The sequence below is a fragment of the Melanostigma gelatinosum genome (assembly GCF_949748355.1).
Source record: "Melanostigma gelatinosum genome assembly, chromosome: 12".
Lineage (NCBI taxonomy): Eukaryota > Metazoa > Chordata > Actinopteri > Perciformes > Zoarcidae > Melanostigma > Melanostigma gelatinosum.
The window spans coordinates 12,716,638-12,788,726 of NC_136645.1; the positions used below are offsets into that span (position 1 = coordinate 12,716,638).

Below are 72,089 nucleotides of genomic sequence, written 5' to 3' on the forward strand. Positions count from 1 at the left end.
GGGTGAAACTTTTCCCGCAGCAGGAGACGTATCCCTCTCTGCTAGAGATGTGACTCCGTCTCGGGCTCTCGCGTCCAAGTGCTTCTGAACCGCGTTATCTCTTCTGAGATTTCCTTCCCTAAACCAATCATAGCCTGAGGCTAAATAGGCCTGTTTCCAGGGTTGTGTTATCTGGGCCTGCCTCAGCACCTCAGAGGCTCCCGGGGAAACTGCTGTGTATTGGGCTTCCTTGTGCGTCACTGGATACCAATTAACTATGTCCTGTTCTGTGTTTTCATTAATGCCGGTCTGTTCTATCTGGTTAGTAAATGAAGTTTGGGGGTTGTAGGGAAAACCGTCTGCCGTATACCAGGTGGGTTGTTTTGCTGGCATTCTGCGCGGGTCGTACTGTTTTCGAATTATAGGTTTCGCCTGTGTATTTGTTCCTCTAGTTACCGGAGCCACTTCCGGAGCAAAGCTCACAGTCCGGGCACAGGTATTTGGGGATGACTCTGGGGTCCAGGCCACAGGACAGTGGACTTCTCTGGGCCGGGGGGTTGAAGTCCCCCTTGGACCGGTGAGGTACATTTCTCCTGGATCAGACGGGACCCTTACCGAGCGGTTTGAGGGAGTCTGACCCTGAAAGGCATGTGCTGAACGGCTGCTCTGTGGCGTTATCTCCTCGTCTTCCTCAGTGTCTCCGTCTAGTCCCACCTCCCATTCTTCATGAGCATCTATTATTCGATCTATTAAATAACTTTTTAGGCTGGGTGTGTCTACCAAAATTCGGATTAACGGGCGAGCACCCTGAAACGGGATTGCCAGGGCTAACCCCTGTAACAGCACTTTTATGGTGATTCCCTGGTAACTTTTTCCCTGAGTCCTTCCACGAATAGTCATGATGGGACATGACTCCTCCGTTGCCCAACTATCAATTCCTTCAATGAGGATTGCCCAAATACGTGCCAGAACAGTTGGATGTGGTTGCTCTTCTCGTGTATGTTTATGGTCTGCTAATACTGCATGGCCGCATGACGTGTACAGTTTCCCTGCCTTATCCCCTGGAGCAATATCTTCCAGTTCACCGATCTCCAGCTGCCTGTTAATCGTGCCCCTCTCTGCCTCTCTGCGGGCTAACACTGCCCCCCTTGCTCTTCTTGCATGAGCCAATCCCATTAGCCTTCTTACCTCTGACTCATGATCAGGAAACGAAGTCAGGAGGGGCTCGTGCAATGTCAGCAGCGGGCCCAATCCCAGTTCAGGATCAATCAAATCTGGTGCTTTTACCTCTATCAACAATCTGGTATCTCCGATGGTGAACATGTCTGCTGCAGGGATCATGTCCTTTTCATATGTCATTTCATCCACCAGATGGGGCTCTCGCTCTACATTCAGATCGTCTGGGTGAGGTGCAGGCCCGGTCTCAGTTACACGTGGGGACAAATGAGCATACAAATAGTCTTCCCATCTTCGAAACTCCATGCGGTCTCTTATGCATATTAGTATGTTTAACTGTGGGCCATATTTTTTCCAGGATTGGGTGAACGCAACCAGGGAGTGGTCGGCCCGGTAGTTGAATTTTCCACACCCGAAGGGTGTCATTAGAATGTAATTCGTTTGTTCCCTCTGGACTAGGTCAGTGACTTTAATTAATGTCGCGTCATAAGCTTCTTGTAATACTTTTACGGGGTCTTCTGCCGCCGTGACATCTTGAGGGAGGAGTACTGTGTGCAGAATAGCCTTAATTTGGGCATTTTTACTTTGTCTGGTTATTATAACTTCATTGCGGGAGAATGGGGCAGCATTTGTTTCTCTTAATTTAAATGACTCAGCCTGCATTTCTTCTCCGGCTATCTCTTTTATCCCTCGGGCTACTCCTGCTTTATGAACGAGGTCATTAGTGGCTGGATTAATTATATAACACGGATGTTCTAAACCGATATCTTGTATGCGGGCATTAAGTACTGTAAGACGGCCTACCCCGTTAATCAGTCCCCTAATTTCTAATTGGTTAAATCTTTGACGAGGGTCAGGGGGCAAGGTGCTCGTTTCTTCACTCGTCGGATATAATCTAATGGCTGTGCCTTCCTGATTATATGGTGGCGGAGCATTGGGCTCCAGGGCTTTCCTTAATTCCCTGCAATAACTACCCGGATCAGCGTATTTACGGGGATCTGGACATAATGTCCTCCGCGGTTGCTCAAAGTGGGGGGGAGATAACCTCCCATGAGGAGGGTCCTCACTATCTGAACCCCATTCCGTTCCTTCCTCCTCCATTTTCGAAATACTATTATTTTAATATATAACAGCAATAAAATCCAACGTGTTGCGATATCACTGCGGTAATATCATACACCCTGATTTTATCCTGAGAGAAATCAATCAGTTCCCCTGTTCCACACGTCTTGGCGTTTCAGAGCCTCATTCTCTCAGGTCTCTGCTAAATGCTAGAATCATATACTGATAATACCATTAAGCCCTGCAATAATATTACTGTAATATTACTACGAACAATACATTGAATTTCTCTACGTTATATAACTATGATATAATCTTCCAATATATTGACTCGGGAAGGATTTTGCCCTTTTTCATCTCTTCAGTGCCTGAGTCGTTAATTGCATTGAGGGGCCAGCTCAACTAGACCTTCTCTGTGTTACAGCGGTGTGCTAAAAAGGGCACCCTGTTTTTAGACGGGGGAGGATACTATACTATTTTATTTAAAATCGTATGCTCTCGCCGGGCCTCTGTGTCGACAAGCTAGGTATCCTTTAAACCTATGCGCAGCGATCAATATCTCTGTCCACTAAATCTCTTAAATGCCCTCCCGTGAAGTACTTTTAATTTAAGGGTTTCCTCTCTACTTGGTTCTAAGTTTTTTAACACTAAGGATCTGTCTATTTGTCCCGTTTTAACTGAACGACTCCTTCTCCTGTGAGAAGGACGGTCAAGTTTTTTAGAGGATTTATTGACTGCCTCGATCCCTGGTACCGATTCCTAATAGAGAGAGCAGAGTGATAAAATCTTTTCCTTGACTGCCGGTACTGACGGACGAGTGTTGCGAACGTCGGTCGAGGATTGTCGATTTTTTTACCACTTCTGGCAGAGTTCAATATATCACCTCAGCTTGATTTCGCTGGTTGAATTCACATCACTTTTCTGTTTCTCCTTGGGAGGGTCCGTGTATTTTAACCCGAGAGGGAACCTCTGTTCTTCCCAGAATACACGTTCTAGTGTTTCTAGGATCTAATCCCTCTCGAGCCCCACGTTGGGCGCCATGTTACGTGATATCGGGGGGTGACCCCTCACGATTTTTTGATTCGATAATAAAAAAAATTGAAAAATTAATAATTATTAATTAATTTTTTATTTTTTTTATTTTTATTATTTCTATTTGGGTTATTAAAACTATATTCCTTATGTAAACCTTTTCAATTCATCTGGAAATAATTAGTAATAAGCAAATAGGAGGCCTTTTATGTGAAACGCATAAAAGAGTGAGCCGACGGAGCTCCGTATCGATCATTGATGCACAGATCGACAGGGGGTCAGCTGGTGATACATCATCCCTTGCGATGCACCAGAGGGACCCAGACTCCACGTGACGCGTGCCCGGTGGACCTGGGACCTCCCTGTGTGAACCCCTTATTGCCGTGAGAGGTGGCGAGAAGGGGGGGTTGGGTTTTAATCCGTTCCCTATATGATCTTCACATCTGACCTGGCGGGAGAATGGGGATGAGAGAATTCTCCCCAATCCTCCCTGGTTTTGCCTCGAGTACTGCTGTACCCTAAGATTGATCTTTACCGGGTTATAATATTGTACCGAATATTCTTTAATTATCTGACCACCAGCCTGGTCCAAAGCTGGATTTCTGTCTAATCTGACGTGACCCGCAGCCACTCATATAGACAGGGTAGTCTGTCGCTCTCACGATTATTTGGTTTTATAAGAGTCCAGTATTTATTTTGTCTCTTTTATTTATTTTGGTTTTTAGATTTTTCTTAATCCTTTCGTAATTGACAAGATCCGGCTTGAGAACCCAAACAGATATAAAGCTCTTTCAAACGCAAGCTGGTCTCTCCCGGAGGACTTCTCTTAGTTTAAAGCGAAAATAATTCGAATAAGTTATTAGGATGTTTGGCGCATGTCAGGAATGCTTATCAGTAGTGTGCCGTGCTGGAGGTCGCTCCAACTTACCTCAGGGGCTGGGGGATGTCCGGTGAGGTGTGACCACCTCGTTATGGCTTCTCTGGAAATTTGAAGAAATGGAGTCGGTCTAAAAGTACCAATTCGTTTTTATTTATTTGTATTCAAATCAAAGTATAATCTCTTGGTCCAAAATACAGAGAAAAAGTGTTAACTAAAAATATACGAAAAATCACCTAAGTATTAAAACCCCTTCAAAGCAGTCTACAGACAGAGTCTAATCTTTCTGAGAAAAGATTTCAGCATTAACCAACCGTACCCTCTGGTTTCCCCCACACGTCTGCCTTGCTGTTACAAACGACTCTTATTTATACCAATACGGGCTGGTTCATTCGCTTCAGGCGCATTCTTCCCATCTACATCAATCACTTCTTCCAACAGAATTTCCAACATCATTTGATTGATTAAGGCAAAGAACCCGTGCATCAGCGTATTTTTCAGAAAGCCGGGTCTCTCTGTGTGTCGCTAAGAGCTCCCCTGCAGACTTAATGCCGCCACTGTCAAGGGCACGTTATTTATGCTCCCCCTCAGGCTAATCTTTTGATCTGATCGCCCCATAGTTTTTCCTTGAAACCGCTGACTGGGCCCTTATGACTTCGTCCGGGGGTTTCCCTTCCTTTCTTCTCTAGACTAATGATTAACGAGGTCTCTTCCTCAAACTCCCCCCAGGCCTCTTATGGCCTTGTGTGTGCAATTTGGCCCCCACCTTCTCATGGCCGCTTCTTTGTGTAATACTGCTGCATCAGCCTTTGGACTTCCCTTGAACTGAGGAGCCCGCCAGAGAGAGGGTGGGGGTGTGTGTGTGTGTGTGTGTGTATGTGTGTATGTGTTCCCTCCGTACCCTTCAGGGCCACGGAAGGTTTCTTGGCAACAGACGCAGGTCTGTCTAACCGGTTCAAACTTAGTGCGACTTGTCATATCTCCTGATAACCAGGGCTAAACTGTTTAGAGGCATCGCGATTTCGCATAATCTCCCCCGTGTTCAACAGTGTAAATCAGAAAGTGAATAAGATTAATAAGGCAAAAAGTCACTTTAGAAATGGCCTCATCTTCCTCTGACCTATTATGCTGAAAGAACTGATGTTCTGATATGTATGCCTGCACTATGGATGAAGTTATCAACCATTCTACCAGCTACTGTATGTCCCTGTATCCGTGTGGGATGTTACACAACCGTATAATCGGGTACAATGGGAGCAATGTGAGGTGACATGAGATGTAGAAATACATGTCCATTTACTGCACATTCAGAGATGTTAACTTAAGGCTTCAACATGTAAAGGTAATCTCTGACACTCACTGGTTTATAGATATTGAAAGTGAAGTGTCTGGCGGTTAAAAGAGACCAAAAATAACAAATAGACCCTCGCTGTCGACTTGAAAAAGTAATGTTCTCGTGTTAAAATGTTCATGGTGTGAAAACCTACTTTTCCTATGAAAAGGCTGTATGTTATCAGACTTCTGGAAGATTTTTGTTCATACTGTTTGTGTCATTTTTAAATATGTGGTAATAAAGAAGTGAGTCTTTGGATTGTTTGTCTTGTTTTGTTTTTTTAATGAAGTTACAACACTGACTTTTTAAATCTGTAAAATATTTTCACAAAGTAATGAAAATGCCTCAGCATATGTTGACTGAAATGGCTAAATGCAGTTAAAAAAAATAAACATCTCGTTCTGTAGTCTTAAGTAATGCATTCATCACCTGTTGTTTTTGGTTGCGCATTGTCACTGTTGTCCTGCATCGTTACAAACCAGTTACGCACATTCACAGCCAGGACCTGCAGCTTGCACCACAGTCTGCCACTTTTAACCACTCAGCAGCTCCACTGGACCAGTTGGCTGTTAAGTGCCTTGCTCTAGGGCACCTCATTAGCTGTTTATGATGAATAGAAGAGCTTTATACATTTATTTTTCCCCATCCGTTTCCAGCTGCTTCTCACTCAAAGATGCCCTAAGAAATGACACTTTGCAAAAAACGAAAAAGGAGAGAGGACTGCTGAGTGACAGCTGGTCGTGTTGCGTTAGAAACAAATGCTGCCCTCCAGTGGTCACATCTAGTAATTACGCTAGCGTGTATAGCTGGTCTTGTGGTCACTAGATGGCACAAAAGGTTTTGTTTTGGGAAAGCAAACCGCTACACTAAGTGAGGGAAGATTCATACTCGAGATGCACAGCACAGACTTTTCCCACGGAAAGGAATACAAATTCAAAGAGTTATTGTGAGCTTAAATGCTGATTCATTTTAACAGGCACATCTTGTTGATCCTTGCTTGTTTAACTTCTGACAGTTTTACCAAATCACCTGAATACGTGATGATGTCTAGAAATATTTTAAAGCTCTTATCCCCACTGCTAATGTCCAAACCATCAGGCAGCATTATAACTGAACAATATATTAGACTGTAGGACCTGTTGTCTGTCCACTTAAGGTTCAGAAGCTGTTTTGGTTTATTTCAACAAGTCTGATCTGTACATGCAATATAAATGTTACTTTATCCATTCTTCTTACTGCCCAGTCAGGTGAGCACGAAGAGAAATGAGGAAGCACTACCCAGTAGATCATTATCTTTGAGATTGACGTGTGAAGTTGCATATTTGGGCTCGGATTACCTCGCATCCACCAGATGTTCAGTTTCCTCCATCTCCTCCTGGCTGATGCAAAGTGATTCACAGGCAATCTGGGAGACAAAGTCCTTTCTGTGTATTCTGGATCTACTCAGCAGTGCCAGACTGGTGCAATGGCAAACTGAGGCATCTGTAGGGCAGCTTTATAAGGTCCTGAAACCTCAGCAGACTCCCTCAGTGCAGAGAAAGCAGCAGATTGGCTCAGGTAATCCTCAAAGCGCTGAGCTTCCCCTTATTGTGTAAAGTAAGCTAATTTTACCTCATATAGTTTATCTTAACTTTTCAACCATAAATCTTATGACTGTAGATGTGGAATGATGATCCAGCAGTAGTTGTAGCTGCAATAGTGGTTTTCATTGTGCCTCAGCTCATTCTTCACTGTTCAGTGGTGGAAACTCTGAGGTGCTTCTCTTGAGAATATCCATATTATGCTCCTTGACTCTACCTCACTGCATTTCAGTGGGAAGTATTCGTTGCTCGTCTACATATATTTGGCAGCTATCGTCACTAAATTAAGACTTGACATTAACCAAAACAAATAAGCTCACAATGCAGTGTTAAAGATGACGCAGTGTGTACTCAGGGTCCCTCGTTAGACTTGGATGTGACCCAACAAAAGCCCTCTTGTCTTACATTACTGTAAGAAATTTGAGCAAAACAGGGGTGATTAGTAGATATAATAGTGTTTAATAATTCATAATTAAGGTTCATAATTAGTCATAATCATAAGGGGTTTGGGAATGCATAATTTAGATAAACATAAACATGCAGAAGCATGAAACTTCTGCCAAGTTGCCGAAGTTTAACTTTCATTTTGAAGGATTATTATAGATGGGATTAAACAATAACTGACAATCATTGAATGTGTTTGTTGCAGGTAGAGCAAGATGTGTAGACAGGCGTTTAATGAGGAGACAGAGTAGGCAGCCAATAAAAATTGAGATAGGTGAAAGGGGAGGAGTCGCGAATGAATAAGGGAGGGATCCAGTCAAGAGTTTTTTGTCTTTCCTGTTAGTTAGAGGTCCTGGGAAGTCGTGTTGTCCTGGGACTGGGAGAGTTTTTTCCAAGGGGGGGGTTAATTGTTTAATATTTCAAAGATTAATGTACACCATTGCATAACTGTAATTGCAACAGCAGGATTAAAATCCTTTCTGACGGTAAACCAGTTTCGGTAATGTTTTTAGTGCCGTGTTGCTGAAGAGCTATCAGTACCACGTGTGCTGGCCTGCCACACGCACCTAGGAAGGACTTTTCCCTCCACAAATTTGGCGAGCTAGCCAGGAGAACAGCTTGCGGGACGAGACACGGATGCTGGACGGCATCGGTCACCTACACCTCCAAGGCGCCAATACAAGGTAAGAACAGCACCTAACGAAGTCTGTCTAGGTAGATATAGGATTCTTAGTGGAGGTGTAGCCGACCGGTGTTAGCCCTGCTAACGTGCCTTTGTTCTGTGAGGCAGAGGTGTGAAAAAAAAGGCACGTGGAGCAGGCCGTTTTGAGCTGAGCTAGCTGCAGTTTGCAATGAGAGTATATTTGTAGCATGCATTAAAGGGACAAGTCCGGTGTATACAGAGGATCCTAAGAATCAATTAAAGGCTGACAGCGCTGTGTAATTAAATCACCACATTGGAACCAAACAAGCTGTGGAACAGGCGAACTGCTTTGCTCATGCTGGGAGTCTCCTTCGGCCCAACATAAGTATTGTTAGGCCTGCAGATAGCTAGTTTAAAGCAGTTATGTAGCGAGGCGAACTGAGATATTGTGGCTTTGAGGGGCTTAGGTGTGCAATCCTTTGTGGGCTTTGTCCACGAGTATCGGGTCTCGTCGCATAAGCTGCTTAGAGAGCTAGGCTAGCGGGAGTTAGCTTCTGAGGCTGTGGCTTCAGGAAAGACACACTCGCTTGTTTTGGCTGTGAATGTATAATTAGTGGGTCGTGTGGTTGATTCAGAAGACGTAGAATAAAGACTTTTGGTGAAGCTAGGCGGACTGGGTGAGTGGTTTGTGGCGTTGGCAGTGAATAACTCGCGTTTCATATACGTAACAGTGAACCCGGGTCTGGAGAAGCTAAAAGCCTGTTAACCGGAGGTTTAAGGTAATAAAACAATAATACATGTGACTAGTCTGTGTTTTAGCAGTGTGGAAATACGTTTAAACTGATGAATAAATAAGTCCAATAATACGTGTGACTAGTCTGTGTTTTAGCAGCGTGGAAATACGTTTAACATGATGAATACCGTTGCATGACCTGTGGTAGCTGTGTGAGGAGCTAACGTTGGCTACGACGTAGCTCCGGGTTTATTGTACTGTGTATGAAAAATAAAAGTGCTCGTAAAGAAAATAACTGCTGGAGTGTGAGAGGAGACAGAAGGCGTATGAGTGAAAATAAAGTGTGGGATTTTGGTGAAACTTGTGTGTGCGTATGCTCCATTAGAAGCTCCGTTTTTGCTGTTAGCATTCCGTTAGCATATTCCGTTAGCATTTACGTAGTATATTCGCTGGCAAAGGCTGAATGTAAACAGGAAGGTAGATAAAACGTAGAAGAAGAAAACGCCAGAAAGCAACTCCACCAACTAGTGACCAGGAGGAGTAACTGCTAGTTAATGATAATAATAATATTAAACCTAGTGTTTTGAATCTGTCATTACATTAGTACTAAAAGAGGCTGACATCTGGTGACTTAGAGAGACAATCACAGCATAGTTTTATGCCACCCAGTGGCTTCCTAGATAAATTACACAAAACAGTCTTAGAAATTCATTGTCTATGACCTTTGTGCTTACATCCTGACTTTAGTTTTAATTAAGCATTATAACTTTAGTTGTTGACTTTGGTTTTAATTCAGCATTTTAACAAAGATCAATGGTTTCAGTTGTGCTCCTTCAATTCTTGAACTTAATAGTGATTCAGTAGTAAATGTGATTATTATTGTGCTGTGTGGTGTTGCTGAGGTGTCAATGATTGCAGTGTGGATTGTAATTGTAGTTTGACTTACATTGGCTTTGCTGTTTGAATGTTTTGAATACAGTTATTGAATTTAGATTTTGATATTGATAATTCTTAATTGCTTTTTTAATTGATTAATTATTCATTTTTTATTTAATTCTAATTCTGATTTTGAGCTATTTGGATTTTGATATTGATAATTTTTTAATTGCTTTTTGTAAATTGATTAGTTTCAGTTCATTTTAATTTCGATTTTAAACCATTTAACTTTGATTTGGAATCGTAATCTTAATTGATTTTTTATTGCTTTTAGTAATTGATTAATTATTAACTTTTAATTTCATTTTAATTTCGATTTTACATTTGATTTGGAATCTTAATCTTAATTGATTTTTTATTGATTAATTATTGATTTTTTGATTAATTATTGATTTTTTAATTTAAGCGTAATTTTGATTTTAAACCTTTTGAATTCGAATTAGGATCTGATTTTGATTCTGATTTAGGTGTTGCATTTGTTTGAGAGTTCTAGGTTCAATTTTGGTTCAAAATTTCTTCACGTATCCCGTCTTGACTAATTTTGGTACATTTACTAATTTACACAGTTCCGAAGAATCGACTTTGACGCGGACGGTGCTACGACGGGTGTGTGAACGTTGAGCTCACCTAGGAGATAGAATGGCCGTCTTAACTGCTCAGGAAATGTTGGGCAGAGCCAGAGAAAGGATGGAGGACCAAACGGTGCCCAAAGAGAGGGGAAAGGAATGGGAGAGGATGAGAAAATATCTGAAGAAGTGGCAGAGGAACGGGTGGTTTCCAACGGTGACGGCACCCACGGCTGAACACAGATGCAAAGTGTGGAGAGAAGCTGCGAAGGCTAGGAACAACGCTGTTGCAGATCATGTGGGAGCCAGTCGCCTGAACAAATTAGGTAGGAGCAGGGCCCGCAATATGGAAGAAAAGAGGTGTGCAGATACCAAGCGTCTGCTCACGTACTGGAAAGCGGTCGACCCGAACACCCTTCCAGATGCAGTAGGACTACCTGAGGTCCTGAAGGAGACTGGCTTCAAATCCACCACCACTACCAGACCTGACACCCCTGGCAACACAGCAGTATACCCGTCAGTGCTGACAGAAGCACATGGACAGACTGGGCTTTCCTCACCTCCCCCGCCATATGTGAAAGTGAAGAGAACAATCTATCCCTCGATCCAAGCACCTGTCTACAGAGTCAAAGGGGGAACATTGGATATGGAAGAGGAGAGTGAAGAGGGAAGCAGGTCTGGGAACGAGCTTGAAGACATCAGCTCACAGACTGACAGTACAGGAGTGACGGTAAGTACTCCAGAGAGTTGCCATGACCAGCAAGGGGCAAAGGGGGGCAGAGCTGAAGGAGAGACCTCAGGGCCCTTCGGTGATATCCAAGCTCCAGAGATGTTGCCCCGGGAACAACGTCATGACAAACAACTTATCTGGGAACAAGAGTGGTTTAGAAACCATCAAGAATTGACATCAGACAAGAAAGGAAGACGGGAAAAAAGTGAAGAGGAAAAGGAAGGGAATCTGAGGATGGGTGAGTATAAAGCAAAAGGTTACTTGTTCCTCACCCCTGAGAACAGACGGACAGCAATCACCAGTGGCGATGAAGACACTGATGAGGACAGAAGAAAGAGAGTAGAAGGAGAAGATGGAGGTCGCTCACCTGCCAGACGATCCAGAAGGAACAGGAGACAACCAGAGCGTTATGGAGATCATATCTATCCTGTAAGAGGTGAGATGACACCATTAGCCCATACCCAACAGTACCCCCTGCTGGTAAAATCCAACGGACAAGCTGAGTTTGTGCCATGGGGACATCGAGACATGGACGCACTGGAAAAGGCGTTGCCACCGCTGGCCGGTGGAGCCAATCCGTGGATTCGTGTCTTTGAAAAACTCACAGCAGCTGATAAATTGGCATTGGGAGACATCCGTGCCATGATAATCCGAACAGAAGGAACAGCCCAACTGAATATTTTGGAAGTAAGTACAGGAACGACCAATAGGGGGGATGAAACCTCATTTGACAACTTCCGAGGAGTTTTCTGGTCAGCAATGAGGGGCATCTGGGCCACAAAACCCAATATGAACTCTCTTTCTGGACTGAAGATAAAATCAGAGGAAGAGACACATCAGTATCTGAAAAGAGCTGAAGTAGAGTGGTTTATGGCCACAGGAGGGAGACATGACAGCGATGAGGCCACCACTGTTGTATGGCGGCACACTGTACAGCAGGGCCTGCCCCCAACAGTACGAACAGCACTGCGTGGAGTAGTGGGATTGAGTAACATGACTGATGCCATGTGGAGAGAACACCTTACTCACTACACCCAAAGGCATCTAGCGGAGGAGACAAGTGGAGAAGATGACATAAAGAGAATGATGCAGCGACTGTTGAAACTTCAAATAAAAGAGGCTGACAGAGAACTCAATAGAAAACTTCAGGACAAGAAACAGATGATAGCAGCAGAAGCCCAGCAGCCACCAACTCCAGCAGAGCCAGCCCCCATGGTGGAGTACTACCAGCCTCCGCCCTATAGAGGCAGAGGACGTGCACGTGCATCCAACAGAGGCAGAGAATATGGAAGAGGCAGAGCTTACCAAGCAGGCGGATATAGCCAACCAGGAAACAGAGAAAACCCTGACAGGTTTGGTGAATGCTACACCTGTGGCAGATGGGGCCATTGGGCCCGAGACTGCCCAAGGCAAATGGGAGGAGGAATGCAGATCAGTGCGTCACCACGACAGGCTCCATTCTCACCCCAGCGGCAGCAGTACCCAAGACCAGGTCCGCCAGGACCACCTGCACCTCCCATCATGGGACCTCACCGCCAACAGATGCCCATGAGGTCACAAGGACAATGGGAGGAGGCTCACCAACAGAGTGAGTACTGAGGAGGCCCAGAAGATCCAGAAGCATGGGTGGTTTACAGGGCTCAGACAGAACCAATGGTGACCTGTAGCGTTGCCGGAGTTGACACAGAGATGATGGTTGACTCTGGTGCCGCAGCCTCATGCTTACGAAACCTAAATGGGAAAACACCCCCACTCTCGGATAAAACGATGAGAACGGTTGGATATTCGGGAAAAACAGAGGTGCAGAGATTCACAACACCATTGGAAACTACACTAGGAAGACAATGTTTGCTTCATCAATTCCTGTACTCTCCCAAATGCCCTGTCAACTTAATGGGAAGAGATTTGATGACAAAGGTTGGAGCTGAAATACAATGTTCAGCAGACGGACTTAGAATTACATTCAAAGGTCAACCACTGACTCCATGGCAGACACATGGGGGAAGAATTCTCTTCATGACAAATTCTGAACAAGCAGAAGAAAAGACTGAAGTGTTTTGGACCAGGCTGGTGGCAGGAGAGAGAGAACAGCCGTGTGTCAACAAAACATACCAAGACTGGAAGCCATGGATCAACAGCCAGGGAGCATATGGTTCCCCTATTGACCCATTCCATTGCACCTATAATTACTTGAGGACACCTGACGAAGAATATGCTGACGCATGGGAGGAAGAACGAGAAGGAGTGCAAGAGATGATCAGGATCACAGACATCTTTGTGGGTGCAGAAGGAGTTGCAGCACACTGTGAACTCACTGAAACTCAAGCACAATGGTATGAACTGCACCATGAGAGTGAACCCCATGTCACGTTAGCCATAGCAGCAGGGCAGGAGGCCCGCTCACTAGGACCGATGATGAAGAGAGCCCAGGAAATAACAGACTGGTGTTCCACTGCCTCACCGCTACTTCATCACAGTCCAGACAAGACAATCTGGAAAATAGCACATTGCAGCAGGGAGAATGGAGTATCGGAGAGGCAGGAATTGGAAAGACATCACGGCCGTGAGTTGACTGACCACCCCGCAGCAGAAGACTTGTTGAATGAAATGCCAGAACATCTGTGGGCAAAAGGCGACTATGATGTCGGCTGCACTCCACACCATTTGGTAACCATAGAAAAGAAATCTGGACAGCCATCGGTGTGGAAACCACAATATCGTCTTCGCAAAGAAGCTGTGGAAGGGATAACAGCCACCATTCATGGCCTGCTTGAAGCAGGAGTGTTGAGATCAGCAGAATCTCATTGGAACACGCCCATATTGCCAGTTCCCAAAGCTGGAGGAAAAGGTTGGAGGATGGTACATGATTTAAGAGAAGTAAATCAAGCCACAAAGACGAAAGGAATTGCAGTGCCCAACCCATATGTGGCACTACAGAACATAAGCCCACAACACCAGTATTTCACAGTACTGGATCTGGCAAACGCATTCTTTTGTCTGCCACTTGATCCTGCCAGTCAAGAGATGTTTGCATTCACATTTCAGGGACACAGATATACTTACAACCGAATGCCTCAAGGGTTCAAAGACAGCCCCGGCATATTCAATGCAGCATTGAAAGACGATTTGAAGAATTTGAAACTGCCAGAAGGAGTGACCCTAATACAGTATGTTGACGATCTACTGTTGGCAGCGCCATCAGCAGAAAGTTGCCTGGCAGCAACTGGAGCTGTGCTAAGGAGAGTAGCAGAGCGCGGCTACAAGATCAAAAAACAGAAGACTCAAATTGGGAGAAGACAGGTGACATTCCTGGGAAGAGTACTCTCAGGAAACAAGAAAAAGATTTCACCTGAACAGAAATCAGCGGCATTGACCTACCCCAAACCCAAAATTGTCCAAGAAATGCTTGGATTTCTGGGATTGACTGGTTACAGCCGAAGCTATGTGCCAGACTATGTCAACCTCACTCAGCCTCTGCGTGACATGCTGACTAAAGTGGGTAACCGAAACCTGAAGGCAGAATTGATCTGGACAATTGAAGGAGAGGAAGCATTCATCAAGACCAAGCAGTGTCTGACTCAGGCAGCCGCATTAGCAGTCCCAGATTATGGATCTGACTTCCATTTAGATATAGGGGAAAAGCAGGGGGTAGTAAACGCAGTCTTATATCAGATGAGGAGAGAGGGAAGAGCAGTTTTGACTTACCATAGTTCTAAACTAGACCCCATAGAGCTAGGACAGGTAGGTTGCACCAGACATTTGGCAGCAATAGTCAGGGCTGTCCAAAAGACAGCATATATAGTTATGTGCCACCCATTGAAAATACACACACAGCATGGTGTAGTCGCCTATCTAGAGACTCAAGCCTTTACTCTAACAGCTACAAGAGGAGCTAGGGTATCAGACACATTGACACAGCCCCACTTATCCTTCACCTCACAGGGAGTAAATATGGCAACTGGATTGCCAAATGATGAAGGCACCCACGACTGTGCAGAAATGGCTGGAAAGGAGACCAAGTTAAGATCAGACTTGGAAGGAGAAAAAGATCCAGATGCAGAGATGACACTCTTTTGTGACGGCTGTTGTTACCGAGGACCAACAGGTAATGTGGCTTCATACGCGGTAGTGGAGCAACTACCTGATGGGACATTGGTGGAGGCAGAAGCAGCAATCATTCCTCAACCTGCTTCAGCTCAACTGGCAGAAGTGATAGGGCTAACTCGAGCCCTTACTTTGGCCAAGGACAGAAGAGTAAACATCTACACGGATTCTGCATACGCTCATGGTGCAGTACACTTGGATGGACCGCAATGGCTGAGAAGAGGGTTTTTGACGAGTTCAGGAGCCCCAGTCAAACACCATGAGGCGCTGAAGAATCTATTGGATGCTGTAATGCTGCCAGCACAAATTTCTGTGATAAAGTGCAGGGGTCACTCGAGGGAGGACGATCAAGAAGCAAGGGGTAACAACGCAGCTGACCTTGCAGCTAAGAGAGCTGGAGGGTACATTGGTAATGACACACAAATGTTGGTAATAAGTGTAAACGAGCCACAGCAAGCCCCCGATGAAAGTGACCTTGTTTTGTTGCAGAAAAAAGCTGGTGCATATGAGCATTCACAGTGGTTAGCTCATGGAGCATCCTGCAGGGAAGGATTGTGGAGGTCCCATGATGGACGAATGGTTGCTCCTGCCGAGCTGGTACACTTACTAATGATTGAAGCACATGGTCCATCTCACGAGTCGAAAAAGCGAACATGTGCAGCGTTGGAGAAACATTGGTGGCATCCATATTCTAAAGAGATGGTAGAAAACTTTGTAACAAACTGTGCAACTTGTAATGGGTATAATAACAAACCAGTGTATAAGTGCCCAATGGGGAGCTATCCTGTACCACAAGCTCCTTTCCAGGAAATTTGTATTGATTATACAGACATGGGAGCAGACAACAGAGTGAGAGGGTTGCGATACATGTTGGTAATGATAGATCGGTTTTCCCGATGGGTTGAAGCAATACCTTGCCGAAATGAAGATGGTGCAACAGTGGTAAAGTGGCTCAGGAATGAACTTGTTCCGAGATATGGTCTCCCGAGAGTTATACATTCAGACAATGGCTCTCATTTTACTAATGTACACTTAGCAGCAGTAGAAAAGTGTCTAGGAATCCAACATAGGTTTGGATCAGTTTATCATCCAGTATCTCAGGGAATAGTGGAGAGAGCTAATCAAACTTTAAAAAGGAAAATTGCTAAAATCTGTCACACCACATCTATCAAATGGCCAGACGCCTTGCCTTTGGCACTAATGTCCATGAGAAATACAGAACACAATAGTACACACTTAACACCACATGAGCTACTCACAGGGAGGCCTATGTCTGGCCCACCACGGACCAGTAGTCATGGACCTAGCCTAGACTTGCTAACTTTAGAAATTGAGGAATACACAAGAGCGCTAACTAACATGAGCCGAGTTTTGTTTTCTCAGGTGACAAACGCAGAAGCAGCAGCTGACGAAAGGAAGCCGCCTCCTGTCGTGTCACCAGGCAGTCTGGTGTGGATAAAAGTCCACAAACGCAAGTGGAGTGAACCAAGGTGGACCGGTCCATGGGAGGTAGTATTGGCAACCTCACATGCAGTAAAGGTGAAAGGTAAAACTGGAGCTACTTGGCACCACCTCACACACTGTGCAGCAGCGAAGGTAACGAGTGAGACACTCGCAGAGACAGGATTGAACATCAGACAGGCAAAATTTGAAGTTAAAGACACCTCAAAAGAGGGTTTAGACAGTACTGACAATGACGTTTCCCCCACAGTTTAAGCGAGGCCTTCCATTGGGAGACTCTAGCTTCAGTAGGTTATGGAAGTCTGTAATTACTTTCTTCCTGATTTCAGTAGTTTCCCTCTTAGTATGGGGAATTAACCACAGACAGGAGCCAGAACACATGCATGACTACATCAGGATTCGAAATTTAGCTTCAGTAACTAATCAAACCGATCTCAGACCACGTAGAGAGGCTTCTCCGACGACACTCACCTATGAAAATGTAACTCTCACTCTTACGTTCAAAGAAGGTACAACATCAACGGTCCAGTTCGACTTCTGTGAAGTCGTTTCCTGTCCCAGGTATGAACACATCTACGGGTGGATGTCCAAGACCTTGTGCATCATAACTGACGAGTGTGGGCCCGCCACAAATAAGTATGGTAAGCTGTTATCGTATCATAACTGTGATTGTGAAGATTGGGGATGGGCAACGATGAACACAGGTGGCGAGGGTTTAGGAAAAGACCCCAACCCAGGTCTTAAAGACCGACTAAAGATGTTAAATGCCCCAGCTTCTTATCACATGTGTAGGAAAGGGGTGGGTAGATGTAATCCTTTAAGACTTACCTTAACAGACCCAAAATTGACTGACGGAGGACTTTACGTAGTACAGGGAAAGGCAACTACTGATAGTCCTGCTCCACAAGGGCTTATTAGGATCATTGTTAAGCCTGCCAAAAAGATCATGGATGACCAGGTTCGACATACGACTGATGCAGAGAATGAGGTACCGGGGGTGGAAACTGCGATGGCAGATGGGAATTTACGGCTCCGGTGGGTACAATATACGGCTTCAAGTCAGAGAAGTACAGATTGCATTGTGTGTTCAGGGCCTAGACCCCTAGCAACACCAGTTCCTTCAAGATTTAGACCCCTAAGCCCTGAATTTAGTTTTAACTCTGTTTACTGATGACACTTTGCCCCTCCATCACACTTGTCAGGGGCTGCACTGGGATTACCCACCTGTAGAATATAATACCCCACCTCTGCTCAAGGTTTCAGAGGGTCCATTTGATTGTATAGTCTCAGATACAGCTATGGGGCCCAATGTAGGCAGTATTATTGAAGCAAATTGTAGCAACAGTCACAATGCTAGCGACTATCTATATAACAGTGTGTTAAGACAGACAGCACCCAGAGCTGATTTATGGTGGTGGTGTGGAGGAGGAACCATATATCCAATCCTGCCTAAAGATTGGACAGGCAGATGTGCATTGGTGCAACTTATATTACCATTCTATATCTTGCCTGTCAATGATGTAACATATAAAGAACTCATCTCTCCACACCCACATGCTAACAGAAGATCCAAAAGAGATGCTGGTAGGCCGAAGGGAGCCTTCGATGACCAAGTATACATAGATGGCATAGGAGTGCCAAGGGGGGTGCCGGATGAATTCAAAGCCAGAAATCAGATAGCTGCCGGTTTTGAATCTGCATTTTTCTGGTGGGTAACGATTAATAAAAATGTCGATTGGATCAACTACATTTACTATAACCAACAGCGTTTTGTAAACTTCACCAGAGATGCCATATCAGGACTGCATGCACAGCTGGCGAAGACTAGTTTAATGACCTTGCAGAACAGAATGGCATTAGATATGATATTAGCAGAGAAAGGTGGCGTTTGTCAGATGTTTGGGACTGCTTGCTGTACTTTCATTCCAAATAACACAGCTCCTGATGGATCGGTGACCAGGGCTCTGGAGGGACTGACAGCACTCAGCCAAGAGCTAGCGGAGAACTCTGGTGCCGCTGATCCATTCACCGACTGGTTGGAGAGTATGTTTGGCAAGTGGAAACATACATTTTTGTCAATCGTAATTACTCTGTGTGTTGTCATCGTAGGCCTCCTAGTCGTCTGTGGATGTGGGTTCCCTTGCATCCGTGGACTTCTACAGGGGTTTATTGCTTCAACGATGAGCCAGATACCAGTCCAGGGCAACCAGTTATGTGTCGAGGATGAGGGAGAATTGGAGCTTCTGATGGCCACAGTCTAGATGAGGCCACCAGCGGTGCCATAGCGGAACTTCACAAGCGGTTCCTGACCATCCTCTCGGAGATCCTGAAGGACCTGATAAAGGCTCAGATGGACTTCTAACACATCCGGTGAGATATTGGAAATTAGGGAAATAGACTGATTGTTCTGGATGAGTAATTTGAGATTTTATTTTTGTTTAATGGGTTATAATGGGATTTTAGGGTGTAAAGATTAAGAAATGTAATTTTGACAGGTGTAAAAGAACAGTCAAGGCTTCTCAGTATGTGTTCTCTAGCCTACAGGCTGTATCCTGATCCTGCCAGCCCCAAGACATGGAAGGCAGTGATTTTCAACGCAGTCGATCTTTTCCTTTGTTACGGATTCTATCTTTCCCTTTTTAAATTTTCCTTTTTTATCTTCCTTTTACGGACTCAATTTTTCCCTTTTTTACGGATTAAATTTTCTTTTTTGTCTTCTTTTTACGGACTCAATTTTGAAACGGACTGAACAGAAATACTTGAAATGTTATCTGTATGCATGAATTGTTTGCCTCTGTTTAGATAGATAGGGAGCCTCTTCCTGGATTGAGTAGGGGGGAGGTCTCCAGGGACATTTGAGTAACTAACGATATTTGTGTAACTAACAACATTTAAGTACATTTGAGTAACTTACTACATTCGAGTAACTAACTCACAGTGAACTGTGGGTTAGGGGGGAATTGTAAGAAATTTGAGCAAAACAGGGGTGATTAGTAGATATAATAGTGTTTAATAATTCATAATTAAGGTTCATAATTAGTCATAATCATAAGGGGTTTGGGAATGCATAATTTAGATAAACATAAACATGCAGAAGCATGAAACTTCTGCCAAGTTGCCGAAGTTTAACTTTCATTTTGAAGGATTATTATAGATGGGATTAAACAATAACTGACAATCATTGAATGTGTTTGTTGCAGGTAGAGCAAGATGTGTAGACAGGCGTTTAATGAGGAGACAGAGTAGGCAGCCAATAAAAATTGAGATAGGTGAAAGGGGAGGAGTCGCGAATGAATAAGGGAGGGATCCAGTCAAGAGTTTTTTGTCTTTCCTGTTAGAGGTCCTGGGAAGTCGTGTTGTCCTGGGACTGGGAGAGTTTTTTCCAAGGGGGGGGTTAATTGTTTAATATTTCAAAGATTAATGTACACCATTGCATAACTGTAATTGCAACAGCAGGATTAAAATCCTTTCTGACGGTAAACCAGTTTCGGTAATGTTTTTAGTGCCGTGTTGCTGAAGAGCTATCAGTACCACGTGTGCTGGCCTGCCACACGCACCTAGGAAGGACTTTTCCCTCCACATTACCATCAAATCAATCATCAATATAATCATCAAAACTAGTGGTGTCACGGATCACGGATCGATCCGTGATCCGTTCGGATCACCCCTCACGGTTCGGATCACCCCTCACGGTTCGGATCACTCGTGAACCGCGGATCAATCCAGTATTTCTATTTTTTTTTTTACAGTGTAATCATCATAGTGTGTAAAGTTCGACTGTTGCTGTTCCTTTTCAAGTAACAAGTCCCCGAATATCAATGCAGAGTGTCAGTGAACAGATATAAAGCAGTAGTGTGTTCACGTGAACGGAGCAGGTTAGAAGCATTTAACAGTGAAGTCATGGCGAGCGGAGGAACGTCAGAAGCCGCGGCGTCATTTAAGTCAGAAGTTTGGAAACATTTTGTCTTCCCTGTAAGATATAATGACGGATGAGGGTGGTGGACGAAACCGTTACGGTATGTAGGCGTTATTTAAAGAGAGAGACACGCGACAACGGCAAAACATCGGGCATGTCAGCGACGGGGACACTCCGGTGTAGAAAACAAAGGATTTCTAAATCTGGTTACAATGCTGTAGACACGCCCCCTCTGTGAGCATCACACAGACACACACCTGGTTCAGGCGCTGTAGACACGCCCCCTCTGTGAGCATCACACAGACACACACCTGGTTCATGCGCTGTAGACACGCCCCCTCTGAGCGTCACACAGACACACACCTGGTTCAGGTGCTGACAGAAGTGTCAGAGTGAAGCTAGACAGGCCCAATAATATTCCAGTCACCACAGAAAGGTCGACCCTCTCCCCAGACAATGGAGATATTCTCATCTTTTTGAAAGTAATGTCACAGTAATGGTAAACATTGTTGTGTATTTGAATGACATAACCTGACAGGAAGTAAACACAGACCCAAGTTGTTGCTGAGCAGTTCAGTTCAGTGTAAACAGTGGAAGCTAGCTCACTGGCTGTTTCTTTCTTTCAGTATTGATGAAAGGACGAGGATATCAACATACCTCATGTTGCACTTGCAACTTAACAGAATTCTTGAATGTATTATTTTTATTTGTTGATTTAATTTTGTTTCAAATTGGACATCTTCAATATTTTTGTTTTCATGTAAGACTATAGCCCAAAGTTCTTTGCTTTAAGTGTTCTTGAAGTTCTTTAATTAATAAATGGAAAGCAAAGTTATATTTGGCTCCTCCCCTTTTCTTTGTTGATCCAAACCGTGACTCCTGAACCGTGATCCGAACCGTGAGGTTTGTGATCCGTGACACCTGTTGTGGAATATTTCCTTCAAAAGTTCAGGAGTGAAATTAGTTTTATCCAAAGTGTTTAACATAAAAACAGAGTCTTGATGAATGATCAAAGTTTCAAAAAGTCAATTTAATGTTTGCAAACAGAGAACACAACCACGTATTGCAGTGAACTGTGAATATGCTCCAGAGACGCAGAATCAAAACAAGGTATTTATACCGGCCGGCACAGAGGAGCAGATAACACACAGGAGACTAAGGCAGAAATGTTTAGTCTAACAAGAAGCAGTTGATTGCAGAAAGAACACGTCGGTTGTTTGTCCCGACTAAGATAGAAAAGTGACCTTTGTACGAGAACAAATAGGTCAATGTGTTCAGACATCCAGACAAATGAACTTTCTAACAGCAACATATCTCACAGAAAATATGATGAGGACATGTAAAAACATTTTTATCATTACACACTATCAAAACTATTTCAAACTGTACAGTTGGCACTCATTCAGTGAATAACTTTTTGAATTGAAATCAGTGGAGTTGAACCGCGGTTAATCATGTGTAACTTCAGAGGTGACTCGTGCTGAAAGCTTTTATCACAAACGGAAACTTTACTGCAACCAGAACAGCTAAAGGGGATTGTTTCCTGTGTGGGTATTCATGTGTACCTTCAGATCTCTGTTGCACACAAATCTATCACAGCAAACTGAGCAGCTGAAAGGTTTCTTTCCTGTGTGGGTTCTCATGTGGCTTTGTAAATGTGAACGATTGTTAAAAGATTTCTTACAGACTGAGCAGCTGAAAGGCTTTTCTCCTGTGTGGGTTCTCATGTGGCTCTGTAAATGTGAACGCTGGTTAAAAGATTTCTTACAGACTGAGCAGCTGAAAGGTTGTTCTCCTGTGTGGGTTCTCATGTGTCTCTGTAAATCTGAACGCTGGTTAAAAGATTTCTTACAGACTGAGCAGCTGAAAGGTTGTTCTCCTGTGTGGGTTCTCATGTGGCTCTGTAAATGTGAACGCTGGTTAAAAGATTTCTTACAGACTGAGCAGCTGAAAGGTTGTTCTCCTGTGTGGGTTCTCATGTGTCTCTGTAAAGTTGAACGATCGTTAAAAGATTTCTTACAGACTGAGCAGCTGAAAGGTTTTTCTCCTGTGTGGGTTCTCATGTGTTTCTGTAAATTTGAATGATGGTTAAAAGATTTCTTACAGACTGAGCAGCTGAAAGGCTTTTCTCCTGTGTGGGTTCTCATGTGTATCTGTAAATGTGAACGATGGTTAAAAGATTTCTTACAGACTGAGCAGCTGAAAGGTTTTTCTCCTGTGTGGGTTCTCATGTGGTTCTGTAAAGTTGAACTCTGGTTAAAAGATTTCTTACAGACTGAGCAGCTGAAAGGTTTTTCTGTGTGGGTTCTCATGTGTCTGTTCAGAGTTCCACTCTGGCCAAATGTTTTCTCACACTCGGAGCATCTAAAATGTTTTTCACCAGCGCTACATCTTGAATCACTGACATGGACTTCATCAGGTTTCACATAGTTTAAACCTGACTGAGGTTCTCTGGTCTTCTTCCCATCACCACCCTCATCAGTGTCAGAAGACTCTCCAGTCTTCTCATCAGTATCTGGTTCTGGATGTCTATCTGGATCCAAGTTCCTGTCTGGTTCTGGTCCTCCACAGTCTTCTCCATCAGCTTCTGTTCCCATCTGTTTAGTTTGTCTTTGATGAAGCTGTGAGGACTGAGCTTCCTCTTCTTCATCTTCACTCTTCACAGGAGTCAATGAGAACTTGACATCAGCCTCCTCCAGACCTTGAAGCTGCTCTCCTTCCTGACTGGTGCAGAGTTCCTCCTGTTCTTCTTTAATGTGTGAGGGCTCTGGGTCCTCCTGGTCCAGACTGGAGCTCCACTCCTGCTGCTCAGAGGGAACCTCTTCTTTAACCAACAACAGCTGCTGGACATCTGCAGGAAAACAGTAAACACACACAGAGGGGTTACAAAGACATTTTAGAATTGAGCAAAGAGTCTCCTGGACATACACTTCCAGAGTATCACTAGAACCAGATAATACAATAATGTAATCAACTTATGTGACCATGAACACATGAACCATTTTAAGCTGCCAAATCCATGTGGTGTTATCAAAGAGAGCAAACTTGTACTTTAAGTTGAAATATTTCCTGTCATCTAGAAGCTGAGAGAACAAATCAGCATACCTGCAAACTCATAAGCGGTGAAAGAGGTGGGGGGGAGACGGTAGACGATCTACAAGTATTAACAATTTATTAAGTCAAGCATCAAAGCATAAAAAACAGATCTATGGTTTCACAAAATACAAGAATTGATTAAGTAGCCCTAGCAACAGACACAAAGTCAGGGCTCCGTATACGCACCTCTCCTCTCAGTGTTTTGTGAGCCCTGTATCTTTATACTTTATTTGAACTTGTCCAGCACAGGGACGCATTATCTTCACCCACACACAAGCCAGGGTTGGGCCACATTGTGTGTGGGAGTCCTGGAGTCTCAGGGATGGGGAAGGTGCTGTTCCTGCAGGTTGCTACACAATATCCCACCGACTAACCCGATTCACAACACAACTAGTTATACGTTTTAAGCTACCACCTGCGTGTCAGAGCTCCCTCTTTGTACGGGGAGCGCGTGAGTGCCTCACCCGGAGATTCAAACCTTTGCTCTATGACACACGCAACACTATTGCAAATGAGCACACACACACAATACTGTTATGTTCAAAATGTCTCAAACAAAAGGTAAAGGAAAAAGCCCCCCTCCTTGTTCCAGAGGAGAAGAAGCATGCAGAGGAGAAGAGGCAGCTCCCCCCCGCCCTGCTCTCTTTCTTCCATCATTAAGCAGGGCCGAATCAGCTGGTTGAAGTTTAAATCAAAAGGAATTTAATATACTAACAAAATAAAATGCAGTTACAAACTGAATTACACTATCAGCAGTAATATTTCATGAAATAGAGGCCCCATCCACACCACACGACAGACTGGTGTGTCCGCCTCATGGTCCAGATGAGGTCTGATTATCTCCGGGGATTCAGTTTCTTTGTCCCTCCAAAGTCTCTGAAATGTCTCATATTACACATTCCTTAGCCCATCGATCAGCTCAGTGATTGGCTGAACCCGTCGGACTTCAGTCGGCCACTTCCTTCACCAATTCACCCCCCTTCTTGAAGGCTGTGCTCAGAAACTCTTCAGCAACATCCCCCTCTCTCTGACTTCATGGCGGTGTCATAAATTCTCTGGTTTCTCTCACAGTGCTCAACAAATTCAGTAACTCTCCCTTTAGTTTAAACCTTCTACAAGTAAACATATTGTAACACATTATATCCATCGCTAGGAGCGCTTTAAAACTTAAATTCCTCACAATATGTATACATTTAATGCCTGTAAATACAGCACGCATATTTCTACAGTAGCGAGAACATCGCCTATACAAAATGAAGTGATTCGTTTTCATTTTACCCTGTTACTGTATGGCTTAATATTAACTTCCACTGTTACTGTAAAGCCGTTAGAATTGTGGCCTATCTTCTATTTACAATTAATATGCATTCAATCCGGTTCGATGATTGAAATCATGAAGGTTCAGGCTCCTTAACGCTCTCTCTCATTAATTCAGGGCCTTTGGGAGCAACTGCACGTGGGACAGTTGGGACCGGAAGTACACTGGCTGTGGTCATTACAGTGAACAGTGTGATGAGAGGGCACGTGAGCCCTTGTTGCTGTACTTCATCTCATTGGAGCAGAGGCTGCAGTTAGCATACCCTGCCTTATCAATGCATTTAAAACACTGACAGCGGGAAGCTGTACTGCTCTCTCTTCACGTCTGTTTAGACCTCCACCTTTATCCAGGCCCAGCTCCACTCACATCTCAGCCCTGCGTCAAGCTGCGCTACACACACAACATCCTCTTCCTGAAGCTCTCTGACCTCATCATCTCATCAGTATCTGGGCCTCATGTTTCAAGTTATTATCACCACGAAATCGCCTCATTCTACTTTGAGTTAAACAAAAAAAACTGCAACCAGAACCGCCGTTGTTCCGGTTTAACGTTAACGAGTGACCGCGTGGACTGAACCGGAAGACGGAGGGTGATTCATGTTTCATCACGTTACGCTTTTTCCTCCTAAATCTTGATAATGATGAGCGTTAGCTGTTGACAAAGTTCCGCATGCAGTGGACGTTAACTTAACCCAACAAGTCTGAACGGTAACGGAACTTAAACTTTAACGGAGGGAAATGAAGACGGTGTAGACATCTTAACGCTGATTGGCCAGGACTCGACACGTGTCGCATCAAATGTTTTATTGCGAAGATCACGACATCACATGTTCTCCTTGTCTCACTCAAATCTGATAAACGCTGGCTGGCCAGTTGACCACCCCCCCTCCAAATAAAAACTCTACGGATCTAACGTTACACTCACGTGGATGATATATTTTGAGTCAAAACTGCTTATTTCGCCGAAAAGCGACACGTTTGCAGGTATTCAATCAGGAGAAGAAGAAAACGACGAATTGCAACAGAGTCTCACTCCAAACTACATTACAAGTTATCAGCCGGAGCATGAACATGTTAAATAAAGTGAACCTACGTGCTCTTTGTATCCGGATTTCCGGGTTGAGAACAGCGTCCAGAAGTTCCCGTTGTCGCTTATTCGCCTCTTTTGAACGAGAGAGTTCCTCCTCGTACTCTGCTATCGTTCTTTCAAACAGACCAAATATCTCTTCATCAGCCGCAGTTAGTCGCTGGTTGATTAAAGATCTCAACATTTCTACTTTAGACATTTTCACTAAACCACAGAAAGTTGTCCTCCAGACGAACTCCGTTAAAAACACCGTTTACTCTCATTAAACTCTGACTAGCGCTGTGTTGGTCACTTCCGTCCCCGTCCGTCTGTTTCCAGGTAGCATGCTAAGCTAACTTCAATAGCTTTATAGGCTACCACGAGATTAGTCCTCGTCCTCTTCTTCCTCTCCTCCTTCTCATTCTTCTTCTTCTTCTTCTTCTTCTTCTTCTCCTTCTTCTTCTTTCACTTTAATGGCGGACTACAAACCAATGTTTAAGGCGCCACCTACTGGACCGGAGTGTGTAACACCATGACTTTATGACAGTTATCATTTAAACACAATAATAATGTTATTTATAAATATCATGAAACAATTAGAAATAAACTTCATATTGCAGTGATATTCTGGCCTTTTAACCCGTTCCATTCAAAATATGAAATAAAGCCCTTTTAAGCTGAACTTGTTTGTCCCCTGTCTCTAACAGTCCTTTGATGCTCCACTCCCTTCCTGTATCTACCACTCTGTTCTTCAGTCTTTCTCTTTCCACCCTGAACTTCCTCCACTCTATCAGCACATGTTCTACAGTTTCTTTACAGTTGCATATCTCACATTTATCCCACTCTGTCTTTTTCATGATGTGTATAATGTGTCATTGAGTCCTGTATGTCCGAACCTTAATCTGAAAGTAACATCTTCTTTTCTACTTTTACTTCCATCACTTCTCACTCTGACTGATGTCTGAATTGTGTTGTAATTTCTACCCTTATTGTCATTATTCCAAATTTCCTGCCAAGATGTCCCATCCAAAGCTTTTACCAGAGAATGTCGAGTACTCCCAACCATTGTACAGGACAGTCGATGCTGTGTTTCCGTTAAGTCCACCCTGAATTCTAATCCAGTGTGATAGTGCTGACTCAGTTCTCCTCACATGTAATGGCAGTTGCCTGGATTTCACCAGCAATGCATTAATGGGTGTGGTTTTGACTCGGGAGATGAGTCAGAGGAGAACCATCCAGAAGAAAAGGTGAACAGATAAAAGTCCATTCAGACAGGTTCTACGAGGAACATCCGGTTCCGCTGCAACTTGGTGGGTAACAAAAGCCCCTTAAACTAATAAAATAGAATATCATTACTCCTATCTTCAGTGACCTTCCATCTGGTACATATGTAACAGTTGTGGGTCGTGGAACGAGACGACTCAAGTGATTGTTTTCCAACATTTATTTATTGAAGACAAAATATCACCAATGAATTGCCTTCAGACTGTTTTCTGCCTCTCTGCTCCCTCAGCAACGTGTGATTTAATTCATTTTCTTCAAATACACACTGACCAATCAGAGCTCGGTACGTGCACCGTTGATGAATATTACATCATCACAGTTTAAACTGACAAATGCAAAAAAAGACAGCTGGCAATAAATCTCAGACTGTGTGAATTAGTAAATCAACAGATTTATGACATCACTGCTTCATTTAGAGCACGATAGATCTGACTATAAGTACATGTGTGTATTATGGTAAATTAATGTGTTCCAGATGTGTTTTCATGGCGTGTATGACAATATTTTAGCCTTATTCTTTCAGCTGTAGCCTTAGTGGTGCGAAACAGACTTGGGAGTAAATAGAAAAGAAATGTGTAAATATTCTCTCATCACACATTCACTGACGTGTGTCGGCTTCTTGAGTCGTGTCTTACAGTCTCCGGCTACTTTAATGTTTGGTGTGGGTGATTTTAAGTGATGGAAGGAAACTTCCTTACTGCTTAGAATTATATTTATATATATTTTGATTGATTTGCCCAAAAGTCAGTTTCACATCGCTGGGGTCTCGGCTGAAAGAATAAGAATACATCAAAGTAAAACATTGACGTGAATACACGTGTTATTATAGTCAGATCTATCGCGTTATATGAAACAGTGATATTATAAATCGGTTAATTTACAGAATGACAGTTAGTGATTTCTTGCCAGCTGTCCTTCCTGCATTTGTCAGTTTAAACTGCGTTACTTTCAGCATGAATTATGTTCATGTTCTATGTTGGTCTCAGAGTGCACCAGACTGCTGCATTTAACTTTAAAATGTACAACATTTTCTTCCAGGTGAGCGTGTCCCCGGCCCCCTCTAGAAAACCAACACGAACTAGAAAATAAAAACTCAATTAGTGGATCAAGCTAAAGACAGTACCAAATCTGAGCGTGGACTCAATGAGCGATGCTCTCAAATTGAAAGAACACGCTCTTGGATAAAGATAGGATGAAAGCTCCATCGTTCCTCCCCTGTGTGATGGTTCATGTGGTGTGTCAAATGTATTTATACATTTGGTATAAAACCGTTATCACAAACAGAACCACTTTGTCTCTTATATGATTAACAGTGCCATTGATGAATAAATAATTCCTTCATCTGATGAGTGTACTTCCAATAATAAATGAATCCAGGTATTCAGCTGTTTTCACTGTAACCTGTAACCAAGACTGTGATGGCGTCTGTGCAAATTTACAATATGTGATTTCATATTTGATAAAGAGTCTCTCCAGCGTCATACAAACAGTTCACATTCTTTTCAAAAGACCTTCTGAGCATGTGGGCCCCTGAGTCAGAGTATCCCAGTTCTTCAACAGACACTAATCTACGTAGTGCACCTGCGCCTGGAGCTCCTTGGAGATGTACCCGAGAAGGGTCGCCGTCAGCTGCTGCTTCAGGGTGGCACGGCCAGAAGATACCATAAAGCTTCTGCTGCTGCTGAGGACTGAGCTCCATTATGATCTGAGGCAGCGGTTTGAACTGTCCACTGGTCAGCCAGCAGCCCAGAAGGCCTCCGACAGCACCGCCTACAGGGGAAAAGGGTTTCAAACATGTGGAATTATGATTGCACACACAAACACACACAGCATGACAAGGATAGAGTGATGAACCCCCGCTGGATCTTCGTCCTCGGTGTGTGCACCCATCTGGGTTGTGTGCCCATCGCCAACGCCGGAGACTTCGGAGGCTACTACTGTCCGTGCCATGGCTCCCACTACGATGCTTCAGGAAGGATAAGAAAGGGACCTGCTCCTCTAAAGCTGGAGGTTCCCTTCTATGAGTTCACTGAGGAGGACGTAGTCATAGTGGGATAAATACTGGAGCTCTGTCTCAGTTCCTCCCTGTAATATGTATTTTTAGATGGCTCCGTGTGAGAGTGACATAAAACGTGTGTATTTGCTGTTAAAGACAATGATTAGGAGCGGGCCCCTCCTCGCTGTGGCGGCTGGCTGAGAGGAGGAGTAGGAAGGCTGGCTCTGCGAACATTTTCAGCGACATGAATCTGTGGCAGCTACAGAGACTATTCAGGTCAGCGGGGGATCAAGATGCGGAACAGAGGGCCCAGCTGGTCTGGGGTCACGGAGATGAGGCTGAACTGGCTCAGGCTTTGAAAGGACTGAGGACCCGGAGTCACCGGAGAGGACTAAGGGCCAACGGGAGAGAGGTGTTGGGCTCACACTGGCTACGAGCCTTCAATCACCTCAGGTAGCAAAACTGCTGGTGTGATTCTGATTTCATATACATTCAGATCATTCATCATCGTGACTTTTTTAAATATTATGTGGCATCCATATTGTTTTCAACAACATTTATGTTCAGGATCGGAGAGAGCTCGCCAAGCAGCCAGGGGAAGGATCCCGGGGAGGAGAGTGTGTCTGAGGCCGGAGGATGTTGTGGAATATTTCTGTGAATTGTCGGGAGAAGAGTGTTAAAGTGTTAACAAATCAATGTCAAATGAAACAGAGTCTGGATGAACGATCAAAGTTGTAATAGTCAATTTATTTGCTTGCAAGCAAAGAGAACACCGTCTCACAGACACATCACCGTCATCTGCGAGAGGTGCTCTAATGACACAGTTAAATGCATAGACATTTATACCCAAACAGCATGCTGTTATCTTGATTCGCAAACAAGAATAAACAAGAAGAAGGAAGGCAGATGTTTTCCTTTGAAGCACAGTGTCCTGTCTTTACGATACCCTGAAGGCGCTTTATGGCCGGTTTACGAATCCCTTATTTATCAGTTTGTCCCACAATATTTATGGAGACATCAGATGCTTCCTTTGATGTCACTGTGAACTAGTCAAAGAGTTAAGTCACAGTATTGCAGAGACGGAATAAACCTGTGAATCGTCACCCATCATAAATACCTAAAAAGGGTCATGCTCTTCAGCTGATGCTCATCAGGAAGTACCGTAATCTAGACAGACCTCTGTGTGTCGCCGTCTTTGAAGACAAATAATGCACAGGAAAACAGATAACAAATAACAGATAAGACACCTGGATGCAAAACTTACGAGAATCATTTAGAAGACACAAGGTTTAGTGCCTGCTCTTCTAAAACTCACATTTCTTAACCCTAAAACAGTAGACTGACATATTTTCCCATCACATTCCACTCTTTGATTACATAGTAATCACACAATATAGTAAAAATATGTTATAAGGACATTTCAATAACAACAGAAGTATTACCCACAAGTATGATTTGAAAATACGTCACTTGAGAGAACTGAAGAAAAACTGTTCTTGTGAGATAAAAGATCCCATGAATGTAGCAGGCAATATAATTCAATTAACACAAAGGTTAAAAATCAAAAACTGTCTTGAGTGCAACAGCCACCAGCTTGTATGGAGTTCACCCGAGCAACTGGTTTGTGTGAGCAGTTTCGCTTGTTGTCACCGTGAGGTTTCCACAAAACTGTCAGAGACACTGTTATCTCGCCACTCTTTTGGTCCGCTCAGACAGATTGAATTATACAGAAATAAAATGAAAACAAAACGAGCAATAATGTGAATATAGTTATCATGAAAAGTTTTTCGTCCTTTAGAGGCCTGACCGCTGTCCTTTTCTTGTGTTTGTTGGCATAAACACGTGTCGAGAGGGGCTCTTCCAGCCGTCTTTCTTGCGTGGCATCCACGTCCAGTTGTAGACAGTTAACACAGAACACGCACGTGTCTGTCGGCTAACTGCCCGTCGTGATCCCGTCCGTGAATCACTGCATCTCATCTGTCGATGGCACCGTCGTCCGTCTCTCGTCCCTCGGTGGTGCCGGTTGGCTGACACTTGGTGTAGGTGCTCGCTCACCTGAAGCTTCTCCTGGATCTGGAATCTTTTTGCAATGTGACGCGTGAACCCAAGTTGCCCTCTCAGCTACTTTGACAGCCGTCTGAGTGACGAGGAGGACCTGGAATGGACTTCCTTCTGAAGTCTTTCACCACCTCGAAATCACCAGCTTATGGAGAGGTCCTTCAGCTGGTCTCTGGAGGGCAGCTGCTACCTGTTGTCTTATGTTAGATAGAGCAAACGACAATTGTGCACAATATGTTTACATTTTAAATGTTCGCATAAGGCGGTTTGAGGGAAATGGTGCTCTCGGTGCTTCCGTGCCCACATGGGGAGGAAAACCAAAGCTTTTGTCCAAGGCAGACCTGTGTCAGCACAACATTTAGCTAACTTGGTCTTAAGTGTTTCATTTAATGCTTAACATTTAACATCCCCCCTTTTGACACATGGTCTAACCCATGAGTCAACTTAGTGAGAAAAATAATGTTTAGGCAAACAAGTTTTACCGTCAGATTTTAGAAAACCGTCCGTGTTTCCATAATGCGCCAAAATCATATCTGCAGCCAGTGTGAATAGTCACAGTGTTACCCTCTGCGAGTTTGCAGGCTTCCATGAGTACGATAAGCTCTGCTGTAACCTAATTTAGCGTAACAATGGAAGAGACCACATAGCAATCTATCTAAGCTAAGCCATACATAATTTTATAACAAGTAAATATCATAAGTGAGAAATATGTCCGTAGACACACCGAACCTAAAAGAAAAAGAAATCGCCTTCACAACATCAGCTCCAGCATTTCCTGTTGAAATGGGATCAAAAGCGTTAGTGGGAGTGTCGGTGAGGTCAGGTCTCTGTATGCAGACCTGTAGAACAGAACCTACATAGTTAATCAGCCTTCCATCTGCTGGAGGAGGAAAAAGTGTTAGGATTAAGGGTCGTACATCGTTTCAAAGCAGTGTTAGGCAAATCTATTGTATTCATTTGCTCTAATCTGTAAAAAACAGCATAAGGAAACATGTCGCAATATCACGTGCAACAGCATACAGACAGAGGAAGTCCTGGTGCTGTGAGGTCTAACCTAGTAAAGTAACCAGGCCTTTGTCTTCCCCCCTGTTCCTAAGTCTAAACTAATGTCATGTAACCGTCTCTCAGGTCAACGTATTATATGAACAGTGTGTCAAGTTCAGATAGTCCAAGTGTAGCTGATAGTAATGCGTCCTCTATGTCATTAAAAACAGCAGTCAAGTAATCAGTCTGGGTCAGTTTGTCTTGCGCATAAAGATATTACCATGAATCATGGAAGAGAGGAGTACCTCTCTTTCTGACTAGTTTGGGATCCACTTTCTATAATATGACGTCATACCTAAGAAGCTCATCATTCGTTTCTTAGTTTATAGTTTAGGCACAGTTTGAATTGCCTGTAATATTTTGGGAGGGAGGGTTTTTGTCCTCTGCTGTGATCACATGTCCCAGATATGAAACTTTATCGAGAGCAAATTGCAATGTGGACGGTTAGGCTTGAGCCAAAACCTAAATAGGACAACTGTAAGTCTAAATTATTCTAATTTACATGCTTCTTCTTTGGCCTGCAAATCATGATATCATCAACATATGGTAAAAAGGCTGAACCATTTGGTAAGTGTAAATCAGCCAGATTGTTTCACAAGGCTTTGTGAAATACACCAGGGCTTTTGGGTGGCAAAAGAGTTTCCCCACTGGGGATTAATAAAGTTGTCCTAATCTAATCTAACCTTTCTGAATAACCCTAAGGACACCTGGGTCCAGGTAGAGACTCTTCCTTTATGAGAAAGCAAAGTAAAAATTGACTGTCCTTGTGCACAGGTACAGGAAAAATTAAAAAATCAAATCAAATAAAATAAAATAAAATATGCATTGGCCAAGTCGACGACGAAATAAGTCTGGAGGGATGAGTGACATAATGGTGAGTGGGTTAGAAATTTGAGGTGCTCGCGGCTGCACCAAACCTGCTTACAAATGTTCGCCAAATCGTCACTCAATTGGTTCCCTCAGATCATGAATTTGCTTTACCGGTAAATTTTAGTGCGCACACTGGTTAATCATCACACTCCATTATTAATACAGCCTTCAATAAAAACTCAAAAACAGGTGTAATACTTTCAATAGCCTCTCATTTGAGACAGCTCAGCCATGTTGACAGATGTGTGTGTGTGTGTTTTATCAAACATAAGTTGAATGACTCTTTTTACTGATAAAATTGATTTGTGTAAGTCACCTTTGTTTCTGTACATTACCAGGATCCTCTATATTGCTGAAGTCAGTGAATTGAGTCTGACTTGCTGCCAGTCAGACATGTCCTTCACACCAGTCCTGGGCTTGTACCATGTGGAAACATGTGGAAACATGTGGAAACATGTGGAATCCTCCCCCTTTACAAACTCAGATTGTGTGGGACACAGAGAAACAGACAGCAGCAGTACTTTTTTGTCCAACAAACTCTTATTATACCATTATATTATTTCCACTTCTCTAAATCATACTTCCTCTAACCTTGCATCTCGTTCACGTAACCCATGTGCTGTGCAGTGAAGTGAATCAGCCTGCATGTGACAGTCTAAACATTTTCTCTTTTTCTTTTTTTTTTCTTAACAGTTAACGTGACTTGCTGTAACTTTCTAAATCCTTCAATCTCATTCGAATACATATGTGGGTGTGAGTGGTGTTTGTCTAGTTTCTAATGTGTGTATTAAATGTACAAATTTGTCATCTGAAGAATCTAAAGTTAACTCACCCTCTGTGTTGTATTTGTGTGCGCGTCGTTGGTCCAGCTCTGGTCTCACTCCGGTCCCTGCTGCACCCCCCTTTGATGGCTGATTGTCGAGCCCTCCCACCACTCCTTGTTCATGGAGCGTGAGCATCTGTTCCTCAATGTTCAAGCTGCCACATTTATGGCACACAAAGTCTTCAGTTGGTGTGTGTCAAAGTCTCAAAGTGTCTTTCAGCTTCCTCTCATGCCCTGATACATTATCAGCTGGGCATGCTTGCATCTGTGCTGACGAAACTTCTCTGTTGTCCGTTGTTGAACTGATCCTCATGTTCAGCATGCTGCATGTCACACAACTCTCTTGTGTGATGTTCTCCAGGCTTATGGATGGCGGAAAGCCTTCTTACAAAGTTCAGTCAGAGCTGTCACCGCATGTTTATACGGCCAGTTTTCACCATTCTCGTATGCAACTCACTGCAGGTTTGAATGCCGCAGATATTTTCTGTAGCATTGACATGGTACCTGTAGATTTTGACGAGTCTCGTTCGTCTTCTTCATCCTCGACGTGTTGAGTGGTGGGTGTCGTTCAAGTTGTTTGTGGCTGGGGAGCATACAGCAGGAAGCGGAATCTCCAGATCAGGACCAAGGACTAAAAATCAACAAAACAAACAAAACAAAACAGCTGCCGAAAGTTCAGCAGTAAATGTTAGACAACGTTGTCTCATGTAGAGATACAATGCTTAGATCTCTGTGTTTCTGTGTGTGCGTGCCTCTGTGGGTGCGTGTGTGTGTGTGTGTGTGACCCCTCTTTCAGCTGCTGCAAGCGAGCATGGTGTCTGTGTGTGTGTGTGTGTGTGTGTCTGTGTGTGTGTCTCACCCCTGCATTCCTCTCTCTCTCTGCTCATATGCCTCTCTGTCTATTTTAAACAGTTACACCTATTTTCGTTTCCTCTTGGACATCAACTTATTTGTATCTGCTTCACCTTTTTCTCTGCTCCAAGCACGTTTTGAGTTGATCAAATTTTAATCGTAGGCTAAAACTGCCTCTTTCAGGGAATCCCAATTTAGTTCATTCTTCCAATTGTTTGGCAGTCTGATTGTCCTTGTCCCACATTTATTTATTATCGGAGGTAAGACCTTGGCATCGGGCTGCTCAGACTCATTCTATGACTTTTATCATTCCCAAATGTTTCACTTTTATTTCTAAGTCTTTGACTCGGTCTTTCTTCGTACATTTAATCTGTTTCAATTTACCTTCTAAATCCCCTCTTAACATTTTGAGTTTAGCGGCGCTCAATCAGCCGTTTTCAGGAAAACCAAACTCCTTTGACCAGCACGTGAGGCATTCTAAACACCAGTTTCCATATTTCTGTTGCATCATATCAATTATTGGGCCCGAGGGCTCTGCGCTTTTACTACTTTTTCCACCCATCTTTCAGGCGTGGATACGTTAACGTTACCTTTACAGTACAGTCGTCACCATACAGCGTATGTTTATTCTCTCGAAGGAAAACTTTTTGCAAAAAACCTCGTTTGAAATTCACGTTATGTTGTGGAAAACCACGATTCTTATTTCAAACTTGTTTGAAATTCACGTTATGTTGTGGAAAACCACGATTCTTATTTCAAACTTTATTTGAAATTCACGTTATGTTGTGGAAAACCACGATTCTTATTTCAAATGTTATTTGAAGTTCACGTTAGTTATTTATCACGATTCTTATTCTATCAGTATAGAATTCACGTAATTTTAACCACGGTCTTACAACAAACCAATTGTAGTCAAGCGATCTGTGTCTACTATCACCGTATAACACAATCCTGTCTTCTACGTAAAAGCGTGCAAATAGTGAGATGCCAGAAAATGAAAAAAAGGAGTTTAAATGAACCATATGTAAAACGAAACCACGAACGTCAAAAACAATTGTTACCCAAATAATAAAAATAAAAAAATGACTACTTGACCATTCATCTGTGTCTGTTAAATCATATGACCTTAGTATAATTTTACCATTACTTTTACAATTGGAATTTTAACTTTCTTACCCGTTTGTAGAAATTAATTCTTTTTCGTTGGATTCGCGTGCCGTCAATCAGAAACTCCCTCGGGTCTGCCGGCTCTCTCTCTCTCGGCTAATGAGGTATGAGACAGGAAACTTCAGTTTGTGGATTCCTGGAGAGGCCTTCTCCTCCGGTCAGTCCCTCTGGAGCTCTGATAGACAGTCAGCGAATCCTGCCGACAACGCCAAATTGTTGTGGAATATTTCTGTGAATTGTCGGGAGAAGAGTGTTAAAGTGTTAACAAATCAATGTCAAATGAAACAGAGTCTGGATGAACGATCAAAGTTGTAATAGTCAATTTATTTGCTTGCAAGCAAAGAGAACACCGTCTCACAGACACATCACCGTCATCTGCGAGAGGTGCTCTAATGACACAGTTAAATGCATAGACATTTATACCCAAACAGCATGCTGTTATCTTGATTCGCAAACAAGAATAAACAAGAAGAAGGAAACCAGTCAAGGCAGATGTTTTCCTTTGAAGCACAGTGTCCTGTCTTTACGATACCCTGAAGGCGCTTTATGGCCGGTTTACGAATCCCTTATTTATCAGTTTGTCCCACAATATTTATGGAGACATCAGATGCTTCCTTTGATGTCACTGTGAACTAGTCAAAGAGTTAAGTCACAGTATTGCAGAGACGGAATAAACCTGTGAATCGTCACCCATCATAAATACCTAAAAAGGGTCATGCTCTTCAGCTGATGCTCATCAGGAAGTACCGTAATCTAGACAGACCTCTGTGTGTCGCCGTCTTTGAAGACAAATAATGCACAGGAAAACAGATAACAAATAACAGATAAGACACCTGGATGCAAAACTTACGAGAATCATTTAGAAGACACAAGGTTTAGTGCCTGCTCTTCTAAAACTCACATTTCTTAACCCTAAAACAGTAGACTGACATATTTTCCCATCACAAGGAGCACACAGCAGTCCAGAGACACGCCGACACACCTCCATAGGGACAACAGGAAGAGGTACTGCGGCCACAGGGGTACTAACTGAGAGCCAGGGCCCTGCAGGGACTTCGGAGAGACCAGTCAGAACCAGCTCAGGACTGAGGAGAGGAGGAGAGAACAACTCAGAGAGATACCTCCACAGAATACTCCACTGACTTGACCAAAAGCTCTGAGATGCAAAACTGACTTCAAGTTCGTGCGAGAGCGGACCGGCACCTCAGTCTGCAGAGCCTGCTCACCTGGGAAAAGCAACAGTTACAATTGAAATTGTATTGCAGGTCGAATAGTTTCTGATGATGCCGTAATGGCACTGATCCGATGGCGGTATGCTGACACTGCACTGTTACTTGTTGCAGACACATCTCCACCTGAATAATGGAGGCAGCACAAAACTCTCAATGACTCCTGTTATCTCACACCTCTATGTTGTGGTTACCTTCCCATGAACTGCCTTATGTGTTTGCATAACGTCATCCCACCACTCGCTCTAATCATGCACACTGATAAGTATGGACAGTGACGTGACTTTCAAAGGTGGGGTGTGAAGGATTTGGGGACATCTAGCGGTGAGGTTGCAGATTGCGACCAATGGAAACGTCTCCCGTGTGCTAAGAGAATAGGAAAACTACGGTGGCCAATGTGAAAATGTGAATGGCCCCATCAGCGCCAGTGTTTGCTTTGTCCCTTCTGGGCTCCTGTACAAACATGGCGTACACTGTGAAGACGACCCAACCCCCGATTTAGATTAAAAAACAGCTCATTTTAAGGTAGCAAAAACACAGAGATTCTTTTCAATTTTCGGTTGATTATTACACACTTTTAAGAAAACATTCTTATTCGTATTATAATCCATTTCTGCCAATAGATTACTATAAATGCTACACACTGTTGCTTTAAGTATTGTAGTTCAGTGGTGTAAATCAGAAAGTGAATAAGATTAATAAGGCAAAAAGTCACTTTAGAAATGGCCTCATCTTCCTCTGACCTATTATGCTGAAAGAACTGATGTTCTGATATGTATGCCTGCACTATGGATGAAGTTATCAACCATTCTACCAGCTACTGTATGTCCCTGTATCCGTGTGGGATGTTACACAACCGTATAATCGGGTACAATGGGAGCAATGTGAGGTGACATGAGATGTAGAAATACATGTCCATTTACTGCACATTCAGAGATGTTAACTTAAGGCTTCAACATGTAAAGGTAATCTCTGACACTCACTGGTTTATAGACATTGAAAGTGAAGTGTCTGGCGGTTAAAAGAGACCAAAAATAACAAATAGACCCTCGCTGTCGACTTGAAAAAGTAATGTTCTCGTGTTAAAATGTTCATGGTGTGAAAACCTACTTTTCCTATGAAAAGGCTGTATGTTATCAGACTTCTGGAAGATTTTTGTTCATACTGTTTGTGTCATTTTTAAATATGTGGTAATAAAGAAGTGAGTCTTTGGATTGTTTGTCTTGTTTTGTTTTTTTAATGAAGTTACAACACTGACTTTTTAAATCTGTAAAATATTTTCACAAAGTAATGAAAATGCCTCAGCATATGTTGACTGAAATGGCTAAATGCAGTTAAAAAAAATAAACATCTCGTTCTGTAGTCTTAAGTAATGCATTCATCACCTGTTGTTTTTGGTTGCGCATTGTCACTGTTGTCCTGCATCGTTACAAACCAGTTACGCACATTCACAGCCAGGACCTGCAGCTTGCACCACAGTCTGCCACTTTTAACCACTCAGCAGCTCCACTGGACCAGTTGGCTGTTAAGTGCCTTGCTCTAGGGCACCTCATTAGCTGTTTATGATGAATAGAAGAGCTTTATACATTTATTTTTCCCCATCCGTTTCCAGCTGCTTCTCACTCAAAGATGCCCTAAGAAATGACACTTTGCAAAAAACGAAAAAGGAGAGAGGACTGCTGAGTGACAGCTGGTCGTGTTGCGTTAGAAACAAATGCTGCCCTCCAGTGGTCACATCTAGTAATTACGCTAGCGTGTATAGCTGGTCTTGTGGTCACTAGATGGCACAAAAGGTTTTGTTTTGGGAAAGCAAACCGCTACACTAAGTGAGGGAAGATTCATACTCGAGATGCACAGCACAGACTTTTCCCACGGAAAGGAATACAAATTCAAAGAGTTATTGTGAGCTTAAATGCTGATTCATTTTAACAGACACATCTTGTTGATCCTTGCTTGTTTAACTTCTGACAGTTTTACCAAATCACCTGAATACGTGATGATGTCTAGAAATATTTTAAAGCTCTTATCCCCACTGCTAATGTCCAAACCATCAGGCAGCATTATAACTGAACAATATATTAGACTGTAGGACCTGTTGTCTGTCCACTTAAGGTTCAGAAGCTGTTTTGGTTTATTTCAACAAGTCTGATCTGTACATGCAATATAAATGTTACTTTATCCATTATTCTTACTGCCCAGTCAGGTGAGCACGAAGAGAAATGAGGAAGCACTACCCAGTAGATCATTATCTTTGAGATTGACGTGTGAAGTTGCATATTTGGGCTCGGATTACCTCGCATCCACCAGATGTTCAGTTTCCTCCATCTCCTCCTGGCTGATGCAAAGTGATTCACAGGCAATCTGGGAGACAAAGTCCTTTCTGTGTATTCTGGATCTACTCAGCAGTGCCAGACTGGTGCAATGGCAAACTGAGGCATCTGTAGGGCAGCTTTATAAGGTCCTGAAACCTCAGCAGACTCCCTCAGTGCAGAGAAAGCAGCAGATTGGCTCAGGTAATTCTCAAAGCGCTGAGCTTCCCCTTATTGTGTAAAGTAAGCTAATTTTACCTCATATAGTTTATCTTAACTTTTTAACCATAAATCTTATGACTGTAGATGTGGAATGATGAGCCAGCAGTAGTTGTAGCTGCAATAGTGGTTTTCATTGTGCCTCAGCTCATTCTTCACTGTTCAGTGGTGGAAACTCTGAGGTGCTTCTCTTGAGAATATCCATATTATGCTCCTTGACTCTACCTCACTGCATTTCAGTGGGAAGTATTCGTTGCTCGTCTACATATATTTGGCAGCTATCGTCATTAAATTAAGACTTGACATTAACCAAAACAAATAAGCTCACAATGCAGTGTTAAAGATGACGCAGTGTGTACTCAGGGTCCCTCGTTAGACTTGGATGTGACCCAACAAAAGCCCTCTTGTCTTACATTACCATCAAATCAATCATCAATATAATCATCAAAACTAGTGGTGTCACGGATCACGGATCGATCCGTGATCCGTTCGGATCACCCCTCACGGTTCGGATCACCCCTCACGGTTCGGATCACCCCTCACGGTTAAGATCACTCGTGAACCGCGGATCAATCCAGTATTTCTATTTTTATTTTTACAGTGTAATCATCATAGTGTGTAAAGTTCGACTGTTGCTGTTCCTTTTCAAGTAACAAGTCCCCGAATATCAATGCAGAGTGTCAGTGAACAGATATAAAGCAGTAGTGTGTTCACGTGAACGGAGCAGGTTAGAAGCATTTAACAGTGAAGTCATGGCGAGCGGAGGAACGTCAGAAGCCGCGACGTCATTTAAGTCGCAAGTTTGGAAACATTTTGTCTTCCCTGTAAGATATAATGACGGATGAGGGTGGTGGACGAAACCGTTACGGTATGTAGGCGTTATTTAAAGAGAGAGACACGCGACAACGGCAAAACATCGGGCATGTCAGCGACGGGGACACTCCGGTGTAGAAAACAAAGGATTTCTAAATCTGGTTACAATGCTGTAGACACGCCCCCTCTGTGAGCATCACACAGACACACACCTGGTTCAGGCGCTGTAGACACGCCCCCTCTGTGAGCATCACACAGACACACACCTGGTTCAGGCGCTGTAGACACGCCCCCTCTGAGCGTCACACAGACACACACCTGGTTCAGGTGCTGACAGAAGTGTCAGAGTGAAGCTAGACAGGCCCAATAATATTCCAGTCACCACAGAAAGGTCGACCCTCTCCCCAGACAATGGAGATATTCTCATCTTTTTGAAAGTAATGTCACAGTAATGGTAAACATTGTTGTGTATTTGAATGACATAACCTGACAGGAAGTAAACACAGACCCAAGTTGTTGCTGAGCAGTTCAGTTCAGTGAAAACAGTGGAAGCCAGCTCACTGGCTGTTTCTTTCTTTCAGTATTGATGAAAGGACGAGGATATCAACATACCTCATGTTGCACTTGCAACTTAACAGAATTCTTAAATGTATTATTTTTATTTGTTGATTTAATTTTGTTTCAAATTGGACATCTTCAATATTTTTGTTTTCATGTAAGACTATAGTCCAAAGTTCTTTGCTTTAAGTGTTCTTGAAGTTCTTTAATTAATAAATGGAAAGCAAAGTTATATTTGGCTCCTCCCCTTTTCTTTGTTGATCCAAACCGTGACTCCTGAACCGTGATCCGAACCGTGAGGTTTGTGATCCGTGACACCTGTTGTGGAATATTTCCTTCAAAAGTTCAGGAGTGAAATTGGTTTTATCCAAAGTGTTTAACATAAAAACAGAGTCTTGATGAATGATCAAAGTTTCAAAAAGTCAATTTAATGTTTGCAAACAGAGAACACAACCACGTATTGGAGTGAACTGTGAATATGCTCCAGAGACGCAGAATCAAAACAAGGTTTTTATACCGGCCGGCACAGAGGAGCAGATAACACACAGGAGACTAAGGCAGAAATGTTTAGTCTAACAAGAAGCAGTTGATTGCTGAAAGAACACGTCGGTTGTTTGTCCCGACTAAGATAGAAACGTGACCTTTGTACGAGAACAAATAGGTCAATGTGTTCAGACATCCAGACAAATGAACTTTCTAACAGCAACATATCTCACAGAAAATATGAGGACATGTAAAAACATTTTTATCATTACACACTATCAAAACTATTTCAAACTGTACAGTTGGCACTCATTCAGTGAATAACTTTTTGAATTGAAATCAGTGGAGTTGAACCGCGGTTAATCATGTGTAACTTCAGAGGTGACTCGTGCTGAAAGCTTTTATCACAAACGGAAACTTTACTGCAACCAGAACAGCTAAAGGGGATTGTTTCCTGTGTGGGTATTCATGTGTACCTTCAGATCTCTGTTGCACACAAATCTATCACAGCAAACTGAGCAGCTGAAAGGTTTCTTTCCTGTGTGGGTTCTCATGTGTCTCTGTAAAGTTGAACTCTGGTTAAAAGATTTCCTACAGACTGAGCAGCTGAAAGGCTTTTCTCCTGTGTGGGTTCTCATGTGGTTCTGTAAATATGAACGTCGGTTAAAAGATTTCTTACAGACTGAGCAGCTGAAAGGTTTTTCTCCTGTGTGGGTTCTCATGTGGTTCTGTAAATATGAACGTCGGTTAAAAGATTTCTTACAGACTGAGCAGCTGAAAGGTTTTTCTCCTGTGTGGGTTCTCATGTGTTTCTGTAAATCTGAACGCCGGTTAAAAGATTTCTTACAGACTGAGCAGCTGAAAGGTTTTTCTCCTGTGTGGGTTCTCATGTGGTTCTGTAAATATGAACGTCGGTTAAAAGATTTCTTACAGACTGAGCAGCTGAAAGGCTTTTCTCCTGTGTGGGTTCTCATGTGTTTCTGTAAATTTGAACGCCTGTTAAAAGATTTCTTACAGACTGAGCAGCTGAAAGGCTTTTCTCCTGTGTGGGTTCTCATGTGGTTCTGTAAATCTGAACGCCTGTTAAAAGATTTCTTACAGACTGAGCAGCTGAAAGGTTTTTCTCCTGTGTGGGTTCTCATGTGCATCTGTAAATATGAACGATGGCTAAAAGATTTCTTACAGACTGAGCAGCTGAAAGGTTTTTCTCCTGTGTGGGTTCTCATGTGTGTCTGTAAAGTTGAACGCTGGTTAAAAGATTTCTTACAGACTGAGCAGCTGAAAGGCTTTTCTCCTGTGTGAGTTCTCATGTGTCTGTTCAGAGTTCCACTCTTGCCAAATGTTTTCTCACACTCAGAGCATCTAAAATGTTTTTCACCAGCGCTACATCTTGAATCACTGACACGGACTTCATCAGGTTTCACATAGTTTAAACCTGACTGAGGTCCTCTGGTCTTCTTCCCATCACCACCCTCATCAGTGTCAGAAGACTCTCCAGTCTTCTCATCAGTATCTGGTTCTGGATGTCTATCTGGATCCAAGTTCCTGTCTGGTTCTGGTCCTCCACAGTCTTCTCCATCAGCTTCTGTTCCCATCTGTTTAGTTTGTCTTTGATGAAGCTGTGAGGACTGAGCTTCCTCTTCTTCATCTTCACTCTTCACAGGAGTCAATGAGAACTTGACATCAGCCTCCTCCAGACCTTGAAGCTGCTCTCCTTCCTGACTGGTGCAGAGTTCCTCCTGTTCTTCTTTAATGTGTGAGGGCTCTGGGTCCTCCTGGTCCAGACTGGAGCTCCACTCCTGCTGCTCAGAGGGAACCTCTTCTTTAACCAACAACAGCTGCTGGATGTCTGCAGGAAAACAGTAAACACACACAGAGGGGTTACAAAGACATTTTAGAATTGAGCAAATAGTCTCCTGGACATACACTTCCAGAGTATCACTAGAACCAGATAATACAATAATGTAATCAACTTATGTGACCATGAACACATGAACCATTTTAAGCTGCCAAATCCATGTGGTGTTATCAAAGAGAACAAACTTGTACTTTAAGTTGAAATATCTCCTGTCCTCTAGAAGCTGAGAGAACAAATCAGCATACCTGCAAACTCATAAGCGGTGAAAGAGGTGGGGGGGGGGGGAGACGGTAGACGATCTACAAGTATTAACAATTTATTAAGTCAAGCATCAAAGCATAAAAAACAGATCTATGGTTTCACAAAACACAAGAATTGATTAAGTAGCCCTAGCAACAGACACAAAGTCAGGGCTCCGTATACGCACCTCTCCTCTCAGTGTTTTGTGAGCCCTGTATCTTTATACTTTATTTGAACTTGTCCAGCACAGGGACGCATTATCTTCACCCACACACAAGCCAGGGTTGGGCCACATTGTGTGTGGGAGTCCTGGAGTCTCAGGGATGGGGAAGGTGCTGTTCCTGCAGGTTGCTACACAATATCCCACCGACTAACCCGATTCACAACACAACTAGTTATACGTTTTAAGCTACCACCTGCGTGTCAGAGCTCACTCTTTGTACGGCAAGCGCGTGAGTGCCTCACCCGGAGATTCAAACCTTTGCTCTATGACACACGCAACACTATTGCAAATGAGCACACACACACACACACACACACACACACACACACACACACACACACAGTACTGTTATGTTCAAAATGTCTCAAACAAAAGGTAAAGGAAAAAGCCCCCCTCCTTGTTCCAGAGGAGAAGAAGCATGCAGAGGAGAAGAGGCAGCTCCCCCCCGCCCTGCTCTCTTTCTTCCATCATTAAGCAGGGCCGAATCAGCTGGTTGAAGTTTAAATCAAAAGGAATTTAATATACTAACAAAATAAAATGCAGTTACAAACTGAATTACACTATCAGCAGTAATATTTCATGAAATAGAGGCCCCATCCACACCACACGACAGACTGGTGTGTCCGCCTCATGGTCCAGATGAGGTCTGATTATCTCCGGGGATTCAGTTTCTTTGTCCCTCCAAAGTCTCTGAAATGTCTCATATTACACATTCCTTAGCCCATCGATCAGCTCAGTGATTGGCTGAACCCGTCGGACTTCAGTCGGCCACTTCCTTCACCAATTCACCCCCCTTCTTGAAGGCTGTGCTCAGAAACTCTTCAGCAACATCCCCCTCTCTCTGACTTCATGGCGGTGTCATAAATTCTCTGGTTTCTCTCACAGTGCTCAACAAATTCAGTAACTCTCCCTTTAATTTAAACCTTCTACAAGTAAACATATTGTAACACATTATATCCATCGCTAGGAGCGCTTTAAAACTTAAATTCCTCACAATATGTATACATTTAATGCCTGTAAATACAGCACGCATATTTCTACAGTAGCGAGAACCATCGCCTATACAAAATGAAGTGATTCGTTTTCATTTAACCCTGTTACTGTATGGCTTAATATTAACTTCCACTGTTACTGTAAAGCCGTTAGAATTGTGGCCTATCTTCTATTTACAATTAATATGCATTCAATCCGGTTCGATGATTGAAATCATGAAGGTTCAGGCTCCTTAACGCTCTCTCTCATTACTTCAGGGCCTTTGGGAGCAACTGCACGTGGGACAGTTGGGACCGGAAGTACACTGGCTGTGGTCATTACAGTGAACAGTGTGATGAGAGGGCACGTGAGCCCTTGTTGCTGTACTTCGTCTCATTGGAGCAGAGGCTGCAGTTAGCATACCCTGCCTTATCAATGCATTTAAAACACTGACAGCGGGAAGCTGTACTGCTCTCTCTTCACGTCTGTTTAGACCTCCACCTTTATCCAGGCCCAGCTCCACTCACATCTCAGCCCTGCGTCAAGCTGCGCTACACACACAACATCCTCTTCCTGAAGCTCTCTGACCTCATCATCTCATCAGTATCTGGGCCTCATGTTTTAAGTTATTATCACCACGAAATCGCCTCATTCTACTTTGAGTTAAACAAAAAAAACCAGAACCGCCGGTGTTCCGGTTTAACGTTAACGAGTGACCGCGTGGACTGAACCGGAACACGGAGGGTGATTCATGTTTCATCACGTTACGCTTTTTCCTCCTAAATCTTGATAATGATGAGCGTTAGCTGTTGACAAAGTTCCGCATGCAGTGGATGTTAACTTAACCCAACAAGTCTGAACGGTAACTGAACTTAAACTTTAACGGAGGGAAATGAAGACGGTGTAGACATCTTAACGCTGATTGGCCAGGACTCGACACGTGTCGCATCAAATGTTTTATTGCGAAGATCACGACATCACATGTTCTCCTTGTCTCACTCAAATCTGATAAACGCTGGCTGGCCAGTTGACCCCCCCCCCCCCCCCAAACAAATAAAAACTCTACGGATCTAACGTTACACTCACGTGGATGATATATTTTGAGTCAAAACTGCTTATTTCGCCGAAAAGCGACACGTTTGCAGGTATTCAATCAGGAGAAGAAGAAAATGACGAATTGCAACAGAGTCTCACTCCAAACTACATTACAAGTTATCAGCCGGAGCATGAACAGTGTTAAATAAAGTGAACCTACGTGCTCTTTGTATCCGGATTTCCGGGTTGAGAACAGCGTCCAGAAGTTCCCGTTGTCGCTTATTCGCCTCTTTTGAACGAGAGAGTTCCTCCTCGTACTCTGCTATCGTTCTTTCAAACAGACCAAATATGTCTTCATCAGCCGCAGTTAGTCGCTGGTTGATTAAAGATCTCAACATTTCTACTTTAGACATTTTCACTAAACCACAGAAAGTTGTCCTCCAGACGAACTCCGTTAAAAACACCGTTTACTCTCATTAAACTCTGACTAGCGCTGTGTTGGTCATTTCCGTCCCCGTCCGTCTGTTTCCAGGTAGCATGCTAAGCTAACTTCAATAGCTTTATAGGCTACCACGAGATTAGTCCTCGTCCTCTTCTTCTTCCTCTCCTCCTTCTTCTTCGTCTTCTTCTCATTCTTCTTCTTTCACTTTAATGGCGGACTACAAACCAATGTTTAAGGCGCCACCTACTGGACCGGAGTGTGTAACATCATGACTTCATGACAGTTATCATTTAAACACAATCATCATGTTATTTATAAATATAATGAAACAATTAGAAATAAACTTCATATTGCAGTCATATTCTGGCCTTTTAACCCGTTCCATTCAAAATATTAAATAAAGCCCTTTTAAGCTGAACTTGTTTGTCCCCTGTCTCTAACAGTCCTTTGATGCTCCACTCCCTTCCTGTATCTACCACTCTGTTCTTCAGTCTTTCTCTTTCCACCCTGAACTTCCTCCACTCTATCAGCTCATGTTCTACAGTTTCTTTACAGTTGCATATCTCACATTTATCCCACTCTGTCTTTTTCATGATGTGTATAATGTGTCATTGAGTCCTGTATGTCCTAACCTGAATCTGAAAGTAACATCTTCTTTTCTACTTTTATTTCCATCACTTCTCACTCTGACTGATGTCTGAATTTTGTTGTAATTTCTACCCTTATTGTCATTTTTCCAAATTTCCTGCCAAGATGTCCCATCCAAAGCTTTTACCAGAGAATGTCGAGTACTCCCAACCATTGTACAGGACAGTCGATGCTATATTTCCGTTAAGTGCACCCTGAATTCTAATCCAGTGTGATAGTGCTGACTCAGTTCTCCTCACATGTAATGGCAGTTGCCTGGATTTCACCAGCAATGCATTAATGGGTGTGGTTTTGACTCGGGAGATGAGTCAGAGGAGAACCATCCAGAAGAAAAGGTGAACAGATAAAAGTCCATTCAGACAGGTTCTACGAGGAACATCCGGTTCCGCTGCAACTTGGTGGGTAACAAAAGCCCCTTAAACTAATAAAATAGTATATCATTACTCGTATCTTCAGTGACCTTCCATCTGGTACATATGTAACAGTTGTGGGTCGTGCAACGAGACGACTCAAGTGATTGTTTTCCAACATTTATTTATTGAAGACAAAATATCACCAATGAATTGCCTTCAGACCGTTTTCTGCCCCTCTGCTCCCTCAGCTAGTAAATAGAAAAGAAATGTGTAAATATTCTCTCATCACACATTCACTGACGTGTGTCGGCTTCTTGAGTCGTGTCTTACAGTCTCCGGCTACTTTAATGTTTGGTGTGGGTGATTTTAAGTTATGGAAGGAAACTTCCTTACTGCTTCGAATTATATTTATATATATTTTGATTGATTTGCCCAAAAGTCAGTTTCACATCGCTGGGGTCTCGGCTGAAAGAATAAGAATACATCAAAGTAAAACATTGACGTGAATACACGTGTTATTATAGTCAGATCTATCGCGTTATAGATGAAGCAGTGATATTATAAATCGGTTCATTTACAGAATGACAGTTAGTGATTTCTTGCCAGCTGTCCTTCCTGCATTTGTCAGTTTAAACTGCGTTACTTTCAGCATGAATTATGTTCATGTTCTATGTTGGTCTCAGAGTGCACCAGACTGATGCATTTAACTTTAAAATGTACAACATTTTCTTCCAGGTGAGCGTGTCCCCGGCCCCCTCTAGAAAACCAACACGAACTAGAAAATAAAAACTCAATTAGTGGATCAAGCTAAAGACAGGACCAAATCTGAGCGTGGACTCAATGAGCCATGCTCTCAAATTGAAAGAACACGCTCTTGGATAAAGATAGGATGAAAGCTCCATCGTTCCTCCCCTGTGTGATGTTTCATGTGGTGTGTCAAATGTATTTTATACATTTTGTATAAAACCGTTATCACAAACAGAACCACTTTGTCTCTTATATGATTAACAGTGCCATTGATGAATAAATAATTCCTTCATCTGATGAGTGTACTTCCAATAATAAATGAATCCAGGTATTCAGCTGTTTTCACAGTAACCTGTAACCAAGACTGTGATGGCGTCTGTGCAAATTTACAACATGTGATTTCATATTTGACAAAGAGTCTCTCCATCGTCATACAAACAGTTCACATTCTTTTCAAAAGACCTTCTGAGCATGTGGGCCCCTGAGTCAGAGTATCCCAGTTCTTCCACAGACACAAATCCACGTAGTGCACCTGCGACTGGAGCTCCTTGGAGATGTACCCGAGAAGGGTCGCCGTCAGCTGCTGCTTCAGGGTGGCGTTGGCCATCACTAGAGCAGTTAGCTGAGCCAAATCTGTCCACTGAATGTCTCCCAGCACGGCCAGAAGATACCATAAAGATTCTGCTGCTGCTGAGGACTGAGCTCCATTATGATCTGAGGCAGCGGTTTGAACTGAGAGTGAAAAAACCGGTTCGAAAAGAGATCACAGTGTGGCCGGAAGGATCAAGATCTGCTCTCAAGGACTGTCTCGCTACAACAGACTGGGACATGTTCAAACATGCAGCTACGTACAATAACAACATAGACAATGAGGAGCTCACAGACACTGTTCTTTCCTACATCCGGAAATGCACAGATGATGTAACTGCTAAAAAGACCATCACCACTAGGGCTAACAAGAAGCCTTGGCTGACAGGGGCCGTCCATCAGCTGTTGCGGGCCAGAGACAAAGCCTTCAATGCCGGAGATAGAAATGGCCTGAAAACAGCGAGAGCCAACCTGTCCCGGGGCATTAGAAAAGCAAAACAGGACTACTCTGAAAAAAGCATCAACCACTTCAAGGACAGCAGAGACACACGCAGCCTGTGGCAGGGCATCCAGACCATAACGGACTACAAGCCTGCTTCACAGACCTGTGATGACAACATCTCTCTGCTGAACGACCTCAACAGCTTCTTCGCACGGTTTGAATCAACAAACACCACTAGCCCACAGAAAACCTCACCCTCCCCCCACGACCAGGCCCTGTGCCTGTCTGCTGCAAGTGTGAAAAGAGCACTCTCCACCATCAATCCCCGAAAAGCAACAGGCCCAGACAACATCCCAGGCACTAAGGGACTGCGCAGAGGAGCTAACAGATATCTTCACTGTTATCTTCAACACTTCTCTGAGTCAAGCTGCTGTCCCATCACACCTCAAAACCTCCATCATCATACCTGTACCCAAGAAACCGGCTCCATCCTGCTTCAATGACTATTGCCCCGTGGCACTGACCCCCATCATTATGAAGTGTTTTGAACGGCTAGTCATGGCCCACATCAAGTCCATCCTCCCCCCCACCATGGATCCCTCTCAGTTTGCATACAGAGCAAAACGTTCCACAGAGGACACAATCTGCTCTGCTCTCCACCCAGCCCTCACCCACCTAGAAAAAGCAGACTCATATGTAAGAATACTTTTCATAGACTTCAGCTCAGCATTTAATACCATAATCCCACAACAACTCATCTGCAAACTGGACCAGCTGGGGTTCAACACCCCACTGTGCAATTGGGTCCTGGACTTCCTCAGTGAGAGGCCACAAGCAGTACGTGTCGGCAACAACACCTCACGCAGCATCACCCTAAGCACTGGGGCCCCACAAGGCTGTGTGCTCAGCCCCCTGCTCTTCACCCTGCTGACTCACGACTGCGAACCTACATACAGCACCAATCACATGGTGAAGTTCGCAGACGACACCACTCTGGTTGGTCTCATCACCAAGAACAATGAGACCAACTATAGGAAGGAGGTCAACCTTCTGACCACGTGGTGCAGCGACAACAATCTCCTGCTGAATGTCACCAAAACTAAGGAGATTGTTGTTGACTTCAGGAGACGCCACACTGTACACCTGCCACTGACCATCGATGGTGCTGCTGTGGAGCAAGTAGAAAGCACCAAATTCCTGGGGGTGCACATCACTGACGACCTCTCCTGGGCCACCAACTGCGCATCACTGGCAAAGAGAGCCCAGCGGCGCCTCTACTTCCTTCGCAAGCTGAAGAGAGTAAAAGCCCCCACATCAGTGCTGAAATCATTTTACAGGGGCACCATTGAAAGCATCCTATCCAGCTGCATCACTGTGTGGGGTGGTAGCTGCACCCAACACAGCAGGAATGCACTCCAACGCATTGTAAAGACAGCCGGACAGATCATCGGTGCCCCACTCTCCTCGTTACAGGAAATATACACCACCCGCCTCACCCGGAAAGCCATTCAAATTGCAAGCAACACCAGTCACCCTGCACATAGTCTGTTCAGCCTCCTACCCTCTGGAAGAAGGTACAGGAGCCTCCGCTGCCGCACCACCAGACTAAAGAACAGCTTCACCCACCAAGCTGTCAGGACACTGAACTCTCTCCCCTCACTCCCCCCAATCATATCCTCCAGCCTGACGGGAAGCTGAAGCTGAAAGTACAGAAGTACTGTAAATATGTATTCATATTTATATTTATATTATATTTATTGCCCACTTTTCACACACACACATACACACACAGTATTATATTAATTACCCATTTCCCATCATTATTATATCAATTGCCCACCTGCCCTTACATTATTAATTATTTATTATATTAATTGCCCACTTTTCCCGTTTTTATGTGTATTGAATGTTTTATTGTAGTATAGTATATGTTTTAACTAGGATATCTGTCTTCACTTAGCCTAGGAAGTGTTTTATGTTTTATGTGTTGTGCTTGCACTTTATGTTCCACCGTGGGAGAGTGGGAAACGTTATTTCGATTCCTTATATGTCCTGACATGCAAGAAATTGACAATAAAAGCTACTTTGAACTTTGAACTGTCCACTGGTCAGCCAGCAGCCCAGAAGGCCTCCGACAGCACCGTCTACAGGAGAAAAGGGTTTCAAACATGTGGAATTATGATTGCACACACAAACACACACAGCATGACAAGGATAGAGTGATTAACCCCCGCTGGATCATCGTCCTCGGTGTGTGCACCCATCTGGGTTGTGTGCCCATCGCCAACGCCGGAGACTTCGGAGGCTACTACTGTCCGTGCCATGGCTCCCACTACGATGCTTCAGGAAGGATAAGAAAGGGACCTGCTCCTCTAAAGCTGGAGGTTCCCTTCTATGAGTTCACTGAGGAGGACATAGTCATAGTGGGATAAATACTGGAGCTCTGTCTCAGTTCCTCCCTGTAATATGTATTTTTAGATGGCTCCGTGTGAGAGTGACATAAAACGTGTGTATTTGCTGTTGAAGACAATGATTAGGAGCGGGCCCCTCCTCGCTGTGGCGGCTGGCTGAGAGGAGGAGTAGGAAGGCTGGCTCTGTGAACATTTTCAGCGACATGAATCTGTGGCAGCTACAGAGACTATTCAGGTCAGCGGGGGATCAAGATGCGGAGCAGAGGGCCCAGCTGGTCTGGGGTCACGGAGATGAGGCTGAACTGGCTCAGGCTTTGAAAGGACTGAGGACCCGGAGTCACCGGAGAGGACTAAGGGCCAACGGGAGAGAGGTGTTGGGCTCACACTGGCTACGAGCCTTCAATCACCTCAGGTAGCAAAACTGCTGGTGTGATTCTGATTTCATATACATTCAGATCATTCATCATCGTGACTTTTTTAAATATTATGTGGCATCCATATTGTTTTCAACAACATTTATGTTCAGGATCGGAGAGAGCTCGCCAAGCAGCCAGGGGAAGGATCCCGGGGAGGAGAGTGTGTCTGAGGCCGGAGGAGCACACAGCAGTCCAGAGACACGCCGACACACCTCCATAGGGACAACAGGAAGAGGTACAGCGGCCACAGGGGTACTAACTGAGAGCCAGGGCCCTGCAGGGACTTCGGAGAGACCAGTCAGAACCAGCTCAGGACTGAGGAGAGGAGGAGAGAACAACTCAGAGAGATACCTCCACAGAATACTCCACTGACTTGACCAAAAGCTCTGAGATGCAAAACTGACTTCAAGTTCGTGCGAGAGCGGACCGGCACCTCAGTCTGCAGAGCCTGCTCACCTGGGAAAAGCAAGTTGTGGAGGACAGTGACGTGACTTTCAAAGGTGGGGTGTGAAGGATTTGGGGACATCTAGCGGTGAGGTTGCAGATTGCGACCAATGGAAACGTCTCCCGTGTGCTAAGAGAATAGGAAAACTACGATGGCCAATGTGAAAATGTGAATGGCCCTATCAGCGCCAGTGTTTGCTTTGTCCCTTCTGGGCTCCTGTACAAACATGGCGTACACTGTGAAGACGACCCAACCCCCGATTTAGATTAAAAAACAGCTCATTTTAAGGTAGCAAAAACAGAGATTCTTTTCAATTTTCGGTTGATTATTACACACTTTTAAGAAAACATTCTTATTCGTATTATAATCCATTTCTGCCAATAGATTCCTATAAATGCTACACACTGTTGCTTTAAGTATTGTAGTTCAGTGGTGTAAATCAGAAAGTGAATAAGATTAATGAGGCAAAAAGTCACTTTAGAAATGGCCTCATCTTCCTCTGACCTATTATGCTGAAAGAACTGATGTTCTGATATGTATGCCTGCACTATGGATGAAGTTATCAACCATTCTACCAGCTACTGTATGTCCCTGTATCTGTGTGGTATGTTACGCAACCGTATAATCGGGTACAATGGGAGCAATGTGAGGTGACATGAGATGTAGAAATACATGTCCATTTACTGCACATTCAGAGATGTTAACTTAAGGCTTCAACATGTAAAGGTAATCTCTGACACTCACTGGTTTATAGACATTGAAAGTGAAGTGTCTGGCGGTTAAAAGAGACCAAAAATAACAAATAGACCCTCGCTGTCGACTTGAAAAAGTAATGTTCTCGTGTTAAAATGTTCATGGTGTGAAAACCTACTTTTCCTATGAAAAGGCTGTATGTTATCAGACTTCTGGAAGATTTTTGTTCATACTGTTTGTGTCCTTTTTAAATATGTGGTAATAAAGAAGTGAGTCTTTGGATTGTTTGTCTTGTTTTTTTAATGAAGTTACAACACTGACTTTTTAAATCTGTAAAATATTTTCACAAAGTAATGAAAATGCCTCAGCATATGTTGACTGAAATGGCTAAATGCAGTTACAAAAAATAAACATCTCGTTCTGTAGTCTTAAGTAATGCATTCATCAGCCTGTTGTTTTTGGTTGCGCATTGTCACTGTTGTCCTGCATCGTTACAAACCAGTTACGCACATTCACAGCCAGGACCTGCAGCTTGCACCACAGTCTGCCACTTTTAACCACTCAGCAGCTCCACTGGACCAGTTGGCTGTTAAGTGCCTTGCTCTAGGGCACCTCATTAGCTGTTTATGATGAATAGAAGAGCTTTATACATTTATTTTTCCCCATCCGTTTCCAGCTGCTTCTCACTCAAAGATGCCCTAAGAAATGACACTTTGCAAAAAACGAAAAAGGAGAGAGGACTGCTGAGTGACAGCTGGTCGTGTTGCGTTAGAAACAAATGCTGCCCTCCAGTGGTCACATCTAGTAATTACGCTAGCGTGTATAGCTGGTCTTGTGGTCACTAGATGGCACAAAAGGTTTTGTTTTGGGAAAGCAAACCGCTACACTAAGTGAGGGAAGATTCATACTCGAGATGCACAGCACAGACTTTTCCCACGGAAAGGAATACAAATTCAAAGAGTTATTGTGAGCTTAAATGCTGATTCATTTTAACAGACACATCTTGTTGATCCTTGCTTGTTTAACTTCTGACAGTTTTACCAAATCACCTGAATACGTGATGATGTCTAGAAATATTTTAAAGCTCTTATCCCCACTGCTAATGTCCAAACCATCAGGCAGCATTATAACTGAACAATATATTAGACTGTAGGACCTGTTGTCTGTCCACTTAAGGTTCAGAAGCTGTTTTGGTTTATTTCAACAAGTCTGATCTGTACATGCAATATAAATGTTACTTTATCCATTCTTCTTACTGCCCAGTCAGGTGAGCACGAAGAGAAATGAGGAAGCACTACCCAGTAGATCATTATCTTTGAGATTGACGTGTGAAGTTGCATATTTGGGCTCGGATTACCTCGCATCCACCAGATGTTCAGTTTCCTCCATCTCCTCCTGGCTGATGCAAAGTGATTCACAGGCAATCTGGGAGACAAAGTCCTTTCTGTGTATTCTGGATCTACTCAGCAGTGCCAGACTGGTGCAATGGCAAACTGAGGCATCTGTAGGGCAGCTTTATAAGGTCCTGAAACCTCAGCAGACTCCCTCAGTGCAGAGAAAGCAGCAGATTGGCTCAGGTAATCCTCAAAGCGCTGAGCTTCCCCTTATTGTGTAAAGTAAGCTAATTTTACCTCATATAGTTTATCTTAACTTTTCAACCATAAATCTTATGACTGTAGATGTGGAATGATGATCCAGCAGTAGTTGTAGCTGCAATAGTGGTTTTCATTGTGCCTCAGCTCATTCTTCACTGTTCAGTGGTGGAAACTCTGAGGTGCTTCTCTTGAGAATATCCATATTATGCTCCTTGACTCTACCTCACTGCATTTCAGTGGGAAGTATTCGTTGCTCGTCTACATATATTTGGCAGCTATCGTCACTAAATTAAGACTTGACATTAACCAAAACATATACGCTCACAATGCAGTGTTAAAGATGACGCAGTGTGTACTCAGGGTCCCTCGTTAGACTTGGATGTGACCCAACAAAAGCCCTCTTGTCTTACATTACCATCAAATCAATCATCAATACAATCATCAAAACTAGTGGTGTCACGGATCACCCCTCACGGTTCGGATCACCCCTCACGGTTCGGATCACCCCTCACGGTTCGGATCACTCGTGAACCGCGGATCAATCCAGTATTTCTATTTTTTTTTTTACAGTGTAATCATCATAGTGTGTAAAGTTCGACTGTTGCTGTTCCTTTTCAAGTAACAAGTCCCCGAATATCAATGCAGAGTGTCAGTGAACAGATATAAAGCAGTAGTGTGTTCACGTGAACGGAGCAGGTTAGAAGCATTTAACAGTGAAGTCATGGCGAGCGGAGGAACGTCAGAAGCCGCGACGTCATTTAAGTCGCAAGTTTGGAAACATTTTGTCTTCCCTGTAAGATATAATGACGGATGAGGGTGGTGGACGAAACCGTTACGGTATGTAGGCGTTATTTAAAGAGAGAGACACGCGACAACGGCAAAACATCGGGCATGTCAGCGACGGGGACACTCCGGTGTAGAAAACAAAGGATTTCTAAATCTGGTTAAAATGCTGTAGACACGCCCCCTCTGTGAGCATCACACAGACACACACCTGGTTCAGGCGCTGTAGACACGCCCCCTCTGTGAGCATCACACAGACACACACCTGGTTCAGGCGCTGTAGACACGCCCCCTCTGAGCGTCACACAGACACACACCTGGTTCAGGTGCTGACAGAAGTGTCAGAGTGAAGCTAGACAGGCCCAATAATATTCCAGTCACCACAGAAAGGTCGACCCTCTCCCCAGACAATGGAGATATTCTCATCTTTTTGAAAGTAATGTCACAGTAATGGTAAACATTGTTGTGTATTTGAATGACATAACCTGACAGGAAGTAAACACAGACCCAAGTTGTTGCTGAGCAGTTCAGTTCAGTGTAAACAGTGGAAGCCAGCTCACTGGCTGTTTCTTTCTTTCAGTATTGATGAAAGGACGAGGATATCAACATACCTCATGTTGCACTTGCAACTTAACAGAATTCTTGAATGTATTATTTTTATTTGTTGATTTAATTTTGTTTCAAATTGGACATCTTCAATATTTTTGTTTTCATGTAAGACTATAGCCCAAAGTTCTTTGCTTTAAGTGTTCTTGAAGTTCTTTAATTAATAAATGGAAAGCAAAGTTATATTTGGCTCCTCCCCTTTTCTTTGTTGATCCAAACCGTGACTCCTGAACCGTGAGGTTTGTGATCCGTGACACCTGTTGTGGAATATTTCCTTCAAAAGTTCAGGAGTGAAATTGGTTTTATCCAAAGTGTTTAACATAAAAACAGAGTCTTGATGAATGATCAAAGTTTCAAAAAGTCAATTTAATGTTTGCAAACAGAGAACACAACCACGTATTGCAGTGAACTGTGAATATGCTCCAGAGACGCAGAATCAAAACAAGGTTTTTATACCGGCCGGCACAGAGGAGCAGATAACACACAGGAGACTAAGGCAGAAATGTTTAGTCTAACAAGAAGCAGTTGATTGCAGAAAGAACACGTCGGTTGTTTGTCCCGACTAAGATAGAAACGTGACCTTTGTACGAGAACAAATAGGTCAATGTGTTCAGACATCCAGACAAATGAACTTTCTAACAGCAACATATCTCACAGAAAATATGATGAGGACATGTAAAAACATTTTTATCATTACACACTATCAAAACTATTTCAAACTGTACAGTTGGCACTCATTCAGTGAATAACGTTTTGAATTGAAATCAGTGTAGTTGAACCGCGGTTAATCATGTGTAACTTCAGAGGTGACTCGTGCTGAAAGCTTTTATCACAAACGGAAACTTTACTGCAACCAGAACAGCTAAAGGGGATTGTTTCCTGTGTGGGTATTCATGTGTACCTTCAGATCTCTGTTGCACACAAATCTATCACAGCAAACTGATCAGCTGAAAGGTTTCTTTCCTGTGTGGGTTCTCATGTGTCTCTGTAAATTTGAACGCCTGTTAAAAGATTTCTTACAGACTGAGCAGCTGAAAGGCTTTTCTCCTGTGTGGGTTCTCATGTGTTTCTGTAAAGTTGAACGCCTGTTAAAAGATTTCTTACAGACTGAGCAGCTGAAAGGTTTTTCTCCTGTGTGGGTTCTCATGTGTATCTGTAAATTTGAACGCCTGTTAAAAGATTTCTTACAGACTGAGCAGCTGAAAGGCTTTTCTCCTGTGTGGGTTCTCATGTGTCTCTGTAAAGTTGAACGATCGTTAAAAGATTTCTTACAGACTGAGCAGCTGAAAGGCTTTTCTCCTGTGTGGGTTCTCATGTGTATCTGTAAATTTGAACGCCTGTTAAAAGATTTCTTACAGACTGAGCAGCTGAAAGGTTTTTCTCCTGTGTGGGTTCTCATGTGGCTCTGTAAATATGAACGATGGCTAAAAGATTTCTTACAGACTGAGCAGCTGAAAGGTTTTTCTCCTGTGTGGGTTCTCATGTGGTTCTGTAAATGTGAACGATGGCTAAAAGATTTCTTACAGACTGAGCAGCTGAAAGGGTTTTCTCCTGTGTGGGTTCTCATGTGGTTCTGTAAATGTGAACGATGGCTAAAAGATTTCTTACAGACTGAGCAGCTGAAAGGTTTTTCTCCTGTGTGGGTTCTCATGTGTGTCTGTAAAGTTGAACTCTGGTTAAAAGATTTCTTACAGACTGAGCAGCTGAAAGGTTTTTCTCCTGTGTGGGTTCTCATGTGGCTCTGTAAATGTGAACGATGTTTAAAAGATTTCTTACAGACTGAGCAGCTGAAAGGCTTTTCTCCTGTGTGGGTTCTCATGTGGCCCTGTAAAGTTGAACTCTGGTTAAAAGATTTCTTACAGACTGAGCAGCTGAAAGGTTTTTCTCCTGTGTGGGTTCTCATGTGCATCTTCAGATTTCTACTCTTGCCAAATGTTTTCTCACACTCAGAGCATCTAAAATGTTTTTCACCAGCGCTACATCTTGAATCACTGACATGGACTTCATCAGGTTTCACATAGTTTAAACCTGACTGAGGTTCTCTGGTCTTCTTCCCATCACCACCCTCATCAGTGTCAGAAGACTCTCCAGTCTTCTCATCAGTATCTGGTTCTGGATGTCTATCTGGATCCAAGTTCCTGTCTGGTTCTGGTCCTCCACAGTCTTCTCCATCAGCTTCTGTTCCCATCTGTTTAGTTTGTCTTTGATGAAGCTGTGAGGACTGAGCTTCCTCTTCTTCATCTTCACTCTTCACAGGAGTCAATGAGAACTTGACATCAGCCTCCTCCAGACCTTGAAGCTGCTCTCCTTCCTGACTGGTGCAGAGTTCCTCCTGTTCTTCTTTAATGTGTGAGGGCTCTGGGTCCTCCTGGTCCAGACTGGAGCTCCACTCCTGCTGCTCAGAGGGAACCTCTTCTTTAACCAACAACAGCTGCTGGACGTCTGCAGGAAAACAGTAAACACACACAGAGGGGTTACAAAGACATTTTAGAATTGAGCAAAGAGTCTCCTGGACATACACTTCCAGAGTATCACTAGAACCAGATAATACAATAATGTAATCAACTTATGTGACCATGAACACATGAACCATTTTAAGCTGCCAAATCCATGTGGTGTTATCAAAGAGAGCAAACTTGTACTTTAAGTTGAAATATTTCCTGTCATCTAGAAGCTGAGAGAACAAATCAGCATACCTGCAAACTCATAAGCGGTGAAAGAGGGGGGGGGAGACGGTAGACGATCTACAAGTATTAACAATTTATTAAGTCAAGCATCAAAGAATAAAAAACAGATCTATGGTTTCACAAAACACAAGAATTGATTAAGTAGCCCTAGCAACAGACACAAAGTCAGGGCTCCGTATACGCACCTCTCCTCTCAGTGTTTTGTGAGCCCTGTATCTTTATACTTTATTTGAACTTGTCCAGCACAGGGACGCATTATCTTCACCCACACACAAGCCAGGGTTGGGCCACATTGTGTGTGGGAGTCCTGGAGTCTCAGGGATGGGGAAGGTGCTGTTCCTGCAGGTTGCTACACAATATCCCACCGACTAACCCGATTCACAACACAACTAGTTATAAGTTTTAAGCTACCACCTGCGTGTCAGAGCTCCCTCTTTGTACGGGGAGCGCGTGAGTGCCTCACCCGGAGATTCAAACCTTTGCTCTATGACACACGCAACACTATTGCAAATGAGCACACACACACACAATACTGTTATGTTCAAAATGTCTCAAACAAAAGGTGAAGGAAAAAGCCCCCCTCCTTGTTCCAGAGGAGAAGAAGCATGCAGAGGAGAAGAGGCAGCTCCCCCCCGCCCTGCTCTCTTTCTTCCATCATTAATGTAAATAAAAATATACATTCATTCAATGTTAAACACAGCTTATACGCGGATATGTGAGTTCTAGTACAAGAAGGTCAAAAACGCCAGGTGGGGCACTCCCGCACTCGCCTGAACAACGTGGAAATTACTAGAACTCTGAAGGATAGCTTTTGACCCAGTTAAATGTCACATAGTCTTACAGAGAACCAGTCTCAACTGCCTGCTCCATCTTAGAGATAGAAAGAGGCGCCCTTGCATATCTAGCGCCTAGCTTATCTAGTTGGCCGAACATAACAATATGCGGCTGAATCAACATCTCACACACACTGACGTTCCAGAGAAGGCGGATCCCGGACGTGAGCCAGTGTGGGCGGAGATGCTCAGTGCTCCATCAGGCCATTTGAATGCTAGAAACAAATCCGCCTCCTACTATTGCTTTGACCAATAGGCTCCAAAAGGAGGACCTAATATATGAACGCATGCGCACTCTGTCTAAGCGCCTTTTAGCTTTTCATTCACTCCTACAGAGTGAACTTTTTAGGTCCGTGCACGTTTAACTGCTGGACATAATACTTCTGTCACAAATAAACCTTATTGCCTGAATTGAGATAAACGCCTCGACCTAAGTCTGTTCACCTGAGTTTTCTCCTCAACATGAGATTTATTCTCAACATGGTAGCAGAGTTTGGTTTTAACGATCAGTAGGAGAGACATCTCGTGACGGACTTTTTCTTCTGTCCACAGACAAAACAACAGGTGTTTTCCCGAGAGGCTGGGAAGGCCGGAGGCCTGCCGGAACGATTCTTATCACCTCGGGGAACTGATCAAACAGCGCTGAATCAAAAGGTGAGCAGAGCCTATTTAAATGAAATCTGCAGAATTGTATGTAGGAAAAACCAAATTGAATTGATCAGAAGTACCGGGTGTGAGTATGAATTGCTTTGACTAAATTTTTAAAGATAAATTGACGAAGCATTGTGACAGGATTGTTATGACAGCAGTGGGGTTTTTTTAGCATAGAATGTACATGTGTGTGAGTGGATCTAACAGAAATTAAGGATTGTAAGTTCTATAAACTGGCATCGTGTTCACCGTGTAAGTTTTGATAACTGTTCGGAGGTTACACAGCCGTGGCGAAAGCTTCGGTTCGCTGACCAATGACGGTCTGAAAGACTGAATTCCGGGCCACACTGTTGGTTTATGCGAAGTTGCAAGCTGAGATTTGGATCAAGTATATAGAAATGTTGTTGGAATACGCTGATGTGAAAAGTAGTGTGTCTGGAGACTGCAAAACGCCATTTCCTAAAGGGGACCACGTTCATGCAATGTTGTACACTGTAAAATGAAGATCCATCCAGAGAATTTTAATTGAGAAAAATAAATTGATGAGGTCAAATTGATGAGGTAATTGATGAGGTTTGTGTACCAGTATTGCAGAAGTGGCAGTGTATGGGTTTGCATGCAGCATAGATGATCTCAGGGAGACATCGATTCAATTGTAGCACAAGATATCGCCACTTTCTTAGGAACCGTGCTCGCACAAGGCGTACACTGTAAACAAAAAGGTCAATAGACCTTTCCTGACGAGGTCTGTGTGCGATTATTTGTGGAATCACGGCAGTGTGTGGTCGATTGAGTGCTGGGTAATGTCTCAGGGAGACACAGGTCGGAATTCAGAGAATGCACAAGATATTGCCATTTCCTTAAGGGACCGAGTTCATACGAAGGCATACACTGGAAAACGCAGATCGGCAGAGATCTTTTCCAGACGTGGTTTGTGTATGAATAATTCGTAGAACTCTGCAGTGTATGGTTGATTGAGTGCTGGGTAATGTCTCAGGGAGACACAGGTCGGAATTCAGAGAATGCACAAGAATCCGCCATTTCCTTAGGGACCGTGCTCGCACAAGGCGTACACTGTAAACAAAAAGGTCAATAGACCTTTCCTGACGAGGTCTGTGTGCGATTATTTGTGGAATCACGGCTGTGTATGGTCGGTTGAGTGTTGAGTAATGCCTATTAGGTATCCATTTCCTTCGGGGACCGTGCTCGTGAAAACGCTATAAGAGCAGATCTATATGTGATTTGTGCGTATTTCAGCGACGGCAGTGTATGGTGTCAATCTGGTATGGATGTGAGTGACTGTGTGAAGCGTACAGGTGTTAGAGAGTACATGTGTAGTTGTAAAGTTGTAGTGTTTTTCACCAGGTTGGTGTGCTTTTCAGAGATTGACGGTCAGTGGAGCAGAGCACACGCATAAGACACAAACTTTGCACTCAAACACAGAACCACAAAACACTAGAATAGAAGAGGAAAGCTGAGGGTTAATATATGTGTGAGTTTTACTGGTAGAGTTACAAAGAATACAGATTTATTGGAAATTGTGTTCCATAGGAACCGTGAACAGAGTTAGGAGCGAAGACACAGCAGGCAAAGAGGCAAGGGAGTGAACATCTTAGATAAGAAAGACAGCTGCAGCCAAAACAGGGAGAGATAACAACTAGGACAGAGGGCACAAGAACATTTGACAGGAGCTTTGGCTCCCTCTGGTGGTACTTCAGGAACTGCACAAGAAAATTTCACAGGAGCTTTGGCTCCCTCTGTTGGACATTCGGGAGTACAGCACCTAAAACATTTTGAATTGAAAAAAGGATTGGAATTGGGAAAAAAACATTTTGAAAAGAAAAAGAGGATTGGAATTGAAAAAGATTGATTGAAAAAAAAAACTTGAACTGAAAAAGAAAAGAACAACACAAGAAGACATGGCTGGAGCTGTGGCTCCATCTGGTGGCTACTCAGGAGCACTGCGTGCAAAACTGAAAAAAGCTGTAACAGACACAGGAGGCAAGGCTGCATGGAGAAGAGACAAGATTCATTGGGAAAACTGCATGAAACGATGGCAAGAGGAGGGATGGTGGAAGGCGGCTAGTCCACTGCCTCCATCAGCCAACAACCTCCTGCTCGTTACCAACGATTTGACAAAACGAGTGGCTCAAGCACAGACTGCAGAGAGAAATCAAACGACAAATCAAACCAAGCGATGGGGGTTCGCTAACCCACTGAAGCAAGCCCGCAAAGACAGAGAAGAGGAACAGCGAGTGGCAATGATGGCACTAGGAACGGCCATGACGGATCGGATACAGGTGGACATGCCGACCGGAAAAGAACAAACCAGGCCCCATCAGTCACTCGACATCACCCCCCTTGACATTACCCCCCTCGACATCACCCCTACCACTCAAGCCCCGGTAGGTCTGGAAAAGACTGCACAGGAACCGGGCCAGGCATCTCTGGCCTCGGCCCCTCCCCGCCCTCAACTGGCCTGTCTCCAGCACTTCCTCCGGTTCCTCCCCCCCAGTATCACCTTCGGCCCCATGGCCCGCCCCTCAAAGGAGAAACAGAAGAGATTGATGCCGGTGAATATCCCCTGAGAGCAGCCCCACTGCGTGATCAATTTGTGCCTTTTGGGTTTGCAGACATGACCAGCATGGTACAACAGCTCCCATCCCTCCACGCGGGAGCCAATCCATGGATTGAGCTCATGGAAGCTTTGACAGCTGGCCGTCAGCTGGCGGTGGGCGACCTGAGAGCACTTCTCTCCCGCTGTCTGGACCCAACCCAGTGTACTACCCTACTATACATGGCAGGCGCCGGTGTGGCACCAGATGCCGACCCCTTTGATCGATATCGTACAGCGTTGTGGCAGGAGCTCAGAACTAAGTTCCCCACTCCAGTGAACCAATGCGCAGTGGCAGCATTCATCTGGGCCCCGGCAGAGCCCCCGCCCCTGTACTTGGCCAGAGCAGAACGGGTGTGGCGCGAGGCCTTCAGAGAACCACATGATGCAAGCATTACCACAGTGGCACTATGGCGCACAATGGTAAAACGAGGCCTACCTGATGGACCTCGCCAGAGCATGGACGCAGTGGTTGGCCTAGAGGAAATGACACAAGACATGTGGAACGCCCAGCTCCGACATTACCTCTCCAAGCACATTCAAACTGAGGCGGGTAGTGACACAGAAATTAAGGCCCTGCAGAAGGCCCTACTCAAGAAACAACTCAAAGAACAAGACGCGGCTAAGGCAACCAAGAAATCTAAGGCTAAACAGCAACAACAGCTGGTAGTCCAACCTGCACCGGCTCCACCTCCAACGGCACCTACTCCCTCTGTCTGCAACTGGTTGTTGGACTTCCTCACAGAGAGACCACAAGCTGTTCGGGTCAACAACAACGGCACCTACTCCCTCTCTCTGCAACTGGTTGTTGGACTTCCTCACAGAGAGACCACAAGCTGTTCGGGTCAACAACAACACTTCGAACACACTAACACTGAGTACGGGGGCCCCCCAAGGTTGTGTGCTCAGCCCCCTTCTCTTCACCCTGCTGACCCATGACTGTAAACCCAACTACAGCTCCAACCACATCGTGAAGTTCGCTGACGACACTACCGTGGTGGGTCTCATCAGCCACAACGATGAGACTAACTACAGGAAGGAAGTGAACCAGCTGGTCCGTTGGTGCCAAAATAACAATCTCTTCCTCAATGTGGGGAAAACAAAGGAGATTGTTGTTGACTTCAGGAGAACCCACTCCCAACCCCCCCTCCCTCTGACCATCAATGGTGCTGCTGTGGAACAGGTGAGCAGCACCAAATTCCTCGGTGTGACAATCACAGATGACCTCACCTGGAACAGCAACACCACTGCACTGGCAAAGAAGGCCCAGCAACGCCTGTACTTCATCAGGAAGCTCAAGCGAGCAGGAGCCCCCCCCCCCATCATGCTCTCATTCTACCGAGGCGCCACTGAGAGCATCCTCAGCAGCTGCATCACGCTGTGGTTCGGAAGCTGCACCGCCTCCAACCGCAAGAGCCTGCAGCGCATTGTGAACTCTGCCCAGAGGATCATCGGAGTCTCACTCCCTACACTACAGGACATTTACAACACCCGCCTCACCCGCAAAGCACTCGGCATTGCGGGTGACCCCACCCACCCCTCCAACAGCCTCTTCAGCCTCCTGCCTTCAGGGAGAAGGTTCCGCAGTCTCCGTTCGAGCTCTACCCGGCTGAGGAACAGCTTCTTCCACCAGGCGGTCAGGATGCTGAACTCTCTCCCTCCCTCTCTCCTCTCGCTCCCCCTCTCTCCCCCCCTGCCATCTCTCCCCTGACCTCTCTACCCTCCCCCTCACCCACCTTTCCCCACTGCCTCAAATGGAACATACCAGGACATCTACTCCCCCTCACACCCCTTCCCTCATCCAGCACCAGTCACTTTTTATCAGCACCAGTCACTTTTTATCAGCACCAGTCACTTTTTATCAGCACCAGTCACTTTTTATTCTCTGCTGCTACTTGTTTAATCCTTTATCTAGGCCCTTATGTTCTTAACTTTATTCTATTTTATTCTATTATATGTTATATGTTCATGTCTATATTACACTGTGGGACTGCGAGAAACGGCATTTCGAATTTTCTGTATGCATAACACATGTGGAAACTTTGACAATAAAGTGAACTTTGAACTTTGAACTTTGAACTTTGTCCCACTGGAGGTCTTGATAGCTATGATGTCAGCAGGTGGTGAACAGTCACGCCCATGGGTCCCTCAGGGCCAATGGGGTGGAAGAAGAGGAGCCAGAAGAAGAGGAGAGCCTGGAGGCAGAGGAGCATCCTATTTCTGCTACAACTGTGGGAAACCGGGACACTTCGCAAGACACTGCAGGTCAGCACGGCAGCAAACACAGAGAGGAAGAGGACAATACTCCAGAGGAGGAGGCGGACATGGCTATGATGGACAAAGACCACAGCAAGGGGCCCATCAGGCTCCTTGGGACATGGTCTCCAAGGCGGGGCCCATGCCACACAGGACGCGATCTGATGACTCGCCTCAATCTGATCATCTGGATGAACCAAGACGGTGTCCATGTCTCGTCCAACCCACCAACTAGTACGTTGTCCATGCCAGTACGCATTCTCTCCCTTGCTCCCGTTACAGAGACAGTGTCCCCCACAGACGAAGAAGTTTTCTGGCTACGCTGTCTTCAAACTGGCCCCCAGACCCCTGCCATCCAATATTGGTTCAACATTCTCAAACCAAAAATCACTCAGCTTTTCCCATACAGAACTCCCCTGGACCACGTCCACTGCACTCATGTCCCCAGACTACTCCCTACCGTTCCACCTTGATGTTTCCGAAAGAGACAGCCTACTCAATGCTGTACTCTTCCAGAAAAAGGGGGGTGAGAGACAGGTACTGATGTATCACACATCAAAACTTGACACTGTGGAAAATCTCATATTGTCATGGGCCATCCACTGGAAGCCAACATCCGCCCTGAGCTCACAATCGAGCACATCAAAGAACATCAAAAGAAAGCAGGACCTTAGGAATGGTCCGAATGGACACGAAAAGGAGCCTCAAAAGACAAAGAAGGTCTGTGGAGAGCCCACGACGGCAGAGTGGTTGCCTCAGCAGAACTGTGTGCAGCACTCCTACCAGGGGCCCACGGACCTACACACGAGGGAAAGAAACGGACATTGGACAATTTAAAACAACTATGGTGGCATCCGCACATGGAAGCGATATCTTTCCTCTTCTGCGATGAATGTCAAATTTGTGGAAATCACAACCCAAGAAAACCATTCAAGACACCGATGGGATCTTATCCCGTGCCCTCTGCCTGTTTCCAAGACATCAGCATAGATTATACAGATATGGGACTAGAGAACAGAGTGCAGGGAAAGAGGTACATCTTGGTAATGGTAGACAGATTTTCAAGATGGGTGGAAGCAATTCCCACCAAGAGAGAAGACGCGCAGACAGTTGTAAGGTGGCTGCAGACAGAACTGATTCCCCGTTACGGAGTGCCGAGATGCATCCGCTCTGATAACGGATCACACTTTAGCAACACCATGCTCGCACAGGTAGAGCAGTCTCTGGGAATCACACACCGATTCGGGTCAGTCTATCACCCGCAATCTCAGGGCCTGGTGGAACGAGCGAATCAGACCCTTAAGGCCAAAATTGCCAAAGTTTGCGCGGGCTCCAAATTAACATGGGTTGAGGCCCTGCCCATGGCCCTTATGGCCATGAGGTCCGGAAAAGGGGGAGAAACACATCTCTCCCCACACGAGATCATGACTGGCCGGCCGATGCCAGGTCCACCCAGAGATGGAGGTCATATGCCACCTCTGGATGTACAGCAGATTGAAATGTCTGACTATATGAGTGCCCTAACTTCTCTTGCTGAAGCTCTCTCCAAGCAGATCGAGAGGACTCGAGCAGTACCTGAAGCAGCGGCAGCTGGAAAGCAGATACAAGTAGGTGATTGGGTCAGGGTCAAGGTTCACAAGCGCAAGTGGACTGACCCCAGGTGGACTGGGCCGTACGAGGTGAAGGAGGTTACTTCACACTCGGTCCAGGTCAAGGGCAAATCAGGCGCCCCTTGGCACCACCTGACACATTGTGTCCCAGCACCGGTACCAACCAGAACACTAGGAGAAATTCGCACTAATTTGGAAAATGCATCAGGAACTTAGACGCTGTCTAGGGGACCCTTATGCAAACCCCGCCGACCGAGGTCGGCAGCGCTTCACCTGGGAAGGGGTGGGATGTGGGAAGAAAACTATAATGGGGGTGGGAATGGGCATACTAGTTGCCTTACTGATCTGGGGATTAGAAACCAAGTATCAGACACACCAGCACCCATCTAATTCAACTGCCCCTCTTCCCTCTCCATCCCCGAATCAGACACACACCCGAACTAGACATAGCACCCCACCAGTTTCCGATCCAGACGATTCAGATGATAGGGACCTAAACCTTGAGTTACAGCCATTGAATGAGTAGTTCCAAAACATAGAAGTTCACACCTAGCAGGTGTGAAAAGGGGGATTTGTAAATAAAAATATACATTCATTCAATGTTAAACACAGCTTATACGCGGATATGTGAGTTCTAGTACAAGAAGGTCAAAAACGCCAGGTGGGGCACTCCCGCACTCGCCTGAACAACGTGGAAATTACTAGAACTCTGAAGGATAGCTTTTGACCCAGTTAAATGTCACATAGTCTTACAGAGAACCAGTCTCAACTGCCTGCTCCATCTTAGAGATAGAAAGAGGCGCCCTTGCATATCTAGCGCCTAGCTTATCTAGTTGGCCGAACATAACAATATGCGGCTGAATCAACATCTCACACACACTGACGTTCCAGAGAAGGCGGATCCCGGACGTGAGCCAGTGTGGGCGGAGATGCTCAGTGCTCCATCAGGCCATTTGAATGCTAGAAACAAATCCGCCTCCTACTATTGCTTTGACCAATAGGCTCCAAAAGGAGGACCTAATATATGAACGCATGCGCACTCTGTCTAAGCGCCTTTTAGCTTTTCATTCACTCCTACAGAGTGAACTTTTTAGGTCCGTGCACGTTTAACTGCTGGACATAATACTTCTGTCACAAATAAACCTTATTGCTTGAATTGAGCTAAACGCCTCGACCTAAGTCTGTTCACCTGAGTTTTCTCCTCAACATGAGATTTATTCTCAACATTAAGCAGGGCCGAATCAGCAGGTTGAAGTTTAAATCAAAAGGAACTTAATATACTAACAAAAGAAAATGCAGTTACAAACTGAATTACACTATCAGCAGTAATATTTCATGAAATAGAGGCCCCATCCACACCACACGACAGACTGGTGTGTCCACCTCGTGGTCCAGATGAGGTCTGATTATCTCCGGGGATTCACAGTTTCTTTGTCCCTCCAAAGTCTCTGAAATGTCTCATATTACACATTCCTTAGCCCATAGATCAGCTCAGTGATTGGCTGAACCCGTCGGACTTCAGTCGGCCACTTCCTTCACCAATTCACCCCCCTTCTTGAAGGCTGTGCTCAGAAACTCTTCAGCAACATCCCCCTCTCTCTGACTTCATGGCGGTGTCATAAATTCTCTGGTTTCTCTCACAGTGCTCAACAAATTCAGTAACTCTCCCTTTAATTTAAACCTTCTACAAGTAAACATATTGTAACACATTATATCCATCGCTAGGAGCGCTTTAAAACTTAAATTCCTCACAATATGTATACATTTAATGCCTGTAAATACAGCAAGCATATTTCTACAGTAGCGAGAACCATCGCCTATACAAAATGAAGTGATTCGTTTTCATTTAACCCTGTTACTGTATGGCTTAATATTAACTTCCACTGTTACTGTAAAGCCGTTAGAATTGTTGCCTATCTTCTATTTACAATTAATATGCATTCAATCCGGTTCGATGATTGAAATCATGAAGGTTCAGGCTCCTTAACGCTCTCTCTCATTACTTCAGGGCCTTTGGGAGCAACTGCACGTGGGACAGTTGGGACCGGAAGTACACTGGCTGTGGTCATTACAGTGAACAGTGTGATGAGAGGGCACGTGAGCCCTTGTTGCTGTACTTCGTCTCATTGGAGCAGAGGCTGCAGTTAGCATACCCTGCCTTATGTTGAGAAAATTAGCTTATATACAGTTTAATTAACAGCTAGCTTATATGCAGCTTTAAGTAGCAATTGACTTATATACAGTTTAATTAATCACTAGCATATTTGTAGTTTTAAATAACCATTAGCTTATGCAGCTCTATTAACCACTTATACAGTGCTCACAACACAGCAAGGCCAGAGAGAAGCAGGTGAAAGGTTACTTATTTAACTGCGTCACAAAAGAACAGGCAGCCATCTTTCAGAAAGATAAGACAGTGAGATTCAAGCGAGGGCCAACGCCCAGCTGAGCCCGGCTTTCTTCACACACTTCTTTCTCAGGACCTCTTGCATCCAACACCTCACATACACTGACGGAAACCAACGCCTATTGGGAGGGGCCAAAGGTGAATGGACATTCACGGCCTCCAACCAAGCGTAATACACGTCATAAACGTGATACGTTTGCATCTTTGACTTTGACTAATGTATCAAGGGGGCGGACCCCATATATTAAGGATCATGCTGATGTGTTGAAGTGTGTCTCATGGTGAAGCTCTGCGAGGTTCATCCATTAGCACCCAAGCTTGTTTTTGATAGCTGGGCTGAATGACTCTGTTGATAAATAAATCTATTGCTTTGATTTAACTATACGCCTCTGAGAGCTTCTGTTTCATTCTTAAACCTGCTCTAAGTGTGAAAGACAGCTACATCATTTTTTTTCACAACAATTTGGTGACCCCGACGTGATAGATATGATACAGAGCTTCAGGTTGGAATGTTAACAGACCTCTCTATTTGTGATTCCAGATAACGGCGCATCTCTCCCCCTGAGGCTGGGAACCGATAATTGCCATCGGAGCGAGCTTGCAGTTCGGGAGACAGTCTGATTGTGCCGGCACATCTCAAGGTGAGCAGACGCCTATTTAACTGAATTCTGCATATTGTATTATAGACATGAACTAAATTAAATCCGACTGTCCGAACTGTAAGTATTGCATAGTCATTAAAAGTATTGTAAAGAATAATCAACCGAGCAGCAGGGTTGTTCAGCCCAGCATTTGGGGTTTTTTGTACATATGCGTGCTTGTACATATGTGTGAATGACGAAGAAATTGTATAATATGACGGGGATATATGTATATGTTATTGATGTCATTGGTAAATTGTATTGAGAGAATTGACCGTGAAATATTCGTATCAAGACATCGAGTGTGTTACGTGTGGTGTAAAAACCAAGTTAACTCTGCTTAGAGTAACTCTTAGAAAGTTTCTGCACGGGAGCACAAGTTTTAAGTTAGCCGATGTATCATTGATAGCGGACCAAGAGAAAATTACCTTATTGAGATCATCAAATCTCCGGATCTAGATTTGTGTGTGGCGCTTAGTGGAAAACCATGATATCTCTGCTTAGAGAATCCTCGACGGAGTTTCTGGGCGAGAGCACAAAATTTACGTTAATTGATGTGTCGTTGATAACGGACGTTGTGTAATAAAGTAACCTAAAGCGAAAAGGACCCGCAGAGTCCTAGGTTACTTAAAAGTGTATTAAATTGTGTTGTTTGATGTATTGCGTTGGTGGTGTGGTTGGTAGCACCGCGGACTTCCACGCGGAAGAGCCGTGATCGCGGCCCAGCCAAAGCAGATATTGTAAAATAGCGCTGTTTTCTTTTGTGTGCAAGAGAGGGAAAGAATCCTTTATAATTTGACTGATTGTTTGCTAAAAAGCAGTTTTTCATTTGTATCGTGGTCAAGTGGTCAGCGGTACACAGTCTGTTTGCTGAGATTGAGGAAAAAAAGACAAATTGCTGTTAAAATGCGTTGTTGATAAAAGTGTGTCTAAAAGAAAAAGAGTCAGCTCATCCGAAGGCCGTGCTTATGACTGATTTATGCTTAAAGAGACGGCAGCGTGTGTTTTGATTATCTAGTATGAATGCGGGTGACTCCGTGCTTGTGACTGATTTATGCTTAAAGAGACGGCAGCGTGTGTTTTGATTATCTAGTATGAATGCGGGTGACTATTTGCTGAGCTGTACGTTTTAACTTGTGTTTATTTGTTTGACTGTATACTGTATTTGTAATTTGTGCGCACTTCAAAGACAGCAGTGTATGTTCTAATTTGTGGTCATTGTTTCACTGCATTTGTAAAGATATTAATTTCCTTCTAGACCGTATTTGTGAATTGTGCGCATTTCAGATTTGGTTTTAATTTGTGTTTATCATTTTACTTCAGAGAATGGCAGTGTACGTTTTGAGCTTGTGTTTATGCTTTGCCTTCAGAGACACAAGAGCATGTTTTAACTGTGTTTATTAGTTGCCTACAGAGAGCTATTGCTGAGCTGTACGTTTTAACTTTTGTTTATTTGTTTGACTGTATTTCTAAAGATATTCCTTTACCGCATTGGTGATCTCTGCGCATTTCAAAAATGGCAGTGTGTTGCAATTTTGTTTGAATGAAAGTGAATGTTTGAAGCGTACATATGAGAGAGAGAGAGAGCTGAAAGCTACAGTCAAGTTGTTTCAGATGTTCGTGTGCTTATCACATCATATGCTGAGGTTTTGAGTTTTGGTGCTGCAGATGTTCGTGTGTGATTTCAAAGTTGATGGTCAGTTGAGCAGAAAAAACACGCATTAGACACAGACGTTGCACTCACACACACACATAAATCACTAGAATATGCTGAGAGACAGCTGAGGGTTAATATAAGTGTCAGTTTTACTGGCGTAGTTAAATTTATTGGAAAATTGTGTTCCTTAGGGATCGTTAGCAAAGTCTAATGCGGAAACACAGCAGCCACTATATTCAGCCAGACAGATGCTAAAATTAGGGAGTCAGCAAATTTAAAAATGCTGTAACAAAGCATCCATTCATTTAGTCAGACAAACGCTGGTGGGAAAATAAGGGAGGAAAAAGCTTTCCTGATAAGAAAGAACAGTGCGGCCTTAGATTGTGTCCGCTGCAAGGACAGAGAGAAGACAATTAAAAAGGTGGGGGCTTGGTGCACACTAGAGGCCTTATAAAACATTTAGTTACATCCATTGCATGT

The 72,089-nt window shown here is 44.0% G+C and overlaps 2 protein-coding genes across 2 annotated transcripts; both read left to right on the top strand.

Annotated features, from left to right (window-relative positions):
* Positions 1-11,007: 11,007 nt before the first annotated feature.
* LOC306785714 (uncharacterized protein) lies at positions 11,008-37,287 on the top strand (the record flags this gene model as incomplete). Its single annotated transcript, XM_079280170.1, has 5 exons — positions 11,008-11,091; positions 12,562-12,679; positions 29,499-29,784; positions 29,899-29,972; positions 37,097-37,287. 5 exons carry the CDS (start codon positions 11,008-11,010, stop codon positions 37,285-37,287), a joined length of 753 nt encoding a protein of 250 aa, XP_079136296.1.
* A 354-nt stretch (positions 37,288-37,641) lies between these two features.
* On the top strand, positions 37,642-52,503 carry LOC306785715 (uncharacterized protein; the record flags this gene model as incomplete). Its single annotated transcript, XM_079280171.1, has 3 exons — positions 37,642-37,666; positions 51,842-52,127; positions 52,242-52,503. The coding sequence occupies 3 exons, from the start codon at positions 37,642-37,644 to the stop codon at positions 52,501-52,503; spliced, it is 573 nt and encodes a 190-aa protein (XP_079136297.1).
* Between the last annotated feature and the right edge of the window lie 19,586 nt (positions 52,504-72,089).